The following is a 72,089-nucleotide window of genomic DNA, read 5'->3' as shown; positions in this document are numbered from 1 at the left end:
ATATTGATAAGGCAGCCCTAATTCTCAGCCCAAAGATCCAATCTTTTGATGGGGTTAATGTCACACATGCGGAAGCAATTTGGATGTTAGGCACTCTAAGTACATCAATTTTAGTAAATTTGCTAGCATGTTCAAAAGCATTAAAACTCAATAAGTTTGAGTAGTATCCTTTTGTAGTTTAAATTTCTTTCTTGTTTTAATTTCGTCTTCCTCACGAACGATTTCGAACCACCACTAGTGTCTTCTGTACCATTCTCCGAACTTAGAACGGAATTGTGGAATCCAGTGAGTGACTAAATTTGGAAAGAATTTAGTATATGTGAAGAGACCGTCATTAAGGGATTTTCTCAAAAAAATTTCAAAAAGAAATTCATGTAACTTGATTACTCCAATTATAGAGTTATATTTGGATGCTCATGCAAATTTGAGATTATCAAATTTTGACACTCAAAATTCCACCCAAATTTGTGGGGTTATTTGACAAAAGTGTGGTTAAACCATATCTTGAAACTCAATATTCCAACTCAAACATGGATATTTTCATTAAGTGAAGTCAACCTTTTTACTTTCTGTATTTTAATTCAACTATTAATTTAAATAATTAATTTTAAATTAAATTAACTTATATAATTAATTAAATAATTTAATTAATATTTAACATTAAATCAAACACCAATCCCAAATAATTACGGCACATATTGATTATGAATCCCTATCCATAATTACAATATTTAAATCATTTAAATATCTCCGATTCTCTTTCTTTGTATTAATTCGTAATTTAAAAAAATGTAGTTAAATATATCGTATATATTTAGCGCATATTCCCTAATTCGAATTCTAACACTTCGAACTCTTTGGTCACACTATTCTAATGTTTAATTCGATATGAGCAAGCACGGGTACCTAATGGACCTACAGATCATGGGCTCCAACGATCAAAGATTAACCGGCTAAACTCATTAACCTAGTTAACCAACATTCGTTAACTACCAGGATACTCCACTATAGCCTAGTAGTTGCACGCCGCTCGCTATAGATATATTTTTGTCAATTTGATATAACCATAATTAGTAAGTCCATCTTTCAAAGGTTGTTCATAACTAGAGGTGGGTCAATTTACCGTTTTACCTTTAAAGTTACTACTTGTTCTTTAAGTCTCACCCATCCTCTAATGAGCAATTTGTTTGTGGTCCAACTACTAAACCGAATCCCTCTCTAGCCAATGAGAGGGTGGGACCCCTTGTTCAAGACCTCGAGTCAGTACTTAAATGAACAACCTCTCTACTGTCCCTAAAAGCGGGTAGGAGTGAATTCCATCTTGCACCCCATGTCCCTAGCTATTCACCAAATCTTACCCCTGAAATGGGAGGCTTATTGAATCGGTGAACTTGGGCCACTCTCACCCCTAGAGATGGTGAGTGCGGACGCGCACAGTATAATGATGAGGGTGTTCATGAGGTGCAAGACACTAGGGGCTCTGCTGACCTCTAGATGTTGCTACAAATTAGTGACTAGAGAGGGTTCAGGGGGTGTGCGAGACCACCTAGGAACTCACACTTGCACGTGTGAGTCGTGTGTAGGGAAGTACTACACATCCATAGTTGTTTGAGACTGGAGGCCACCCCTAGATGAGATAGGGATATGTCCCAAGAGCATGATTGTATGTGTTTGCAATTGCATGGCCCCCTATAGTGGGGTCACTTACTGAGTGTTTTTCAAAATACTCAGGTCACTTGTACGGATGACGACGACGGACGGCGGACTTTCGAGCTTCTCCAGATCCGGGAGTGTGAGGTCCTTACAAACGAAATCTATACCAAAAACGGGATTAGGGTGAAGAATAATCTCGAGAACGGAGGAAAAAAGAGGGAAAAACGACGTCGAGACGACGTTGTTGAGGAGAGAGAGAGGTCACCGGAAAATCGTGCAGGTAGTCAGGCGAAGAGGACAAAGTCTAACCCGAGAGCCAGATCCGGCAACCCGAACTGAACCCAATTCCCTTCAGTCGGCCTAGAACCGACGATTCCCGTGGCCCAAAAACTTCGGCCCTTCACCCACGAACCGGCCCAACACCGTGTACGGCCCGTCACCTGCGTTCGGCCCGAGACCCATGAGCGATCTGTTAACCCGCGCCACGACCTGAGACACTTGCACACGTGTCACTCTCTGATTGTGCCACGTGGCACGTCTGCAATGCGGCTCCTCTCGACTCAAGCGACTTAATCGGCTCGACAGCGGCTCCTTAGCTCCGGCGGCTTATTTGGCTCCAGCGGCCTATTTCCAGCCTGTTTGACACCGTTTCGACCCTCCCGGACCTGGTTTTGGCCCTGTTTAAGGTAAAATGGAACATTTTAAGGTCATATTTCACAAATTCCTGTTGAGAATTTATTATTATTTGTGAAATCCTAACGAAAGTGACGAATGAACCAATAGGAACCAACCACCAATGGAAGCGTAGAACGTTCACGAGGAGCTAGGAGCTTACGTTATATTCTAGGGAGTACTTCGGCTAAAGCCTACCAAGTAAATGGCTCACCCATTGTAGGTTACGCATTATTTGCTGTATGATGGCACGTGCCCGTGGATTTGCACGTGTCATTAAATTGTATGCTAGTTTAATGTGCATAAGTATGAAATCATGTGAACGTGGATGTATGTTATGTATGCTGCTTAGTTGATGTGATATGTTATGTATGCTGCTTAGTTGATGTGATATGTTATGCATGTGACGATGTGCGGCCCTTGAACGATTATGGCTTGTTTGTATAAATATTTGAATGTAACTGCATGAATTGTATGACATGAAATACGGTAAATTGCATGAAACATAACCCCGCTAGGAATATGTATGATATGTAAAGAAATGAGAATGAGAATGACATGTCAGCATGAAAACGTGACAGGGGGTTATGTTCATTAATGATAACTAGAGGACTAGTGAGACCTCATGCATATTGTGTGTTCATGCATTTGGGGGGATACCCCTATCCCATCACTAGGGTACAGACGCGTACATCCAATGGCAGGACAACGATCGTTATGCTTTGAATAACGCTGCCGTGACGGTTCTAGTTTTAACGGGTCATGGCATAAGGGGCTCCCAGAGTATGCCCACCGGCAAGGACAGTGGCCCAGCGATGTGCGAACTAGCTGGTGAGCCCATACTCGCACGTATGGGCTGTGTGTAGAGTATATGGTACACGTCCACGATTACCCGTTAGGATTAGTAGGGGAAACAAAACGAAACGAAACGAAACGATAGGTCCCATCATTTCATTGCATGTGATTGTTGCATAACCTCGATAGGGGGTCGCTTACTGAGTATTCTAGAAATACTCAAGCTTCGTACTACTTTACTTTTGCAGATAAGGGCAAGGCACCCATGTGACGACAACGGCGACATCGTACACCTCGGGACCGTGGCACATGCATAGGATAGTTGTTTGGTTTTTTTCCATTTCGTAGTCTAGGCTGAATTCAATTTGCATCATTAGCATAGGTTAGTATAGGTTGAAATATTTTTGCATAATAAGCCGTAGGGTAGAATAAAACATTCATTTGGTTTTTGTTTTTCCTTTATTTTCAATAATGTTCTGTTCTTTTTCCTTGTAATCATTTTTTTTTCATGAGGTAATAAAAGGCAAGAGTAAGTCGCATTTAAGAATAGAGCCCATTTATTGTATATTCCGCATTTCAAGATGTAGTAATGACCTTAGATTAAATAGGTAAAATATTAGGGTCATTACACCGAGACTTTAGAACTATTTATGCATCTTGTCTTGCAAAAAAAGATGTGGATGATTATGATGTATTTTATAAATTTTTATTTAAGAAAAGTAAGGTTTGTATTCCTAATGCAATATAAGAGAGTTGCATTTCAGAGAAACACATGGGGTGCCTTAATGAGATATTTTATGATAAATAAAACTTATAATATGTTGCATAAACATTTCTTCTGGCCGAAGATGAAACACAATCTTCATAAGTTTTGTAGTCAATGTTTTAAATGCAAAGAAGCTAAATCTAGATCAGAACAAAATGAATTGTATACTCTTTTTCAATGTACCTAACAAACTTTGGACAAATATATCTATAAATTTTGTTCTTGGTTTAGGGCACACTAAACAGGGTAAAGATAGTATTTTTGTTGTTGAGAAATTTAGTAAAATTGCTCATTTTCTTGATTGCAACCAAACGGATGATGCAAATTATGTTAGTGATAGGAATGTTAAATTTTTAAGCAACTTTTGAAAAGTATTGTGGGGTAAATTGGGTATCAAATTATTGTTTTCAATTGCATATCATACTCAAATCGATGGACAAACTGAGGTGGTTTACAGAACATTAGTATTATTGATTAGGGCTATTATTTTTAAGAATATTAAGTCTCAAGACGAATGTTTGCCATTTGTAGAGTTTGCATATAATAGAACAATTCAGATTACCACTCATTATTCTCCTCTCGAAGTTGTTTATGGATTTAATCCACTTACACCTCTTGATTTGCTTCCTATACCTTCTATTATTTTTGTGAGTGAAGCAACCACAAGAAAGGCAGATTTGATCAAAACATTGCACAAAAAGGTGAGGAGAGAATTGAGAAACAAAACTTCAAAGTTGCTTCAACAATTAACAAAGGACGAAAGAAAATCATTTTTCAACCTGGTGATTGCGTTTGGATACATTTTTACAAGGAACGATTTCCATCTCAAAGGAAGACAAAGTTACATCCAAGAGGGGATGACCCCATCAAGTCGTTGAGAAAATTAATAACAATGAATATAAAATTGATTTTTCTAAAGAATTTTCAATACATTCTACTTTCAATGTTGCTGACTAGAGTTCTTTTGATGTAGGTGATGATTTTTTTGAATCAAGGATGAATCCTTTTTATGAGAGGGGAGATATTAAGAATCTGTTCCAAATGTTTCAGTTGAACCTATTACACGATCCAAGATCAAGAAGATTCCACAAGCATTCATTCTTCATCTATAAAATCGGATCGGTTCGGTTCAACCATCATTTCAGGTGTTACAAGTTGATTCGATTTTGGAAGGATCATTTGGAGATTCAAAAGTGAATATTTATACGGTTGAATTAGCAGATGAAGTTACAAGCATCTTCATGAGGTGTTAGAAAAACTTTAATTATTATTTTTAATTTCATAAAGTTTGTAATGGACAAATTCACTTCGTCTTTTGTGAAGATTTAAGAGGATCGGGACTAAATTACCGGCACTAACTCCTTTAGTTGGGAGACTATAAATAACCACAAATTATTAAGTAAAAATTAGATTTGTGATGAATGAAATTAATCTCTCAAGTTGAGACATTCTGCCTTAGAAATCCGAGCATCATCTTTGTCATTTCTAAGTTTCAAGCAATTCTTGTTGTACATTGCACCCGAGCCATTCAATCCAATATTGATCAAGTTCGATTGTGGAGTGACTCAATTTAGAACAAGGTTCCAAATCTTGCTTTTAGATCTTTGATCGTAAGAGGTAATCTAATTCTAGCATTATCTCTTGGTTGATCCGAATTTTGTATAAGGAGGTGTTAGTTTCTTTGATTCAAGGGTTCTTGCTTCAACAAAAGCTTGGTTCGTTGAGCTAAGGATTAGGGTTGCCTTATCAAAGACCAAGTGGAGACAAGCATGTGGTACTTAGGCAACAGAGCGAGCAATCACATGACCGGAGATCGAGCAAAGTTCAAGGAACTTGATGAGAAGTTCATTGGAAACATGAAGCTCTGCAATGAATCAATTGTACCGAGCCAAGGAAAAGGATCTATCTTGTTAAGTGTAAGAATAGTGATCAACATCTATTGACCAAGGTGTATTAGTCTCGGTCAAATTTTAGAAAAAGGTAGCAGAGTGGAGATAGTCGGCTCGACCCTCAAGATATACGACCGAAACGAAGCCCTATTGATGTAGGTAAAACGGTCACTAAACCGCCCATATAAGATACTATTAAAAGACTATCAACATCTTCTAAAACCATCTATTGGCCTTGGCAGCACGAAAGTAAAGAAGAAACCAACAGGTCAGGAGAAAAAAGAATCGAGAAATAAATCCAAGAAGCAACGAGAGGCTGCTTCAATCAGCGAAGTGCAACCTACAGGTCGATGTGTTTCTTCAGACTTATCACCTCAACCAAGGAGGCCTAGAGATTTCAATTTGTCGTCTCAATCAAAGAAACCTATTGAAGAGAGGAGTGGAAGAAAATGCATGTTGCAAAATTAAAATTTCTCCTAAAGAAGACAGAGTTAACCAGGGACAAAGCAAAGTTGAAACTATAGAGAAACATGCGACATTCTCATCAATACCCTAGCAAGGGTTAAAGTTGTAGTCATGCACGAGTTTCTCAATGAAAAATCTTGAGCAAAGAAGTTATTAACCTAGATAAATTTTAGGATAATTGATATGAACCAAGAGACATCAATCATACAATATATTTTAATGAACATGTGAAAAAAATGTTGTTGAAATTATCAAAAGAGAATTCCATTTATGCCATATTGAAAAAGAATGAAACTTAATTGTTATAAATTTTAGGTGGATTACCATTTAGAGTTATTGTATTTAATTAATGTATTTTAAGACCTTTTATTTAATTTGCAATTACATTTATAATTATAGTCATAAAGTATACATAATGGCTAATTATGGTCATAAAGTATGAATGTTACAAACTATTGAAATCCCAAATGGAAGGTCAACGATTCATTTTGAGGCTTGAAAAATGTAGTAAAAGAAGCGTATGTGCTTTCCTTTATGGCTAAGTTTCTTTGCAATTCTATGTAGTTTCAGTTGCATCTAGAATCATTTAAGCTCGACATGATCAATCTTGCTTGTGGAGTGATTCGAATCTCAAACAGGTGTTCTTGCTTTGAAATATTTGATCAACAAGAATTATTTAAGCTAGACATGATCGATCTTACTTGTGGAGTGATTTGAATCTCAAACAAGTGTCTGGGACGAATGTTTATCATTTGTAGGTTAATAGAACATTAGTAGCAATTCTTAGGGTTATTATTCCTAAGAATATTAAGTCTTGGGACGAATGTTTATCATTTGCAGAGTTTGCATACAATAGAGCAATTCATAGTACCACTCATTATTCTCCTCTGGAAGAATCCACTTATGCCTCTTGATTTGCTTCCTATTCCTAATATTATTTTTATGAGGGGAGCAGCCACAAATAAGGCAGATTGGATCAAAACATTGCACAGAGAGGCGAAGGAGAGTATTGAGAAACAAAACTTCAAAGTTGCTTCAACAATTAACAAAGGACGAAAGAAAATCATTTTTCAACCCGGTGACTGCGTTTGGATACATTTTTACAAAGAGCGATTCCCATCTCAAAGGAAGAAAAAGTTACATCCAAGAGGGGATGACCCTTATCAAGTCGTTGAGAAAATTAATAACAATGAATATAAAATTGATTTTCCTAGAGAATTTTCAGTACATTCTACTTTCAATTTTGCTGACTTGGATCGTTGAACTAAGGATTAGGGTTGCCTTATCAAAGACCAAGTGGAGACCAGCATGTGGTACATAGGCAACAAAGCGAGCAATCACATGACCGGAGATCGAGCAAAGTTCAAGGAACTTGATGAGAAGTTCATTGGAAACATGAAGCTTTGCGATGAATCAATTGTACCGAGCCAAGGAAAAGGATCTATCTTGTTCAGTGTAAGAATAGTGATCAACATCTATTGACCAAGGTTTATTACATCTCGAGTTTGAAGAGCAATATTATTAGTCTTGGTCAAATGATAGAAGAAGGTAGCAGAGTGGAGATAATCGGCTCGTTTCTCAAGATATACGACTGAAACAAAGCCCTGTTGATATAGGTAAGACGGTCGCAAAACCGACTATATAAGATACTATTAAAAGACTATCAACATCTTCCGCAAGCATCTATTGGCGTTGGCAGCACGAAAGTAAAGAAGAAACCAACGGGTTAGGAGAAAAAAGAATCGAAAAATAAATCCAAGATGCAACGATAGGCTGCTTCAATCAGCCAAGTGCAACCTATAAGTTGAAGTGTTTCTTTAGACTTATCACCTCAACAAAAGAGACCTAGAGGAAGACCACCAGAGCGTAAGAAAAATGAGATTTCAAATTTGTCATCTCAATCAAAGAAACCTACAGAAGAGAGGAGTGGAAGAAAATGCATGTGGCAAAATTAAAATTTCTCCCGAAGAAGACAAAGTTGACCAGAGACAAAGCAAAGTTCACCAGAGATAAAGCAAAGTTGAAACTATAGAGCAACATGCAAACATTCTCACCAGTACCCTAGCAAGGGTTAAAGTTTTAGACATGCAGGAGTTTCTCAAAGTGAAGAATCTTGAGCAAAGTCAATCTGACAGAGGAAAATGTGAGTCAATAAGCTTGACTTAGCAAAAGAAGTTATTAACCTAGAGAAATTTTACGATAATTTATATGAACCAAGAAACATCAATCATACAATATACTTAATGAAGATGTGAAAAAAATGTTGTTGAAATTATCAAAAGATAATTCAATTTATGCCACATGGAAGAAGAATGAAACTTCATTGTTATAAATTTTGGGTGGATTACCATTTAGAGTTATTGTATTTAATTAATGTATTTTAAGACGTTTTATTAAATTTGAAGTTACATTTATAATTATAGTCATAAAGTATACATAATGGCTAATTATGGTCATAAAGTATGAATGTTACAAACTATTGAAATGCCAAATGGAAGGTCAACGGTTTCATTTTGAAGCTTGAAAAATGTAGTAAAAGAAGCGTATGTGCTTTCCTTTATGACTAAGTTTCTTTGCAATTCTATGTAGTGTAGGTTGCATGTAGAATCATTTAAGCTCGACATGATCAATCTTGCTTGTGGAGTGGTTCGAATCTCAAACAAGTGTTCTTGCTTTGAGATAATTTGATCAACAAGAATCTCAAATTATTTAATTTTAATTAATTAAATGATGTTTTGATGATAACAAACCTACACTTAATTATTAACAATGATCAGTATTTTGAACAGTTCACAATGTAAGGAATTTTGAGTCACCCCATGTGTTTCAAAATCACTCAAATCAGAGCGAAAACGAGGAAGTTTGAGTCGAGACAAGAAATACGATTTGATGATGTGACAACAAAATTGATATAATGGACCAATCAAAGTATGACACTTAGATCTTTGGAAAGTAACAAATGGAGGAGTTTTCAATTACTTTTAAATAGAAATAAAATTATTTATAAATCCAATTATAAAAATAAATTATTACCCACGTTATTTTTATTATTATATTATTGTATTTAAAAAGATATAAATAATAAAAAAGAATTTGAATTTTTGTTAATATTTACTTTAAAAAATAAAATATAAAACACCTCCTCTCCCTTTTATTTTCTTTTTGAGAGAGTTGCTGTGTGTTCATACCAAAATCAGCCACTTTATCGATTTTATCATGAGCCGTAATAATAATTGAGTTTGAAGTTTATTCAAATTCTCAAGAGCACTTGTGGAGTAGAGTAGTCTAGTTTGACCAAACTACTGTAAAATAACGGTGTTATATTTTCTAACTCTTTCCTATTTAATTTAGAAATTGTTATTAAGACTTATTTCATGTTCTAAGTTTTTTTTATAAAATTATTTATTTTTATTTCTTAAATTATTTTATTATATTAATTATGGTGTTCTACTTATTTTTAAAAAATCATAATTAAAAAAGAATTAATCACGTTTAAATAATTTATTATCAAAACTCTGTTCACTTTAAATAATTTTATTGTTAAAACTCTATTCACCCCTTATTGTTGCAATCCAACATATCATATTTGGCCCTTGTTCATAGGCTAATATTGTTGTCGTCGTTTGTCTCTCTACTACTAGTGACCTTTGGCTCGGTTAGAGACTACATTCAACCATCATTTGAAAGCTAATAAACTGAGACTAAAGGGTGACTTGCTGCTAATGAAACACAACACTAAGCATGTTGCTGAGAATGCTCGTACCTTGAAAGCAATCTGTGACTAGTTCATGTAGGGGTGTACATTCAACCCGGCAACCCGACAACCCGGACCAACCCAACCCCAACTATAAGGGTTGGGTTGGGTTGGATTAGCATTTCGGGTAGGGTTGGGTTCATTTTTCTGAATCCAAACTAAATCGGTTCGGTTTTGGGTTCATGGACAAAACCTTCGGGTTGACCCGAGCCAAATTAAAATATATAAAATATATTAAGAATCTTATTGTATTAGTGGGTTTGTCAGAGTGGTCTGAGTCGAATTGAAGAACAATCATGCCCGAGTTCTCGACGCCAGCCAAATATATATATCTGTTTTTATTTTTAATTTCTTTGTTTCGTTTATATTATTTTATTATTTTTAATTAAACACTTTAGAAAAACTAACATAGTTTTATTAATATATTTTATACATATAATACAAATATTTATTAATTATTATTTAAACACAATATTTATTATATCTATGTTTAAGTATTAAACATTTTAGAATAAACTAACCTATAACTATTAATATATTTTATACATATAATATAAATATTTATTAATTATGATTTATATTTATATTTAAGATATTAAATATTTAGATCAATGTTCATAAATTATATATATAATTTAAAAATATATTCTAAATTATAATATATTTATTATCTAATTATTGTAACATTATTATATCACAATTTATATATTTTTTTATTTTTTTAATAGTTTAAGGTAGGGTAGCATATTTCAATTAAAATATTTTTATATATTTTTTATTTTTGTTATATACAATACTCTTAAACTAATAATTTTTATGGTTTATTTAATTTCATGATCTATTCTAGTATTTTTGTTATTTTAACCAATTCTAAACAAATGTCAGTATTTAATTGTCTCTAATTTTATGACAATGTTGAATTATGTTAATATGTTACAATTTTCGCTCGTTATTTTTTATTGAATTTATTATTATTATTATTATTATTTGTCAATAATTATAGATTAATTTGTGTTTGTGAACTTTTAATATATTTTATCTTCTCAATAATTATAAATTGTGTGTAAATAAACTTTTTTTGAAAAAATTGACAACCCAACCCGAAAATAGAGGGTTGGGTTGTGAAAAGTTTCGGGTTGGGTTGGGTTACCAATCCAACCAACCCGAACTTTTGGGTTGGGTCAAAAAAATCCTCCAACCCGGACCATGTACACCCCTAAGTTCATGTCATTGGCAAACCGGTCAAGAACATTGATAAAGTGCACTAGTTAATTTGTGGACTTGGCACTGGTTTTTCAATTTTTTTGTAACGACCCTAGATTTCTAATAACCTAAAGTTGTTACCATCATAATAACCTATGCTCTTATTTGAAATTAAACATTTAAAACTTCATGATAAAACATTGTCATAGATTTACGTGTTCAAAAACATCTTTAAACAACATTACGAAATACTAAATGAAATAAATAAACAATAAAAGTAAAAACTAAAGGGAATGAGCTCTTAGTCTACGTCGCATTGGGAACGGTTTTGAATGTTATTACGAATTAAAACAAAGCAATAAAGAGGGGAGCAATAACTCTACCTTTGTAGAAACCTAGCTTACAAGACTTCTTGAAGTATTCCAACCATGCAAAAGTTCTCTATATTCCATAAGTGGTTTTTGCTATGACTCGAACACAAGGCCAATACTTGTGGGAGTCTCTTGAAAGAAAATCCAAAAAGGATCGGAGAAGGATAGTTTGAAGAGAATTCTCTAGAGAGGTAGTTTCGTTCTCCAAAGAAAGTTGGAGAAATTCATGTGTATTTAGCTCAACCCAAAGGTCCTATTTACCGGGACTCTTAGAGAATATTTGTCAAATAATATATTTGCATATCTAATATATTAGAATATAATATCTTATACAAATCATATTTAAATATTATAAGATATCCTTGTTGGGTTTTATGTCATAAAATACATGGTTTGTAAACAAAAACATATTCTATTTTCAATAAAGCTATTATTGATGTTTATTCAGTAACGATTGTTAATGAATAAAGTGAATTTGATGATCATTAATCTAAATCCAATAAACTAAGAACATTCTAGCTATAGTATGATTACTTGAACTCTATGTAGAGACATATGAGCGGATCAAGTTCAAGTATATAGTCAAAATGATCTATAGTATAGAGATAAGGCTAAATACCTTATCTTGGGGACACTATGGATGCGGCCCACTCTGTATATGATATAAACAATGTGATCACTAAATTGTACATGTGAAGACATGTGAGTGGAGGTGTCCTATGCAATGAGTATTGCATAAGATCGGGCCATGAAGAAAATCACTTTTACTTTATAATGCTGTTTACTGTTGAGATTGATTTTTTCATTCAATGGCCTAGGTAATTCGACCTTAATCCTAAGCTAACTATGAACTCCTGTTTATTCGGAATTATTCTTAGATTTGCATGGGTGAGAGTTGTCCGAGTTCGCCGACTCAATAAGCCTCCCATTTCAGGGGTAAGACTAGGTGAATAGTTGGGAACATAGGGTGCAAGATGGAATCCACTCCTACCGATTTTTGGAGATAGTAAAGAGGTTGTTCCCTTAAGTACTGACTCCAGGTCTTGACAAGGGGCCCACCCTCTCATTGGCCTCAGATGGATTCAGTTTGGTGGTTGTACCACAAACCAATTGTTCATTAGAGGATCAGTGGGACTTAAGGAAAAAGAAGTAACTTTAGGGGTAAAACGGTATATTGACCCAGCTCTAGTTACGAACAACCTGTTAGGATGGGCTTACTAATCATGGTTATATCAAATGGACAAAAATATATCTATAGTGAGGGGAGTGCAACTACTAGGCTATAGTGGAGTGTCCTAGTAGTTAACGAATGTTGGTTAACAAGGTTAATGTGTTTAGCCGGTTAATCTCGGATCGTTGGAGCCCATGATTTATAGGTCCATTAGGTTCCCTTGCTAGCTCATATCAGACTAAACCTTAGAATAGTGTGGCGAGTGAGTTTGAAGTGTTCGAACACAAATTAGGGAATATGCGCTAAATATATACGATATATTTAATCGCATTTTGATTTAATTACGAATTAAACAAAATGAAAAATGAGGGAATTTGAGATATTTAAATAAGATTTAAATATTTTAATTATGAATAGGGATTGATTATGTGCTGAAATTGTTTCGGATTGGCATTTCATTTAATGTTAAATATTAATTAAATTGTTTAATTAATCATTTAATATTATTTTGATTTGAAATTAATTATTTAAATTAATTGTTGAGTGGAATTTGAGTCTCAAAATTTGGTAATCTCAAATTTGCATGAACATGCAAATATGACTCTATAAGTAAGTGATCAAGGTAAATGAAAATTCTACTTGCAAAACTCGGAGAAAATCTCTCAAAACTCTCTCTTTACATATACTAAATTCATATAAGTTTAGTCACTCACCCGATTCCACAAATATACTAAATTCATATAAGTTTAGTCACTTACCCGATTCTACAATCCCATTCTAAGGCCGAAAACGAGTAGGGAAGACACTAGTGGTAGTTTGAAATCGGTTTGTGAGAAAAAAGGAATTTGAACTACAAAAGGTTAGTATTCAAATTCATTGAGTTTGAATGCTTTTGAACATGCTAACTAATTTCCTATAATTGATGTACTTAGAGTGCCTAAGATCCAAATTGCTTGGGCACGTGTTATAGTAAAGCCATCAATCCTAATATATATTTAACTAATTTGAGTCTCATTCAAATTTCAAATATATTTTTATTTAATGTATTAGATACATTAATTGATTTAATATTTAATTGTATCAAATACAATTAATATATTTTTCCTTTTTTATATATTTAATATATTAAATATTAATTTGAACCCTCCAAAATTTTTCATTCATTAACTATAGGTCACTTCACTATAGAACTAGAGTTCTCGTAACTGCTAATTTCGATACTTGAACAATGGGATCCTATCCTTAAATTAGACCGAGAGAGATTTGGTTTCTGATTGGATCATAAATAAATAGATGATTAGAGGATCAATGGTACTAAAAGGTGAAAGATGTAATTACAGAGGTAAACAAACTTTTAACCTAGTTGTAATTACAAACAACTCGCGAATGATTGACTCTCTTGAAATGATTATATAATTAGACACAACTTGTCTTACAGTACATAAGAGTGCAACTCTATAAGGATAGTGGAGTGACATATAGTTAATGCATGAAAATTGAATAATTAAAGAGTTCAATTAATTAATTTTGTATCACTAGAGATTATAATTTGTGGGCAGGTAGGTCGACTATGATGGGTCCACGGGGGTGCAAACCGTTTGGGGATCCATACTTGAACATGTGGGTTGTGTGTACGAAAGTATTACACAACAAATTTTGTCCCTGGAGGCCCCCCCTATAATGGTTTTAACAATAGGTCCCTAATCATGAATTGCATATGTTTGAATTCCCTGACCCCAATAGTGGGGTCACTTACGAAGTATGTCTTTAAATACTCAAGCTGTGTGTTACTTCCGAACAAATGTCCATGCTTCAACAAACTTCGGAACAAATGTCGAGACAAACTCTGGAAAGGCTGAACTTTTGGTTTCATAATCCGTCAAAGTTGTACAAGGCCCCTAGTTTTGGCGAACTCTGAAGGCAGCGAATCTCAGGTCTACAGCCTTCCACACCGACGGGTCAGAGTTTGGACGAACTTCTTCACGAACTACATGAAGGGTGAACTTTTGTTTTGTGGCTTTCAAACCTCTAATGGTTCAAAGTTTGGTCCAAACGCTGAGACAGACTCTAGAAAGGACGAACTTTGGGTTTCTAACTTTCTAAAGCTTGAAAAGGGTAAAAAAAAGGACAAACTTTCAGTTCCTAACTCTCCAAAACTCAAAAAGGTACATAAAGGATGGACTTTGAGCAACCCTTTGTGTTGATAATATTTTAGGAAACTTTATTTATTATTTTAATTTCATAATTTCTTGTAGTGGGCAAAAGGTGGAAAAAAATTTCATCTAAACTCCTTTTTTAGAGCATTGGAGAGTTAGAATCAAAAAGTTCGTCTTTTCTCAAGCCCGTCTTAGCGTCTGGATAAAACTTCGACCCAGTAAAGGTTTTGAGGTTCACAAACCCGAAGTTCATCATTTCTAGAGTTCGTCTTGAAGTTTGTGCCAAAGTTCATCTAAACTAAGATTCGTCGGAGCTTTGGAGGGCTAGAGACCAATAATTCGCTGCCTTTAGACTTCGCCAAAACCTTGACCTTGTAAGTCTTTTGAGGGTTTTCAAATTAAAAGTTTGTCTTTTCCAGAGTTCGCCTCGACATTTTGGTCGAAGATCGTTGACACATGGGCTTGTTAGTGAAATGAATCCAACCACTGATTATTTTCATGTACCCGAATGAGCAATTACAAAAAACAAGATAAAGAGGATTCAATAGGCCTTTATATTACTTCTTCAAAGGCTTGGTAATGTACAAGAAGATACAAAGATGTTTTAGTACAAATATATTTCTAATATTAGTATACAAAGTAAAGAAGAGAATAGAGTGATAATAAATACCATTTGACTTTGGAAAGTGCTTCCGAGAAATCTTGTCTTTTGTAGTTGAACTACTATTTATGTTATAGGTCTTATTTTCTTTCTTTTTCATTTAATAGCTTTTAATTAAAAGTCTTTGGTAACCAACTACCATTATGGTTTGGTTAATCATTTTTTAGTATTTAAAGGCATGTAATATTTAAGTTTAATAATAATTTTTTAATAGAAAAGCTTTGTGTTTCTTGAAACCTTTTCCCGTTATCTTTCTAATTTTGGTGTGAGTTAGGATCTGAGAGTGACCATCATAGATTCGAAGTTAGATCTAACTTGTTATTCATCTATCTAAACAACTCTTAGTTGGAATCATTCATTAAGTTAGTTTTATTTGCGAAAGTTTGTAAGGATCCTAGTAGAACCTATATCTTTGCAAATTCAGCATTGTTGGCTGATAAGCGCCTACAATGCTGGAATTTGCAAAGCTAGAGGTCCTTCTAGAATCCTTGCAAAACGCTCACAGAGAAAACTAACTTAACGGATTGATTCCAACCAAGAGCTGGTAAGAAGATGAATGACTCTTAGATCGAACTTGGAATCTATGATGGTCACTCGTAGATACCAAGACAATTCACTCCAAAATTAGCTTGATCAAAACTAATTCAATGAATCGGTTTAAACATCAAACGTAAAGAAAGGTTTGAAAAAGAATAACACCAAAAGGGTATCAAGAAAACACAAAGGTTTTTTTTTCTGTATTCAACAAAACCCCCCAAACATGAATATTACATGCCTTTAAATAGACCGAGAAGATAACCTAACAAAATAAAGTTCAGCCACCAACCACTAATAAATGCTAATAAATGCTATTAAATACAAATTGAAAAAATATAAGGCAATTCATACAAACTATTAATAAATGCTATTAAATATTAAATGAAGCAAATAAGACATTAATAATTTCCTTAATTGGTAATTCAACTACCAAAGGCAAGTCTTCTAATTACTTTCCAATATCAGCCACTCCATTATCTTCTTGATTTGATATGCTAATGCTATAAAGATTTTTGGGCTCAAAAGTCTTTATTTCAACCGATACACTAGCTAGCTTTTGAAGATGCAATGTATAGGCCTCTTGAATCTTCTTAACCTTGTTTCTTGTAATCGGTCCTTCGGGTAAATGCACGTGATAATTAATAGCTTTTAATTAAAAGTCTTTGGTAACCAACTACCATTATGGTTTGGTTAATCATTTTTTACTATTTAAAGACATGTAATATTTAAGTTTAATAATAATTTTTTAATAGAAAAGCCTTGTGTTTCTTGGAACCTTTTCGCGTTATCTTTCTAATTTTGGTGTGAGTTAGGATCTTATCTTTCTAATTTTGGTGTGAGTTAGGATCTAAGAGTGACTATCATAGATTCTATGTTAGATCTAACTTCTTATTCATCTACCTAAACAACTCTTAGTTGGAATCATTCATTAAGTTGTTTTATTTGCGAAAGTTTGTAAGGATCCTAGTAGGACCTATATCTTTGCAAATTCAGCATTGTTGGCGCTTACCAGTTATAGCCTGGAGCCAAAAATTCATTTTTTCCAGAGTCTGTCTTGATGTTTGGACCAAAGGTCTTCCAAACTCTTACAAACTAGAGCTTCAGAGAGTTAGAAACCTAAAAGTTCGTCCATCCCTCACACTGTCTCGACGTTTCGTCCAAAGTTCAAACAATATACAATCCGTTAGGCTTAGAATCTTGAATTTCATGGTTTGAAGATCCCGTTTCATCTGGACTTTGACTTGCTAAAGCTTTGATGAGTTTGAAACTCAAAGTTTCTTCTTTCCAATGTGAGTTAATATGCTTGACTTAGCAAAACAACTTATTAACCTATACCAATTTTAGGATAATTATTGTGTAGTTTTTTATTTGAATAAGTTTATATTTGTTATTAAGCAGTTATTAACAACTTGAGGAGGAAGTTTAGGAGATCGATTGTACAATCTCCACTGTAAATACTCATGAGATTTATGTTATTTGTACATAAGGTTCCGTACAAAAAAAAAAAAAAAAAAAAAAAAAATTAATAAAGCATAAGTACTTAAGGCTCCTCTGTTGAAAAGCTCTCTTCCCTCAAGTTGTTCTTCCGCTTCAGTTATTTGTTTCAACATATTTAAATCGTGGGCAATTGAGAATTTTATTGACATGGCTAAGTTAGGGCATGACTCTGATACCATGTTAGATGAACACGACTCTTCACAATGGTATCATATTGTCTACTTCGAGAATAAGCTTTTATGGCTTTGCTTTGGGCTCCCCTAAATTAGTTGAGACTTTCATTCAACACTACCAACTCCAACAAATTAATGTATCCTTGAAACCATGGAATCCATTTTTCATTTAAACCTCTAAAAAAAATACCATCCATAAATTTAATACTTTATAAATTTTTTTAATACATAAAAAATGAATAGTCCAACTTTAAACTTCACATAAAAGGAGCTAATAAAATACAAAATTAGTTGTTACAAAAGCTAAGGATAAGAGGGATGAGAAAATTAAGAAAGTTTAGGTCACCTCACCTTTTCCACCTTGTTATGGAAGATATTCTCACATAACCAAAATTTACAGTACACTTTCAACTAATTTTTGTTGAAATATAATACCTAAGTTTGACTATATGCATGTATGTATATATATATATATAAAAGAGAGAGAATCCAAATAAGTTTGTAGAAAAGGGCGAGAGATCTTTCAGAAGAACATGAAGTCTCTAAGCATATTCTGTTTAATGGTGTTGGTTGCTTGGACATCAAACCATATGATGACATTTTCTTGTGCAGAATCTAGCCAACAATTACCGTTCACCAAATGGAAAGTGACTATTTTAAATGAGATGACTACTTCAACTCTAATTGTTCATTGCAAGTCAAAAGATGACGAACTGGGCGAGCACGTACTCCGCACCAGAGATAATTACAACTAGAGTTTTAAAGAAAATTTTTGGATTTCTACATTGTTTTGGTGCCATTTTAGCAGCAAACATGGACAAGTTAGTGGAGATATTTTTTGGCCAGAAGGAGGGAGTTGGTTTAAAGATCAATGTATTCATCATAACTGCACTTGGTCAGGTTGAGACCAAGGTATTTATTTGTATTTTGGATCTCTCAAGGCCTTCCAGTTAATGTATTATTGGAAATGATGCACTCCGACTCTCAATCTTTTCGGAGATTAAAGTTTCAAACTAACTAGTTCCGATAGGATAGCCCTGACGGCGAGGTATCATCACGGATGCGTCGATTGAAACTTTTTGGTAATGCTATGTATATGACGGCGATAAAAAAACACACATGCCAATGGCTCCAACATGGCGCCAATAGACATGAACAAATCTATGCAAATGAGTCCAAGTTCAGACGAACTTTGGCATGAACTTCGAGACAAATTCTAGGAACAACAAACTTTGGTTTGTGATCTTTTAAACCTCTAATGAGTCAAAGTTTTGTCCAAATGCTGAGATGGACTCTCGAAAGGACAAACTTTGGGTTCCAAACTCACCAACGCACTAACAGGTCAAAATCCGAATGAAACGAGCTCTTGAAACCATGAAGTTTAGGTCTCTAAGCCTAACAGATCTAAGTTTTGACGAACTTTGGACCAAACGTCAAGACAATGTGATGGAAGGACGAACTTTGGGTTTTCAACTCTTAGAAGCTCTAGTTTGGAAGAACTTTGGTTCAAACATCAAGACAAACTCTAGAGAAAATGAACTTTTGATTCCCAGCACCATAGAGCACTAACAAGTTCATGTTTCGACCAATCTCGACTCAAATGTCGAGACAAACTCGGGAAAGGACGAACATCTAGTTTTAAAACCCTCCGAAGACTTACCAGGCCCAAGGTTTTGGCGAACTTTGAAGGCAACATACTTCGGATTTCTAGCTCTCCAAAATACCGACAGGTCCAAGTTTGGACGAACTTTGGCACAAGCTTCGAAATGAACTCTTAGGAAGGGAAAACTTTGAGTTTGCAATCCGTCAAACATCTAATGGGTCAGAGTTTGGTCCAAACGCTAAGACAGACTCCAAAAAGAATAAACTTTGGGTTTCTAACTCACCAAAGCTCAAAAAGGGTTAGAAAGGACGAAATTTGAGCAAATCTCTGTCCGAAACTAGAAATTAACATGTACACAAGCAACGAGACAAGCTCGGGAAAGGATTTACTTTGGGTTCCTACCTCTCTAAAATTCTAACAGGTCAAATTCTAGACGAAACGGACTCTTCAAACCACGAAGTTCAGGTTTCTAAGCCAAATAAATCGACGTTTGGACAAACTTTAGACCAAACACTTAGACAGTATGACGGACAGACGAACTTCTAATTTCTAACAATCTGATGCTCTGGTTTGGAAAAACTTTGGTTCAAAAATCAAGACAAACTGCTGAAAAAAAATGAACTTTTGATTCTCAGCACGATAGATCTCAAACAAGTCCATGTTTCGACGAACTTCGGCACAACTGTCAAAACAAACTCTAGAAAGGACAATCTTTTGGTTTCAAGACCTTCCAAAGACTTACAAGTCCTAGTTTTTGGCAAAATTTGAAGGCAGTGATCTTTGGGTCTCTAGCCCTCCAAAGCTCCGACAGATTTTGAGAAAATAAACTTTTGCACAATAGAGCCCTTACAAGTCTATGTTTCGACGAACTTCAGCACAAATATCGAGACGAACACTGAAAAGGATGAACTTTTTTTATATGAACCAAGCGACATCAATCAGACAATATACTTCAATGAAGATGTGAAGAAAGTATCGTTGAAACTATCAAAAGATATTTCAATTCATGCCACATTGAAGAAGAATGAAGTTTCATGTTATAAATTTTGGGTGGATTGTAATTGAGAGTAATTTAGAGTTATTGTATTTCATTAATGTATTTTAAGATTTTTTATTTACATTAGGTTACAATTACATAATGGTTAATTATGGCCATTAAGTATGAATGTTACAACTCTTGGAATGCCTTTAATAGTTTCATTTTGAGGCTATATAAAACCATGTATGTTGTATTTGCAAGTAGCCTTGAAAAATATAGTAGAAGGAGCATTTGTGCTTTCCTTTAGCCAATGGCTAAGTTTTTTGCAATTCTATGTAGTTTAGGTTGCACGTAGAATCATTCAAGCCCGACATGATCAATCTTGCTTGTGGAGTGATTCGAATCTCAAACAAGTGTTCTTGCGTGAGATATTGATCAACAAGAATCATTCAAGCTAGACATGATCGATCTTGCTTGTGGAGTGATTCGAATCTCAAACAATGTTCTTGCCTTGAGATATTCGATCAACCAGGTAATCCGAATCTTACTCACCTTGTAGTGATTTCCACATATCAGAACATATGAAGCCTTGAGCGTAGGTATTAAGACTGTGTTGCTTGGAACGCATGAAGCCTCGGACACAGGATGACAAGTTTATGTCTAGTACCGCAAGTCCTAAGGGGAGTGTCTTGGAGAACGAATTAAGAAACATAACAAGAATTTACAACAAGAACAAGAACATGAAAAGAAAAAATGTGGTACCCTAGCATATCAAGGACACGATTAAGAGCCTACAAGTAGGCTGCTTATTGAGTCTTGTACTCATTCCTTATTCTCCATTTTTTTCAGGAAATAAGGAGCTGGTCGTGGTTGGGAGAGGACTCTGGAGCAGGTGCCATAGACAAACCTCACCCATCGTCCTTCAACCCTTTTGTGTCGTCCCTTAACTTGTGTTTTAACTGTTGTGTTGTGTTTTAAAATACTTTGTCTCATCTTTATTTTGATATAATGTTTGATATGTTTTAATTTTTTGTTGTTTTATTTTATTAAAAAATTTACACGTCTTTTAGAGTTATCGAGTCAGCCCGATCCTTACAGAGTGGTATCGGAGCCCAAGGTTTCTCTGTGGCTTAGCTTAAGAGGACGCCCTACCGAGACCAGGTAAGTATGCCTTAAGACTCTTAAAATTAAGTATGCCAAGAACTTTAAGTTATTAGGCACATGATCATTGGTTTATTATTTAAGATGAGACTTAAGATAATGTAAAGACCCAAGGAAAAGTAAGCAACACTTGTTCTTCCTGTACTAAGAACATGCCACCAAGAAGAGAACACTATCTATGCAAGGAAGCCGAAGGATGACTTCAAAGAATTCCACAAAAGGAGCCCCTGAAAAAGGAACGGCTCAAGCCCAGACCGTAAAAATAGTAACTCAACAAGAGCCTAACCCAAGTCAAGCTACGCTTTAAGGACAGTCCCCCTTCATGTTCACTAGAATCTCTACAATCTTTCATGAAATCAACCTTGAAAACTCAGGCTAGCCATATAGTAAAGGCTCCTAAGGCAACTCAAGGAGTGCAAGCCCCAGAAGTTTCCACTGCGAAAGAATTCTACTATATTAGTTACTTTAGGAAGTTGACCCACCTATAATTGATGGGGGCATGGTTGATTAAGTAAAAGTGAAGGCATGGCTCGAAGCTATAGAGACCGCCTTCCTATATATGAACTGCCTTGAAGAGTACAAAGTTCATTGCGCCACATGCATGCTTAAAGAGAGGCGCATTTTAGGTGGAAGTCAGCTTTCAAGATTGTAAGCACAGAAGATGGAATCATCCCTTTGAATCACTTTAAGGAGGCATTCTCTAAGTGGCCATGTTCACAAACTAAGAAGCCTTCTTAAGCCCTAAACAATGGGAAAGGACCGTAGAAGAATATGATTTAGAGTTAACTAAGTTATCTAAGTTTTTCTCGAAGTTAGTATACACGGAGAAGAAAAGGACTCTCCATTTCATGATGGGCTTAAGAGAGGATATAAAAGGATTAGTAGCGGCCCATGCCTCAAGTGACTATGCAATTGAACTAAAAGCCGCCACTCCAATAGACATACACAACTAGAAGAACAAGAAAGTGCAGCAAGTAGGACGCAAAAGAAAACTTGACAAGAATGTTCCAAAGACCCACCAAAGGCCCCATAAGTGAAGCAACAAGCGCCAAGCACAAGAGGAAGATAGACCCTTATGCCCTAAGTATAGATAAGTACACGAGGGAGAATGCTTGGCCAGGACTAATGTATGCTTCAGCTATGGAATAGAGGGCCATAAGAGTCCTAAATGTCTCAAGAGGGAAAAACGAGGTAACAAACCGCACATGACCAAGGGCAAGTTAAGAACCAAAAGTAGAACTAGCAAGGCCAAGAGGCACCCGAAGAAGGTAAGGATGTACCATAGCTAAGGGAGCCAAGAGTCTTGATCAAGTAGAAAAAGGTATGCCTCTAACCTTGACTTTTTAACTCATGTATTTTACATAGAAACCCATGTAGATGCCAAGTTAAGTGGTTTCCTTCAAAGGAACCTAAGACTTTAAAGGACCATAAGGTTATTAAGGAAGATAACCTAAGATAAGAACAAGGAAAACTCAAAGGATAAGAAACCTATGAAGGACTTAAGCCCTTAATGACCCATTGATAAGCCTTATATAAGAAGGAAGAAGGGAAGTCTTCAAGATACAACCTTGAGGAACAAGATTTATTATGATAAGGCTTGATGAGAAAAGAAGATAAGTCCTAAGATATAAGCCAATGCAAGAAAGCTTAGTCATCTCAACATAGGACGTTGAGAAGATAATTGAGAGGAACTAATGCTGAAATAGGCCAAGTTAAGGACTAAGGCAACAAGGACAAGGATAAGCCGGAGCAGGGTAAGCCGAAAAAGAACCCCTAAGCAATTAAAAGAGCAGGGTTAAGTATAGACAACCCAACAATAAGGACGCAAGAAATTAAGGACAATGAACTTTCGAGGACGAAAGTTCTTAAGCGGGGAGAATTTGTAACACCCAAAAAATGAAAGAAATTAGATCCAACAAGAATAAGCCGCCCATGTAAGACCCAAATGATCAATAGGGAAGAAATTAAAGGATTAAGCAAGGATGATGATCTCAAACAAGTCATTCTTATACCCTAACCAGAGTTAAGACCTCTGGAAAAAGGATTGGAAAGTAAAAGTAAGTGAAAAGGCCAAAAAGGTAATTTTTCCAATTATTAAGGATCTTCCCAAATTGTTTGTTCCTTATCTAGAAGGAATTTCATGATGCTCAAGAAGGAAAAAATGACCAACATGGATGAAGGATTTTTAGAAAAATTATGGATTTTTCAGGAAAAATAATATTAAAATATTCGGAAAGTGACAAATTACCATAATACCCCTAGAAGAATGGATAATTACGAAAATGCCCCTCTGTTCAGAATCCATCTATAGTGGCCATCTGAGAAATATCTCTCGACAGCCGTTGGATCTTCCTCAAATTTGGAGAAGATCTAGAAAATGGATAGATAATCACATCCAACGGCTGGTATTCAAAACTAAAGTCGGTAAACTCCGGATCGAAGCAGATTTTCCGATGAATTATCCAGAAGTTCAATCTCCGAATCACTATGATTCTAGAGCTTTCAATGTCAGTTTAAGCTCCTCATATAAAGTCTGAAGTAGGGGCAAAAATATGGAACAAGACTCGAGCACCCATTCGAGAGTTATGAGCGTTTAGTTTGTGGGTATCGTACTCTCGGGTTTCTTCCAAATTCGAGAGTAATTCTCCACCATTCCTCCTCAAACTTATTCCTATAGTTTCTAAACAAAATTTTCCACAATTTCTATGAAGGAATCGAGAGCTGAAACGTCGTAGAATAAGATACCCAAGAGATCGAAAATCTGACGTTTCAGGTGAGTTACATACCGAGAATAATTTCTCAAAATTAAGGACCCACACTCAAAGACGTTCCTCCAAACCAATTCCTATAGCATGAGGAAAGGATATGAAAGAGGTTCCATGAAGAAATCGGGCCTTGAAAACCCCTTGAATCGGCTACCCAAGAAGAAATCCTCTGTTTTAGGTCCGGCGAGGAAAATGATTTTGGACGAACTTTGGAGGCGAATATCTTAGGCTATGATCCACGAAAAGGTATGAAATCAATCTCAAGCTCTTCCTTGTAACACCATCATTAAGTTTCATGAAGAAATCGAGGGGAGAAACGAAGATATCGGGGCTGTAGAAGGCCACTTTCAGACAGCGGCGCAAAGGACGCGCGCGTCTACTTCCTGTCCAGAGGAAGAAGACGATGACATGGCCGGTTTAGTTGAACCGGCCAGTAAGCCAAAAATCTGACCTTCCCTCGATGTTTCTCAATTTTAACCCCCTTCCAGACTGGTTCTCATGACAAACCTTATGGTTCCAGAAACTAGACACAATAAGGAGTCTATGGAAGGATATGTGAAGTAATTCGGATACTAGAAGCTGAAGAACGGAGGTCCCGAACGTCGACGATGAGGTAAGTAGCCACCTTGGACTTTTCTTAAGAAATACTTGTAGGAATCATTTGGATTTTCATATGAACCCTAAACCAAGTATGACACAAGGATATATGAAAGAATACTCCAAAGAACCGTGAGTTAAGGCTCTAAACCGACAAAATTACTCGGAATTTAAGGGACGTTAAGATAAACAACTAAATGAGCTCTAATACCTATTAAATTTTAATGCTGAGCATAATATATCCTGTTAAGGTTATGTATGGAATTTGGTAGTCATTGGATAAGGATAAGTAGGTAAACCAAGAAACGGGGAAAAATGACCATAATGCCCTAAAGGATATCTACCTACGGTTCATGACCAAGATGACCTCCAAATGCTATGAAACTCTACTATAGATCTTATTTTATGATTCTTGATGAGGCGGTGAAGTTTGAAAGCTATTGGAACTCGTTAAGTAGCAAAACCAAGAATTAGGGAAAATTTACCATAATGCCCCTAAGGAAGACTACCTATGGGTTAAGCCCTAAATGACCTCCCAAAATTATGAAATGTTGTATGAATCCTTATCTCAGGATGTTGTATAAGGTAATAAAGTTTGGGAGTTGTTGGGAAACGTAAGATAGCGAAACCAAGATATGGGGAAAAATGTACATCACGATCCACATGACTTTACCTCCTAGGATGACTAACGAGGTACCCATGAAATAAGAGATTCCCCATAGATACCCTTGGTTGCTAATAAGATTCTAAGTGCACAAGGTTACGTTGGGCTTTTCCTAAGAAGAACCTTTAAGTTCCAAGCTTGACCCAAGACGTTATGCATAAACCTAGGATCCCCAAGAATACAAGGAAACACCTAGGTTAATGCAGATGGCATGCTTAACAAGTTGCTAGGATCCATGCCCGGAGTAACCATTATCTCCCATCATGAAGTGTACTACGAGATCCCTATTCCTCTTTAGGTGAGACGCCCTGTTATATGTACCACGAGCAGGTTGTCGTGATGGACTTATTATTTTCCTCACCTAAATGAGATGCCCTGCAACCCGATATGCCAGCAGGATGCCACGTTTATGATAATGTCACCTATGCCCTCATGGGGAGAAAACTAAGGGTTACTTTGAAAGTGTTTTTAGGACCAAAACACGATATATGACATGACAACCTCTAAGGGTTAGTTCCTGAAAATGAAACAAGAAGTCATATCCTAGCTCAAGGTCTAAATATGCTCCAAATCACCAACCATGTCCTATAAGGTCTATTTTATATGACACGAGGATAAGCTCAAGATTTCAAGTTGGTTGAAGCAAGTTGGGAACATAAGCCATGATGGAACTTAAGGAAACGCCTAAAGAAAACATGTCAAGATTCAAGACTCTTCTTGAAACATCTAAAGAACTCCCTAGGAATCTATGACCATCTAGAACAACTCACGCTAAGATGGGTTCATATGATTACGAATGCATGTTACAAGCTATGCTTCAAGAAAATAAGAATCTTAGGAACTTACAAGATTAAGAATCAAGAACAAGCTATACAACTACCAAGACAAGAAGAATGCTAGGTACCACTCAAAGACGAGGACCAAAGTCCTTAGACATGAAAATTCAAGAATGCTAGGTATTACACTAAGCATGTCTAAGTGTGGCCCATAACTCCAACCATGTGGTGCCTTCTAAGGAGGCCTTTTTCCTCTTCTAGGTGGGATGCCCTGCAACGTGTTTCCTTTGCAGGATATCACGCTTGGCCTCGTTCCCCTCACCTAGATGAGATGCCATGCGCCATGTTATGATTTGCAGGATGCCATGTTCATGTATGCACCAATCATGCGACGTATATGGTCTATGTTAGATTAAGCGACCTTTATGGTCTATGCCATGTTCATGCATGCACCGATCACATGACCTTTGTGGTCTATCATGGGGAGTAACCTATGGCCACGATGGAGTAAGAAGAGAGTAAGTTACCCTAGCCGTGAATCAAGAACCTTTCAAGACCTCCCACGGTACATCATGCTTATGACTTAGACTACGCTGCTTGGAACGTATGAAACCTTGAGCGTAGGTATTATTAAGGCTGTGTCGCTTGGAACGCATGAAGCCTCGGACACAGGATGACAAGTTTATATCTAGTGCCGCAAGTCCTAAGGAGAGTGTCTTGGAGAACGAATTAAGAAACATAACAAGAATTTACAACCAGAACATGAAAAGAAAAAAGTCTGGTACCTAGCATATCAAGGACATGATTAAGAGCCTACAAGTAGGCTGCTTACTGAGTCTTATACTCATTCCTTATTCTCTATTTTTTTTTCTTCAGGAAATAAGGAGCCGGTCGTTGTTAGGAGCGGACTCTGGAGCAGGTGCCATAGACAAACGTCACCCGTCGTCCTTCAACCCTTTTGTGTCGTCCCTTAACTAGTGTTTTACCTGTTGTGTTGTGTTTTAAAATACTTTATATCATTTTTATTTTGATATAATGTTTGATATGTTTTAAGTTTTGGTTGTTTTATTTTGTTAAAATTTTACACATCTTTTAGAGTCATCGAGTCAGCCCGGTCCTTACACATAACAACAAGAAAATTATTTGAATACATCCTTTACAACTTTAATGACTTACTTAGAAGCATGTATCCATATTTTGTTGTTATTTTTATTTTGTTGTCTGCATACAATTTTGAATGATGTCCATGCATGCACCCTAGAGGTATGAGTTTTATTAGGTAGAGTAATATATCATGCATTTGATGGTGTTAATATAACACATGCGGAAGCAATTTGGATCTTAGGCACTTTAAAAACATTAATTATAGTATATAACTAGCATGTTCATAAGTATTAAAACTTAATTAGTTTAGATACTAACCTTTTGTAGTTCAAACTCTTTTTTCCTTACGAACCGGTTTTGAACCACCACTAGTGTCTTCTCCACTATCCTCCGGCCTTAGAACGGGATTGTGGAATCCGGTGAGTGACTAAACTTGGAAGGGATTTTGTATATGTGAAGAGATGTTTGTGAGAGGTTTTTCTCAAGGTTTTCCACCAAGAAGAAGAAGACCTTCCATGTCTAAAGATCACTCCTATTTAAAGAGTGATGTTTGCATGTCCATGCAAATTTGAGATCACCAAATTTTGACACTTAGAATTCCACTCAAATGTTTGGGATTATGTGGCAAGCATGCATGTTTGAGTTAACCAAATTTTGACACTCAAATTCCACTAACATGGATTTTTCCATTAAATGAAGTCAACATTTTGACTTTCTTCATTTTAATTCAACAATTAATTTGAATAGTGAATTTCAAATTAGAGTAACATTAAATGATTAATTAAACTATTTAATTAATATTTAGTATTAATTCAAATGCCAATCCCAATCAATTCCGACACATAATTGATTAAGATATTTAAATCTTATTTAAATATCTTCGATTCTCTTCTTTTGTTTAATTCGTAAATAAAACAAAAATGCGGTTAAATATATCGTATATATGTAGCGCATATTCCCTAATTTGAATTCAAACTCACTTGTCACACTGTTCTATGGTTTAGTCCGATATGAGCTAGCAGAGGGACCTAATAAACCTATAGATCATGGGCTCCAACGATCCAAGATTAACCGGTTAAACTCATTAACCTTGTTAACCAACATTCGTTAACTACTAGGACACTCCACTATAGCCTAGTAGTTGCACTCCCCTCACTATAGATACATTTATGTCCATTTGATATAACCATCATTAGTAAGTCGATTCTTCACAGGTTGTTCGTAACTAGAGCTGAGTCAATTCACCGTTTTACCCCTAAAGTTACTTCTTGTTCCTTATGTCTCACTGATTCTCTAATGAACAATTGGTTTGTGGTCCAACCAGTAAACCGAATCCCTCTCAGGCCAATGAGAGGGTGGGGCCCCTTGTTCAAGACCTGGAGTCAGTGCTTAAGGAAACTACCTTTCTTCTATCCCTAAAAGTGGGTAGGAGTGAATTTCATCTTGCACCCCACGTCCCCGACCATTCACCCAGTCTTACCCCTAAAATGGGAGGCCTATTGAGTCGGTGAACTAGAGCTACTCTCACCCATGCAAATCTAAGGATAATTTCGAATAAACAGGAGTTCATGGTTAGCTCAGGATTAAAATCGAGTTACCTAGGTTATCGAATGAAAAGAAAATCAGTCTCAACAGTAAAGGACATTATAAAGTGAGAGTGGTTTTCTTCATGGTCCGATCTTATGCAATACTCATTGCATAGGACGCCCCCACTCACATGTCTCCACATGTACAATTTAGTGATCACATTGTTTATATATTATATACAAAACTGGGCCGCATCCATAGTGTCCCCAGAATAAGGTACTCAGCCTTATCCTTATACTATAGATCATTTTGACTATATACTTGAACTTGATCCACTCTTATGTCTCTACATATAGTTCAAGTAATCATACTATAGCCAGAGTGTTCTTAGTTTATTGGATTTAGATTAATGATCGTAAAGTTCACTTTATTCAATAACAATCTTTACTGAATAAATAACAATATTAACTTTATTGAAAATAGAATATGTTTTTGTTTACAAACCATGAGTTTTAGGACATAAAACCCAACAGCATTGTCGAATATGCAGTAGGGATCTTGTGGACAAGAATTTTGAATCCAATGTAAAATGCTTTACTATGATAAATAAAACAGCAAGGCAAGAGGTGTATTTCTTAAGAAAGTTTATTACAACTGTGAGTTAATAAACTTGACCTAGCAAAAGAAGTTTACCAACAGCAATTTTAGGATAATTGTTTAGAAGTTATTCGCTTGAATAGAAATATGGAAATTGTTAGTCTTTAATTAGTAAGATTTGTTAGTACTGGCCTGATGAGAAAGTTTAGAAACTTGATGATAAAATTTAGGAGATGATTTGTGCTTTCTCCACTATAAATACTCATGATATGTATGTTATTTTCACAACAACAAAGAGAATTGAAAAGCATAAGAGCTTAAGGTTCCTCTCTTCAAAGCTCTCTCCTCTCAAGTTGTTCTTCTTGCTTAAGTTATTTGTTTCGACATATTCCAATCGTGGGTTATTTCCAACATTTGGTATCAGAGCTCCCAGGATGCTGAAACAAATGTCCTCACCATGTAAAGGCACGGGAGGAGAAGTGACAACGATAAAGAGTGGAAAGGAGGGGAGTGCAACGCTCCAATACCCGTTACTCACGAAGAGTAACTACGCAGCACGGTCGATAAAGATTCGTGTTGACTTATATGCACAAGGCGTGTGGGATGTCGTCGAGCATTATGACATTGAGGAGCGTAAGGACAGGATGACTCTTGACGCAATCTACCAAGCGAAGAGGACATTCTTCTCATGTTTGTAGAGAAGGACTCAACAAAGGTAGCGTGGGAGACACTGCAAACAATCATGTGGGCGTAGAACATGTCAAGGAAGAAAAGGTGCAGACCTAGAAGAGTGAGTTCGAGACTATCCATGAATGATGGTGAGTCAATAGATGACTTTGCCATGAAGTTGACGACGATCGTTAGCGACATCTGTTCATTAGGCGACATGGTGGAGGAGATCTCCATTGTTAAGAAGTTCCTTCAAGCAGTTCCTCCAAGATTCATGCAGATTGTTACCTCCATTGAGTAGTTCGGTGACCTCAAGAACATGTCGGTTGAGGAGGTCGTTGCTCATCTTATGGTCAATGAGGAGAGACTTCATGGCTACAAGGAGAAAGAGGAGGATAAATACCTCTTACTCACACATGAGAAGTGGCTCACATGAACGAAAAAAAAAGATGCAATGACTCTTCTTTTTCAAGAATGAGGGGACGTGACAGCCATAACAAAGATAACAGAGGTCGTGGACGTGGACGTGGTCGTGGATGTTGTGGCAAAGGAGGTCGTGACAATACTTCACAATTCCATGAAAATGCCAACCCTCGGAAGGACAAGAGTATGATCATGTGTTACTCTTGTGGAAAATATGGGCATTATGTGACAGAGTGCCATAGCGAAAAGTGAGATGAGGAGGCAAATCTCACACTCACGCAAGATCAAGAGACCGCATTGATGTTGGCCGAGAAAATGCCCAACCTATTGATGCTCAATGAATAGAAGTTCTGGTGAACCCCTTCATAGATGAAGAAGTTCAAGTGGAGACAAGCATGTCGTACCTAGACAACGGAGCGAGCAGCCACATGATCGGAGATCTAGCAAAGTTCAAGAAACTTGATGAGAAGTTCACTGGGAATATGAAGCTTTGCAATGGATCAATTGTACCGATCCAAGGCAAAGGATCTATTTTGTTCCAGTGTAAAAACAACGATAAACGTATATTGACCAATGTGTATTACACCACGAGTTTTAAGAGCAATGTTATTAGCCTTGGTCAAATGATAGAAGAAGGTAGTAGAGGGGAGATAGTCGGCCCGTTCCTGAAGATATAAGACCGAAATGGAGCCCTGTTGATGAAGGTAAAATCGTCGTGAAACTGCTTATATAAGATACTATTGAAAGACTATGAACATCTTCCATGACGCAATATCTACCACTCAAAAGTGTGCATAGATATGAAAATATTATTACTCAACGAAAGAATACAGATTTAAGAATAAGAAAAAGAATTGGGATCGAATGTTCAATCTTCATTGATATTCACGACCTTTTAAATAGGATACAAGATACTAAATAATATGTACCAAGAAAATAGAAAATAACTAAATCCTGATAATAAAATAAAATATACTACTATTCAAATTCAACTGATTACGATATCTAAGATATATTTCCTAACTAATATATTCTGGAAGATTACGAATATCATATATTACATAACTAATTCAAACTAAAATAAGTTGCACTAAATTGTGATATTCCAAAAGTATCTATTTGCATTGGCGGAAAGAAAATGATGAAGAAACCAACTGCTCACGAGAAAAAGGAATAGAAAAATAAATCCAAAAAGCAACCAGAGGCTGCTTCAATCAACGAAGTGCAACCTACAAGTCGATGTGTTTCATCAGACTTATCATCTCAACCAAGGAGGCCTAGAGGAAGAAAATCAGGGCATAAGAGAAATGAGACTTCAAACTTATCAATGAAATAAACCTAGAGACAGGCCTAAAAAAAAGGTTCAAACACAGAGGACTACATTACAAGAATTTTCTACATGTAAGCATGATGATAAATTTTCTGCAAATAAGAGAGGAGTAGAAGAAATTTATGATCTTCCCTTGAAGACTCAGGTGATATGCACCACAAATGGAGGTACCTAGAGAATAAGAGGATGACTTGAAGGATTCTCGGGATAAAAAAAATATTATGACAAGAGAAAATTATGAAAATAAATTAGAAATCCAAGTCACAAAAGCAAAGGTAAAAGAAGTGACAACAATTCTCGAAGTATTTTGGGGAATACAATGGAAATGAGAAATGTGTTATTTTTCTGGTAAGATTTGGTTATAGTTGTAGGGTGATATGTGGGGGAAAACCTGAGTTAAGAAAGAAATATGAGGAACGTGATATGAATCATGTTTTAATGAACACTCTGCAAACAAAAATACATAGAAAAAAATTGTTAATGAGAAAAGAGCTCAAGGGAGAGGGGAAAGAATGATTACTATAGATAAGCAATCTCTTAAGTTAGTGATCTTCCTGAAAGGAGAAGATCGAGTGGAGAGCAACATGTGATACCTTGACAATGGTGATCGGAGATTGAGCAAAATTCAAGAAGTTTGATGAAAAGCTCATTGAGAACGTGAAGTTTGCCTATGGATCAATTGTATCGATCCAAGGCAAAGGATAAATCTTGTTCCAGTGCAAGAACGACGACCAACGTCTACTGACAAAGGTATATTATATCCGAAGCTTGATAAGTAATATTAGTAGTCTTGGACATACAGAAGAAGGAAGCAGAGTGGAGTTAGCTGGCTCATTTCTCAAGATGTTCGACAGAAATGGAACCTTGTTGATAAGGTAAGACGGTCGCATAATTTCCCGTGTATGATAAATGTTATTGTATAACACGTTTGGCGATATAGTACATGAAATGCTGATGATATGATGTATGTATGATCTGACTTGATATGACACGATGCATGATATGAATGATATACGATAAAAATGTGTTGACATAATGAACAACCGCAATTTATGTAAGGAAACTATGATAAAGATTATGATATGAAGGAAAAATGGAAGGGGTTGTCTTACATGATAATGAATAAAAATGTTGGGATCTCATGCATCATTGTGCATTCATGCATCCCGGAATACCCCTCTTTTACGATGATACAGACACGTACACTACGAGGCAGAAAAATGATCATCATGTTTATCATAATGCTACGACGGTCGCTATGCCTAGCTGGTGTCCGACATCAACAGCTCTAGAGAATGCTCGCCTTACCATGAAAGGGACCCAGAGGTGTGCGAACCGACTGGTGGATTCATATTCACACGTGTGGACCATTTGTACAACAGTAAATACACATCCCATTAACTCATTTAGTATGAGCACCTAAGGATATAGAATTATACGATAGGTTCTACACATGATTGTATGTGTTTGCATCTAACTGCAATAGTGGGGGTCACATACCGAGTATTTCTTTTAATGCTCAAGTAATATGCTACTACTATTTCAGGTAAAGGCAAGGCACCTCTATACGACTAACGACTACATAGTCATTTGAGACCATGAAACATGAAAAGGGTAGTTGTATTTATTTTCTTAGAGTTAGATTAGAATAGAGTGTTTTTAATTATAATGTTAATTTATTTCATTTAATATTTTGTTGTGTCGTTTTAAACGTGTTTTCGAACACGTAGCTCTATTGTAGTGTTTTAAGATGAAGTCTATATTTTATGATGAAGTTTAAACGCTTATTTCTTCACAAAATGATTAAGTTATGATTACGATAGTGACTCTAGGTAAGAAGAAATCTAGGATCGTTACAATATTCTTGTTTGAACGGAAGGATATGCTCCTTGTATTAGAAATTTATGTCAGATGAGTACCAATTAAGTTACAAAGTTATGGAATTTGAGGTAAAAAGATTTAAACTTTCCACTCATTTTTTTAACTAAAAAAAATTAAAAAATAATAATCGAAACTCTACGAGATTGTATAAACCATTAAGCATTAAATAATTCTGGGCTTTTGAACTTAAAGTATTAAACTTCTAATTTAACATTCAAACTTAATTATTTTTTTATAAATCGCCATAGAAGTTGAATATCGATAATGACTTTTTTCTGTTGTATATTATACTTTAAAAACTATCAATTATATAAATATATATATATATATATATATATATATATATATATATATATTATATAAAAAGGTGGTTCGGTTCAAAATCTTGCATCATGCAACAACCTTATTACCTAAATCATTGGCCTTCCACTTGCAATAGATTGTTAGAAGTTCTCCTTCCCTTTAATTAAGAATGTCACTTTCTAAAGTGACTCTAGAAATTGGAGAGATAAACAAATGATGACATTAAAAGTTGATGCAAAAGTAAACAACAAATCAAACAAAGACAATTCATAGCATTCATTTTTTGATGTGTTTATAATCGACCCTAGATTCCTATTTAACTCCCATTTTCAATGGATTCTGATTTCAGATAAGATATCTAAAATCTAATTAATTGCAAAAGATAAAAGAACAAAAGATATAACTGAGAGATAACTTATCCTATTTCGTGTTAAATCTAGTGACGCCATCTTTTCTTGTTGTTCTGTTTCTTCTTCCCATCGGCTATTTTTCTGTTTTTTTTTTTTTTTTTTTCTTTTGTTTTGTTGCTTGGGATCATTCTACTTCACAACATGGGTTTGGGTTGGGGAGAGATATGGAGAAGGTGGAGAGGGAGGGATCATTTACTTTTTTTTTTTATTTTTATTATTTTTATTTACTCATTATTAGTATTATTATCATTTTTATTTATTTATTTATTATTATTATTTTTACTCTGGTTAGAAGAGGTCCCAACATTTATCCTTTCATTATGTTGTATAACAATGGTCTAGTATTTTTCTTTATATCATATCATTTTATCATAACTCTTTATGTGTATATCGGGGTTGTGCATTATGTCAATTCATCACAGTGCTTGTCAATCATATCATATCATATATCTAATCATGTCAAACATATGTCATATCATGAACTTATCATGTCTTCTAACGTATCATATAACATTGCATAGCATCATCGCATCAAAGAATAACATCATCATACATCGTACATCATCATCATAAAATATAGTCACAACATCATAAATATAAAGAATAAATGACACGTGTAAGGGCCACTAGGCACATGTCGTCATAAATTAAACAAGTCGTTCTACCTATCCGATAGTAAGACTACTTACTTGGTTGCCCTTAACCGGCGTTCTCCCTAAATTCGAGTATGTTTGCTTTTCCCCCCTCGAAATTTCTCCTAGTATTATCATTCGTCGTTTTCTATTAGAATGTCCATCTCGCTTCGTTAGTAACTATTATTTCTTAACTCAATTTAACATAAACTGAGAAATTTAACTATATCCTTACTTTAATTTCTTTAAAGAAGGTCAATTTAAGATTTAGGATAGTCAAAACGGCAAAAATTAGGAAAAATACTCTTTTGTGAGCCGATGAGCTGGATTATGAGTCGTGAAGCTGAGCCTAGCTGACTGAGCCGCATAAGCGGAAGAAGTTTTTGGCTGTAACCATGACACGTGGTGCAATAAGAAATTGTCGCGAAGCTTCAAGTATGCAAGTCACTCCTCCTCGGTGAGAAGTAGACGACCCTACTTTTCAATAGCTGAAGTGGTATTCTTTTTCCTCTGCTCGACGTTGTGCAATCTTCTGGTCACCTCTTCCATCATTGGATCGTTCATGTTAAGCAATGTCTCGATCAAAATTGCGAGTTGTTCACGGTGATCTGGGGCGACTTGTAGCATCTTCTTTACGATTTCTGTCTCGTTGATGCAACCATCAAGAGTGGTGATGTTGTTGGCAAGTCCTGTTATCTGCATGAAAAAATTATCGACGGATTCGCTGTCCTTGAAAAGGATTTCTGGGAACTCTTTCGTAGCTGCTCGACATTGGACTTCCACAGTCGCTGCACACCAACCCAGTGGGATTTGATCCCCTCCTAGGCCGATTGCATGGTGTGTTTGGTGGAGAGAGACACCAACGTCTCCGTAGGCACAACCCACAGTATGGTTGCGAACGCCAGTTGATCCTCCCAGTACTCGATCGCTTCTTCTTCCTCTGTCTCGATGGTGTGCCAAAACCCTTGTGCTTGTAGGTTGACGCATCAACAAAGCCCACTCGTTGTAGTTGGACCTCGTCAGCATCGGTACTGCACAGAGGTAGTTGTCTCCTTGATCACGCGCTCGACGACAACTCGACGTTCGTCTTACCGGCGCCGGCCTCTTGGTGGCGGTGACAAAGATGCTGGCGCTCTGCCGCGACGTGGAGGTGTGCATGAGCCTGTGTTCGATGGACCCCACGACATGTGCATCTTCGTGTTTTGGTGCATCTTCTTATACAATGAACTTGACTCTAATACCACTTGCTGTCTTTTAACTGAGCAGCTCACCACTGGTGAGAGCCGGAAGAAAATAACAGGAAGTGCAATATAACTAAAAGCTTGGAAGATTCCACTACATCCGGGAATGTGCAGATCAGGGGCTCATCAAGATTCATTTCATCAGAAGAGAGGAACAGCTTGGAGACATTTTCACCAAGTCTCTTGCTCGAGTAAAACTTAAGGAACTATGCTCAAAGATCATAGTTCAAATAAGAAGGTAGATATACAATAGCTTTTAGGAGGAGATTGTTAGATAAAAGACTGTGATTTTTCTCCATATTTAGCACGTTTTTTCGGTTTGAATCTTGTTACTGAATTTACGCATACACGTATAATGGTAGACCATATTTTGTACACCCAAAGTGTACCATTTGACTGACTCGAACCGTTCATTTAGGATGATTAAATGAAGTGGGGGACCTCCGTTTTTTATAGTGGAGGCCAACCCGCCACTTCTCAGCTTTCGCAACGTGGCACAAAGTTTTGCTTCTTTAATTTATTTTTTTATTTTTATTTTTTTCGTTTATACATCATAAACGTCAAGATGAACCTTTCGTCCTCAAAGGTGTCTTAATATTGGAATTACTCGGGTACTTCTCCTTGATCTCTTCCCAATGTTTCCACATAGTTTCTTTGGTTTCATAGTTTTCTAAAGATCATTTTCCTTGTACATGTTTTTTTTCTTTAAACGTGAAGAAAAATAGATGTGATTAATAAGAATGAGAGAATCACAACAAAATCAAAATTTAAAAGGTGGGGTCGAATGTTCAAACATCCAAATTCATGGTTAGTCAATATTAACCGTTTTGTCCACTTTGGCACGTTATGTAATATCGTTTGCTCCACGGTTTTAAAACGCATCTTTAAGGAGAGATTTCCACCCTAAATTTTTCTATTTAACCGAAGACTGTTACTTCAGATTTAACCCGATATTTAATGCAGAATTACTTTAATGAACCCTTATTATAAATTAAACATTAACTTCGTGCCTCATTTATTACATCGAGAATAAACAAATACAAAGAAAAAATGAAAAACATTGTTGAATTAAACGCCCTATACTAACCAATGACCTAATAATTATAAATACAACTGAACCTATACTAACCTATGCTTTATTAAATGCAAATACAACTCAACCTAAACTTTATTAAATACAAATACAAATCAACCTATAGTTTATTAAATGCAAATACAACTCAGACCAGACTGATCTATACTATGGTCAAATGCAAATACAATTGAACCTATACTAATATATACTATTGTCAAATGAAAATACTACTCAACATATACTAACCTATACTATTAAATTGTTATGCGAAACTATCCTATGCACGTGTCACGAACTCGTGGTTGCGAAGCCTCCGTCAGTCTTACAGCGGCGCCTTGCCTTTATGTGAAAAATATAGTAGCACGAGGCTTGAGTGTTTTAAGAATACTTAGTAGACGACCCCCTATCGAGGTTATGATGCAAGAACATGCGAATGCAATGACGAGACCTAGCATTACAGTCTATTTTCCTATGGTACTATCCTAACGGGTAGCTTGGATGTGTACCACATACCATACACATGGCCAATACGAGCGAGTATGGACCCACGAGTCGATTCGCACACCCCTGGCCCCTTTCCTTGTCGGGCGAGCATGCTTTGGTAGCTCTCTATGCCGGATACCCGTTAGAAACGGTAGCCGTCACGGCAACATTACATAAAACATAATGAAAGTTATCCTACTTTGTGGTGTACGCGCCCATACCATCGTGAAGGAATACGGGTATCCCCGAATGCATGAGCGCACATTAATGAATGAGGTCCCAATATTTTTCCATTTTCAACATTATTAAATATAACTCCCGCTATCATTTCATTGATATCATACCATTTCTCATATCAGTTATCACTTCGTTCATGCTTATATCGAGATTATATTTCATGTTATTTATCGTTCTTCCTGTAATTCAAATCATTCTATACATGCAGTTCACAAGACATAACGTAACATTTTCATGCTTTCAACATAACGTTTCATAACGCACAAACTAGCTAAATCTAATTATGCATAAAAATTTACTTCTAATGATTTAAACTATCTATACCTAATTATGCATAAATAATTTAAATTGGATTCCAAAAATTTAACTTAAGTCTAATTATGCATAAAAACTTACTCCCAATCATTTAAACTAAGCCCAATACTGCATAGAAACTTAGTCCCACTAATTTAAACTAAGCCTAATGCGGCATAGAAACTAACTCCTAATAATTTAAACTAGGTCTCATCATGCATAAATAATTTAAACTCGATTAAAAAAATTTAACTAGCTAGAAGGTAGTCATACATACTAACTTTGAACGATTTCTAAAAATTGAAACTAGGAGGAAAGAGTCTGAGCAAATCAACCAAAATTTTGGTCTTGAGACGTCAGAAAGTGTACTCTTTGATTGGCTCGAACCATTCATTTAGGATGATAAAATGAAGTGTGGGACCTCCCTTTTTTTTTATAGTGGAGGCCAACCCGCCACTTCTCAGCTTTAGCAATGTGGCACAAAGTTTCGCTTCTTTTATTTATTTTTTATTTTTTTATTTTTTTTTATTTTTAGTTCATACATCATACACGTCAAGATGAAACTTTCGTCCTCGAAAGTGTCTTAATATTGAAATTACTCGGGTACTTCTCCTTGATCTCTTCCCTCTGTTTCCACGTAGTTTCTTTCATTTCATAGTCTTGTAAATATCGTTTTCCTTGTACATGTTTTTTTTTTTCTTTCTTTATGAGCATCACAAATAATCTTTAATCATATTTTTTTACTAAAAAATGTTGGGTCAGTTGGTTGGTTTCACATGAGAAAGAAGTAATAGACCATCATTTTTTTTTTTTTTTTTAGGAAAATTGATGAGTTCTTTGCCTATATCTGTTTTATGATATTAACCTTCGCATTTCTAATGATTATACATATTTTCTTTTCGTCCTAATTTGTTACCCTTAAAATGTTAAAACCTAAAATATTACTTAATTTTGAAAGGGTTTTGAGTAGAGTGTGTTTTGAAATTAGATGGGTTTGAGTGAATTTGTTTATTGATCGAGTTGAACAAAATCTAAATCCAGACAAATAAATGTCAAACGAACCGAAAAAGAAATATCATTCATTGGTCACGGACCAACATATGCGCAAAGCGGTCGCATGCACAGATATCATGTGCGGCTACATACGCGCAGAGGCGGTCGTATGCGCAAAGTTGGTATGAATCTCGATTTGGGTCAGACGCATAGGGTGCGGGTTACGATTTGAGTCGGACACAGGCAGTCAAGTCTGAAATTCATAACTTGTGTCTCCACTAGATGGCTGACGCTCTACCTTTCTCTTTTTGCAAACCGTCATCCAAAAGTATTACGCATGTTTGTGGTCAATGCCTTCAAATCATTTTTTTTAACATTACAATTAGTTTTTTTATTTTTTCTAATTTCTTTGAAGTGTCATATTCTTTCCTAGAAAATTTTAAGAAACTAAAATGGTACCGTTATAATTATTAAAGAAAGATGCAATTATGCTCAAAGTTTGAAAAATAAGAAAGATGCAATTATGCTCAAAGTTTGAAAAAAAAAACATTTTTTTTAAGGTTAATTAGGAATATGCAAAAACTAAAACTTCCAGCTCCATTGACATGAATTAAGAGACATCAATCATACAATATGCTTCAATGTAGAGGTGAAGAAAATATTGTTGAAATTATCAAAAGATATTTCAATTCATGCCACATTGAAGAAGAATGAAGTTTCATGTTATAAATTTTGGGTGGATTACAATTTAGAGTAATTTAGAGTTATTGTATTTCATTAATGTATTTTAAGACTTTTATTTTCTTTAGGTTACAATTACATCCTTGTTAATTATGACTATTAAGTATGAATGTTACAAACTCTTGGAATGTGTTTAATAGTTTTAGTTTCATTTTGAGGCTATATAGAGCCATGTATGTTGTATTTGTAAGTAGATTTGGAAAATATATAAAAGAAGTATTTGTGCTTTCTTTAGCCAATGGTTAAGTTTATTTGCAATTCTATGTAGTTTAGGTTGCATGTAGAATCATTCAAGCTCAACAGGATCAATCTTGCTTGTGGAATGATTCGAATCTCAAACAAGTGTTCTTGCATTGAGATATTTGATCAACAAGAATCATTCAAGCTAGACATGATCGATCTTGCTTGTGGAGTGATTCGAATTTAGAACAATGTTCTTGCCTTGAGATATTCGATCAACAAGGTAATCTGAATCTTACCCCCCTTGTAGTGACTTCCACATATCATAACATCTCTAGACCTAGCATTTTTCGATTACCTACTTCCTCTCAAAATGTTGGGGTCTCACACCTAGCGCCCATATAATGCCACAAATTGTGTCATCTGAATGGTCACCAAATAATTAATAAGTGAACTCTATGGGCACAGGTGAGTATCCTAACTGCTAGTAAAATCAATTCTCATGCACATCGTTGGGTTTTATGTCCTAAAAAAAAAAAAAAAAAAAACATATTCTATTTTCAATAAAGTTATTATTGTTGTTTATTCAGTAAAGATTGTTATTGAATAAAGTGAACTTTACGATCATTAATCTAAATCCAATAAACTAAGAACAGCTATAGTATGATTACTTGAACTATATGTAGAGACATAAGAGTGGATCAAGTTCAAGTATATAGTCAAAATGATCTAGAGTATAAGGATAAGGCTGAGTACCTTATTCTAGGGATACTATGGATGCGGCCCACTTTTGTATATGATATAAACAATGTGATCACTAAATTGTACATGTGAAGACATGTGAGTGGGGGCGTCCTATGCAATGAGTATTGCATAAGATCGTTCCATGAAGAAAACCACTCTCACTTTATAATGTCGTTTACTGTTGAGACTGATTTTCTTTTCATTCGATAACCTAGGTAACTCGGTTTTAATCCTGAGCTAACCATGAACTCCTGTTTATTTGAAATTATCCTTAGATTTGCACGGGTGAGAGTGGCTCTAGTTCGCCGACTCAATAGGCCTCCCATTTCAGGCGTAAGACTGGGTGAATGGCTGGGGACGTGGGGTGCAAGACAGAATTCACTCCTACCCACTTTTAGCAAATTCATCACCTTCTTTCCTTCCCCTCCTTTTGAAATGTTTGGATCAAATCTACATGCTTCTCTCACAAAAATATTATAAGGAAATTAGAAGGAATAGGGAGCAAATGAAGTGTATTACATCCATAAACTATTTCTTAAAGAATAAGTCAGCAGGCTTTGCATCAACCATTTTGACTCATTTTAATAAATATATCTACCACAACAAAAATACATTCTTTACGATTTTTAGTGTGTAGTAAACCAAGAACAAATTTTATAGATATATTAGTCCAAGGTTTGTTAGGTACATTCAAAGGAGTATAAAATCCGTTTGGTTATGATCTAAATTTAGTTTTTTTGCGTTTAAAACATTTGCTACAAAACTTATGGACATCGTGCTTCATCTTCGGCCAAAAGAAGTGTTTATGCAACATCTTATAAACTTTATTAATCTTGAGATGTCCCATTAATTAATGCACCACCGTATGCTTCTCTCAAAAACAAATCTTTTATAGAACAATTAGGAATACAAAACATACTTTTCTTAATTAAAAATTTATGAAACACAAATCTTTTATAGACCCTTCACATACTTAAGTTTTTTTTTATCAAAGTGGATCACAAATTCTATAGGCCATAAGTAATGTTGCGGGCACATGCAATATATGAACTACAAAAAGTTATCATAGGTAGGGTATTTCAATGTTGCCCCATTTAGTTTTTCACTAAAATACACTAACGACTTTCCATCTTGAATTAAAACAGCACTTATGACCAAACCACATGCATCACATCTAATTTCAAATGTTTTATAAAAGCTAGACAAAAGAAATAATGATGCATTGCTTAATTTCTTCCTAAGCAAATTGAATGTATTAAGAGGATATTTTGCGGTGATAATTAGTTAGAATATATCTCACATATTTAGGGAGTTGTTAGTATAGATTTGATTAACCGTATATTTTATTTATTTACCAGATTTAGTTAGATATATATTTTTTCTATTTTTAGGTATTAGTTGATAGTTTGTATCCTATTTAAACGTGTTAAACATGAATGAAGATCATACTTTCGATCCCAATTCTATTTCTATTTCTCATTCTTAACATGGTATCAGAGCACCGATCTTGGTGTTCTTAAATATCAAAATTTCCTTTATGGCGGAATCAGCCAAATCCAGCTTCAAAATTTCGGATGTTGATTTAACACATCCGTACTATATTCATCACTCTGATCAGCCAGGATATTCACTTGTTCCAATCAAATTAAATGGAGCAAATTACCAATCCTGGAGTAAATCAGTTATGCATGCTCTTATTGCCAAGAAGAAAATTGGCTTCATTGATGGCACAATTGAGGAACCGTCCCAAGATGCAAATTCAACCGAATTCGAACTCTGGAATCAGTGCAACAGTATGATAATATCTTGGTTAACTCATTCCGTTGAAGCAGATATCGCTAAAGGCATTATTCACGCCAAGACAGCTCATCAAGTGTGGGTTGATCTTCACGATCAATTTTCACAAAAGAATGCTCCAGCAATTTTTCAAATACAAAACTCGATAGCAACGATGTCACAAGGAACCATGGCGCTGTCAACATATTTCACCAAGCTCAAAGCACTTTGGGATGAACTGGAAGCGTACCGCACACCATTTACCTGTAATCAACGTCAAATACATATTGATCAACGCGAAGAAGACAAATTGATGCAATTGCTCATGGGGCTTAATCAGTCTTATAAAACGGTGAGATCTAACATATTGATGATGTCTCCATTACCTAATGTGAGGCAAGCCTATTCATTACTTGTACAAGAAGAGATGCAGCGTCAGGTAACTTCCGAACCTACTGAGAATTTCTCGATTGCATCAGCAGTGCAAAAGAAAACAATATATTCAAAATTCGCCAAGGACAAAAAGTGTGAACACTGCAATAAAAGTGGTCATACAATCAATGAGTGTCGAATTCTTAAGTTTCACTGTAACTTTTGTGATAGAAGGGGCCATACAGAAGATCGGTGTCGACAGAAAAATAATTCTGGAAGGACAAGACAAGACAATCAACACAATAACCGTGGATATCGATCATCTGCAAATATGGCCGATGTTTCACAGTTGAATACAGAAGAACAGTCACCTAATTCCATTCCAAATTTTTCTTCTGAGCAATTACGACAGATAGCACAAGCCTTATCTGCAATCAATCATCACCCTTCTGGTAATTCCGACAATCACGTCAATGTTGCAGGTTTGCTTCCCATATCTACATTATCTATTAACTCTGCGAGTTCTAATTCATGGATTCTCGATAGTGGAGCTACGGATCATATAGTATCAAAATCTTCTGTTATGACTGAACCAAAGGCTGCCATCATGTCTGCAATAAATTTGCCTAATGGAGAGACAGCACGTGTGTCACATACTGGCAATATTTCTCTTAGCCCTAACCTTCAATTAAACAACGTTTTATGTGTGCCTTCATTCAATTTAAACCTAATGTCGATCAGCAAACTTACCAATAACTTGAAATGTTATGTCACCTTCTATCCTGATTCTTGTGTTATGCAGGACTTGGCTACGGGGAAGATGATTGGCTCGGGTAAACAATTTGGAGGTCTCTATCATATTTCTTCATCTCCAATCAAATCTTCAGCTCATCAAGTATCTCAGTCATCTGATTTGTGGCATTTACGCCTAGGTCATCCTTCCTTTTCTCGTTTTAAATTTCTAGCTGATCAATTGCATCTTAATAATGCGAGTTATTCTCATAATTGTAGTATCTGCCCGTTAGCAAAACAAACTAGGTTGTCTTTCCCAAGAAGTTCAATAACAACCCATTCTGCTTTTGATCTGATACATTGTGATGTTTGGGGACCACATAAAATTCCTACCCATTCTGGTTTGCGTTTTTTTCTCACTATTGTTGATGATTTTACTCGATGTACTTGGGTTTTTTTAATGCAACATAAGTCAGAAGTACATCATTTGTTAATGAACTTTGTTAAATTCGTTCAAACTCAATTTCATACTACTATCAAGATAGTTCGATCAGACAATGGGACTGAGTTCCTATCTTTGCAACCATTCTTTACTTCTTGTGGTATTGAATTTCAGCGCACTTGTGTCTATACTCCACAACAAAATGGAGTCGTAGAACGCAAGCATCGCCATATCCTAAATGTAGCTAGGTCTCTTCTTTTTCAGTCACAGGTTCCACTTAATTTTTGGGGAGAGTGCATTTTAACGGCTGTTTATCTTATAAATAGAACGCCATCACCATTATTATCTAACAAGACACCCTTTGAAGCACTCTACAAACGACCACCTACATTTCATCATCTTAAAGTTTTTGGTTGTAAATGTTATGCAACTATAGTACATCCTAAGCAAAAATTTGAACCTAGGGCAACTCCTTGTGTTTTCGTAGGATATCCTTGTGGTCATAAAGGTTACAAGTTGTATGACATGCAATCTCACAAATTCTTTATCAGCCGTGATGTCAAATTTTGTGAAGATGATTTTCCTTTTTCATCAGCTTCACAAACTTCGACATTAGCTCCTTCGACTCCTGTTGTACCACTTCATGATCCATCCTACTCAAACATCCATCCTCCACCTTCTATTCCTTCACCTCCTACTCCGTCGTCTCCTCCACCTTCTCCAGATTCGCCCACTAATTCCAATCCTATCCCACCTGATACATCAGCTCCACTTCGACGTTCTACTCGTACTAAACAGCCTCCAGCTTGGCATAAGGATTATGAGATGTCTTCTGGAGCCAATCATTTAACCTCTAGCTCAAGTCCCGGCACTGGCACCAGGTATCCCCTTCATCATTACCTTTCATTCTCTCGTTTTTCTCCTACTCAACGTGCTTTTCTAGCTCTTATTACATCCCAGACAGAACCTAAAACCTATGACGAGGCAGTTGGCGACCCGTTATGGCAGCAGGCTATGAATGATAAAATTGCAGCTTTGGAACGTAATCATACATGGTCTCTCGTTCCTCTACCACTTGGTCATAAAGCTATTGGTTGTCGTTGGGTGTACAAAATTAAATACAACTCTGATGGTTCTGTTGAACGTTATAAAGCTCGACTAGTAGCAAAGGGATACACTCAGGTTGAAGGTATTGATTACACAGAAACATTTTCCCCTACAGCGAAACTTACTACACTTCGTTGCTTACTCACTGTTGCTGCTGCTCGAAAATGGTTCACCCATCAGTTGGATGTTCAAAATGCCTTTCTCCATGGTAATCTAGACGAGGAAGTTTATATGTCTTTACCACCAGGTCTTCGCCGACAGGGGGAGAATACAGTATGTCGGCTCCATAAATCTCTTTATGGATTAAAACAGGCTTCTCGCAATTGGTTCTCCATATTTTCTACAACTATACAAAATGCAGGCTACACTCAGTCCAAAGCAGATTACTCTTTGTTTACTAAGAGTAAAGGTACTTCTTTCACTGCAGTTCTAATCTATGTTGATGATATCCTGTTGACAGGCAATGATCTCGAAGAAATTCAATATCTCAAGACTAGTTTACTCCAGAAATTTCTTATCAAAGATTTAGGAAATTTGAAATATTTTCTAGGCATTGAATTTTCTCGATCTAGAAAAGGAATTTTTATGTCTCAAAGGAAGTATGCTCTAGACATCCTTCAAGACACAGGTCTTACAGGAGCACGTCCAGACAAATTTCCTATGGAGCAAAATCTGAAACTTTCTTTAACTGAAGGAGAGAAGTTGAATGATCCAAGTAAATACAGACGGTTGATTGGCAGATTAATATATTTGACCGTCACTAGGCCTGACATAGCTTATTCAGTTCGTATGCTTAGCCAATTTATGCATGAACCAAGAAAACCACATTGGGAGGCAGCTCTTCGAGTTCTGAGGTACATCAAAGGCACTCCTGGTCAAGGACTTCTACTGCCATCTGAAAACAATTTAAGATTACAGGCATATTGCGATTCTGACTGGGGTGGTTGTCGAACTTCCAGACGATCTATTTCTGGGTTCTGCATTTTCCTCGGAAATTCAATTATTTCTTGGAAGTCTAAAAAGCAGACTAATGTGTCCAGATCATCAGCAGAAGCCGAGTATCGAGCTATGGCAAATACTTGTTTAGAGTTAACTTGGTTAAGATACATTCTTCAAGACTTGAATGTTTCACTGTCCGAACCAGCATTATTATATTGTGATAATCAAGCAGCATTACATATAGCAGCCAATCCAGTTTTTCATGAACGTACGAAACACATTGAAATAGATTGTCATATAGTTCGAGAAAAGTTACAAGCTGGAATCATCAAACCGTATTATGTATCGACCAAAATGCAATTGGCAGATGTTTTTACTAAAGCTTTGGGAAGACAACAATTTGACTTTTTGAAGGACAAGTTGGGTGTGATCGACATACACTCTCCAACTTGAGGGGGAGTATTAAGAGGATATTTTGCGGTGATAATTAGTTAGAATATATCTCACATATTTAGGGAGTTGTTAGTATAGATTTGATTAACCGTATATTTTATTTATTTACCAGATTTAGTTAGATATATATTTTTTCTATTTTTAGGTATTAGTTGATAGTTTGTATCCTATTTAAACGTGTTAAACATGAATGAAGATCATACTTTCGATCCCAATTCTATTTCTATTTCTCATTCTTAACAGAATGCATTCTCTTGCATTTCTCCCCATTTAAAAATAACATTCTTTTTTACGAAGTCATTCAATGGTTCAGCTATGGTTCTAAAATCATTTATAAATATATTATAGAGATTAGCTAATTCATGAAAACTCTGAACTTTAAGTGCACTTTTTGGTGTTTGGCAAATTCATGATGAATTTAACTTTGTCTCTATCTAACGCTACTCTACTTTTACCAACTATGAAGCCAATAGAGTGAACTTTTTCCATGCAAAAACTACCCTAATTGAAATTAAATTTCTCTTTTCGATGTGTAATCAAAACTAATTTAACATGCTCCACATGCTCAAGCAAAATCTTCAAATAAATTATAATATCATCAATATAAACAACAACATGTTTTCTCAACCTTGTTCTAAATTGAGTCACTCCACAATCGAACTTGATCAAGGCTTGATTGAATGACTCGGGTGCAATTCGACCACAAGAATTGCTTGAAACATAGAAATGGCAAATATGATGCTCGGATTTGTAAGGGAAACGTCTCAATTTGAGATCTGGACTACATTCATTCACCAATCCGAATTTTATATAACATATTGTGGGTATTTATAGTCTCCCGACAAACGACGTTTGTGGACGGGATTTATATCCGATCCCCTTCAATCTCTACAAAAGAATAAGTCAAATTAACCATTTAACTTTTAAATAATTTATGAAATTAAAAATAGTTCTTTCTAAAAATGTTGATGTGCTTGAGTGGCAAATGCGATAAGTTTGAAATCAATTGATCTCTCTACACAGTAGGTTAAAATTCTGTTGTTGACATATTTTTTTGAATCTTCTTGTCAATAGGTCCATTTGGAACTCGGCAAGATTTAAGTTTTTTAGTAAACTTTCGAGGGTCGTAACTTAATCTACAACTCACTAAATAGTATGAAATCAATCCCTAAATCTTCATTGTAACACCATCGTCAAGTTCCATAAAGAAATCAAGAGGTAAAGGGCACCATACAAGGTTGGGAAGATCAATTTTCATAGGTGTCGACGCTGGCCAATCTTGTCTTCTTCCCCTACCTCGGGGGAAATGGCATGTTATTCTTATCATAACGAGTTTCTAGGTTTTAACTCGGCAAGATTTAAGTTTTTCAGTAAACTTTCGAGGGCCGTAACGTAATCTACAACTCACTAAACAGTATGAAATCAATCCCTAAATCTTCATTGCAATACCATCGTCAAGTTCTATAAAGAAATCAAGAGGTGAAGGGCACTATACAAGGTTGGGAAGATCGATTTTCATAGGTGTCGACGCTGGCCAATCTTGTCTTCTTCCACTACCTTGGGGAAAATGGCAATGGTATGGGTAGTTCAACACCGATCCAAACCTGATCCTGCCTCATTTTTCTTTAGTTAAACTCAGTGCAGATAAGTTCTCAAGAAACTCAGTAAGGTTCTAAAGCAATACTTAAAGATAGAAATACCAAAGAAAATTTGGAGTAATTCAGATACTGAAAGCTCGAGAACCGAGGACCTGAACATCAAGGATGAAGTAAGTAGCTAAGCTAGATTTTTCTTAAGAAATAATCATATGAATCCATTGGTTTTCAGTACAAACCATTAGTAAGCATTAATGGGAGATGAAAAAAATAACCAAAAGCCATGAGTTGACCTAAACGAAGTGTTTTTCTTGAGATTTAAGTAACATAAAAAACTCTGTTGTCTATAAAATTTTACAACTGAGCATAATATGACATTTTAATGGTATATATGAAGTTTGGGGGTTTTGGATAGAGATAAGTAGCTAAACTACGTAATGATGCAAAATGACGAAAATGCCCCTATGACGGTTACCTTTGACTCAAGACCCAAGTAACCTCTAAATACCATTAAATTTTATATTCGGTCTATTTCATGATAATCAAGGATTATATAAAGTTTCAAAGTAATTGAAACACGTTTAGAGGCTAAACCAAGAATTAAAGGTAAAATTACAAAAATACCCCTAGGTTTCTTTAAAATATTTCAAACTTCAAATACCGTCCAAATGACTGAAGGATCTAACGAAGATCTATTGATAAGGACATAAAGGTTGATTTGAGGTTTCAACAAGTTTGAATGAGGTTAAGAAGCTAAACAAAGAAAATAGGTTAAATGATCAAAATACTTCTGCAATGAGCTTAAGAAGTTTTCTAAGACCTAAAAAACTTAAGTATGACCTTAAGAATGATTATAATCTCAAAGGTTCTAAAACATTTTAGGGTTATAAGGATTAAAGTAAAAGCTTAATAGGGAAGGATAAGATTATCCGTAATTACCCCTAACCAAATATAAGATCCATCTAGAACTTTCATGGGACATGTTATGACTTCACGATACTCTGAATGGCTCATGCATGTTACTATGATGAGTTCATAATTTATGTAATTTGGGTAGGGCTTAAGAAAAGGAAAGGCCAACACAAGCCTTATATCAATTTTGACAAGAAGAATGCTAGGTACCACACAAGAGTAAAGGACAAAGGTCCTCGAACTTAGAAACTCAAGAAACCCTTAAACCTCCCATGGTGAAGCATATTTATGACTCAGACTACATTGCTTGAAACATAAGAAGCCTTGGATGTAGGTTTTTATATTGCATCGTTTGAAATGTAAAAAGTATGATTAAGACTATGCCACATGGAATATATGAACGGTAGGGCATAGGTATTCAGACTATGTCGCTTAGTATGTAAGAAACTTTGAACATAGACTTTCAAATTGCGTCGCTTGGAACATAAGAAACCTTAGAAGTAGGTTTCAGATTACATAGCTTGGAGCGTAAGAAACTTTAAATATAGGGTTCGAACTGTATCACAAGAAATGTATGAAGCCCTAGATACATGTTCAGACTATGCCCCTTAGAATGCACGAAAACTTGGACGTATTGTAACGACCCTAAATTTCCACATACTCAGAGTTGCTACTAATGTCTCATGCTCATCTTTAATATGAAAATATAACTCTTAAATTGAACATCATTTATTACATTTGAAAACGCTTAAAGCAACTTCTTCTCTGGAAAACACAGTCCTGGTCTTACGTGTTTAAATACAAAGTACTGAAATTTGGAGAAAATAAAAACACATACAAATGATTTAAAACAATGAAATGCAAAACATCCTATTCTAAACGAGGTCTAAGTATTGTCTTTATTTTTTTCTTAATTATCTAAGTAATGTCTCTATTTTTTTTTGACGCAGTTATCTAAAAATCAAATAAACAACTAATTATATGGTTCATTTGCTTGTCGAGTTAGTAAAATTAATATCTCAAATTTTGCAAGGATAGTGAGACTTTTTAGTTGTATCCAAATGGAGACTTTCTACCATTGATGGAATGTTGCTAATAAACAATTAGCAGATGCTTTAGCCAATATAATTAATTTATCAAAGACGTACAATGAATCTTATGAGATTCTTGAAAGAATAACATCTAACAATTGTCAAGAGGCTGATGTGAGGAGCAATCCGGGAAAGAAAACCTAAGAAGTACTTGAAGTTGATGCTTTGACCTCTATCAACGATCAATTAGCTTTTGTTACTGATATTCTATAAAATCGAGCATAGGTACAAGGCTCAATGACTAATGTACCATTCTAGACTGTTACTATATAATGAGTCAAACAACAACTAAATCTTGTGTATATTTGGGAGAATAACACACTTTTGATCAATGTCCAAGTAATTCGACTTCAATTTTTTATATGGGTATCAAGTTAGTCAAGGAATCTAGAAAAATAATCTCTTCCCAAACACTTATAACACAGGTTAGAGAAACCATCCAAACTTCTCATGGAAGAGACAAACCTCATACAATCAACAACTATCACCTACAGCAAATTATCCTCACGGTTTTGGATTACAAAATCAATGGCATATGGTCCGCAACAAGCCAACACCTAAGGGAAAGGAACTAACCAAGCTTAACACATACCAGGAACATCGCTTTAGGGTTTAATAAAGGAATATATGGCAAAAAAAGATGTTATGATATAGAGTCAGCAAGCATCCTTGCTAAATTTAGAAGTTGATGTGGGTCAATTAGCAACTGAGTTACGAAATAGACCTCTTGGGAAGCTGTTAGTCGATACCAAAAAGCCAAAAAGAGAAGAAAATGAGCAATGTCAAGCAATAGAATTGAACAATAAGAAATACCCAACAAGGTAGGTGAAATTAAGAAAATATGTAACAGTCATCCACAGAGACATCTAACATACAGTAGAGAAAGTTGAAAAGTGTTGGACAGAAGACGCATAGCAAAAATTATGCAGAAATAGTGGTCTTCTAAAACGCAAACAACAATCAATAGTGAAAAAGAGGGCATAACATACATACCAAAACCTCATTTTCTACAAAGAATAAAAAGAAAGAAGTTGGAAGGCCACTTCGAGAAGTTCATTGATATATTTTTTTAAATTCATTAGTGAAAGCCTTGAAACAAATGACAAACTATGTCAAATTCTTGAAGGGTATTCTCATTAATCGAAGAAAATTTTAAGAATTCATGTTAATAGTGTTGAATGAAGAGTTTAGTGCAATACGGAAAAATAAGATCCACTACACTATACATTTAGTGCACTACACTCTTTCTCTTTTAGTGGTATCTTATTTTTCAATATTGCACTACACTCTTCATTTAGTGGTATCTTGTTTTTCAATATTGCACATCCTTCAAGATTTTTACATAATTTGGCATTTGCTTCAAAGCTTACACCAAAGGTATGTTTATATGAATTTCCTTCAAAATATCTATAAACTTATCAAAGTGGGCTTCCTCTTTCTTTCTTTTCATTATTTGTGAAAAATTTGGTGTTGGTGTGTATGTTCTATTTTCTTGTCCATTACTAAATGTTGTTTGCATTTTAGGAGACTACACAGGTTCTGCATAATTTTTTATTTGCTCTTTCTGTACAGTAGTTTCTGCATAATTTTTGTTGTACTCTTTCTATACAGTAACTTCTTGAGAGTGACTATCATCGTGTCCTTTAATTTTTTATCCCCTGCTTGGTATTTCTTTCCCACTTCTCAACTCTATTGCTTGACATTGCTCTTTGCCTTCTCTTTTTGGTGTTTCGGCGTCTGTTGGCAGCTTGCCAATAGGTCTATTTCGTAACCCAGTTGTGAATTAACCTACTTGAATTTCAAAATTTTGCAATGATGCTTGCTGACTTTGTATCACAACATCATTTTCACCATATATTCCTTTATTAGGCTCTCAAGAGATGTTCCAAGTGTGTGTTGAACTTGTCTAGTTCCTTTCCCTTGGGTGGTGGCTTGTTGAGGATCATATGCCAATTGATCTTGTAATCCAAAACCTAGAGCTTGACTAGTTCCTTTACCTTGGGTGGTGGTTTTATGAGCTTTGTCCCTTCCATTAGAAATTTGGATGGTTTCTCCACCCCGGATTATAAGTATTTGAGAAGTGATTATTTTTCGGGCTGTCTTGACTAGCTTGATTCCCCACATAAAAATTTGAGGCCAGATTTCTTGAACATTGATCAAAAGTGTGTTTGCCTTCACAATATATACAAGATTCAGTTGTTGTCTGGGTCATTACTACAGCAGCTTGGACTGGTGCTTTGGTCACCGAGCCTTGTCCAATGCTAGATTTTGTAGGATATTAGTCATCAAAGTTAATTGAGCGTTAATAAAAGATAAAGCTTCAACTTCAAGTACTCCTCGGGTCTTCTTTCCTAGATTACTCCTCACATCAGCCCATTGACAATTATTAGATGTTATTCTTTCTAGGATCTCATATGCTTCATTGCTTGTCTTTGACAAAATAGCTCTATTGGCAGAACCATCCACCACTTGTTTAATAGCAATATTCAATCCATTGTAGAAAGTCTCCATTTGTATAAAATGAGGTGATCGATAGTGAGGACACTTTCTAAGCATTTCCTTGAATCTCTCCCAAGCTTCACTTGAAGTCTCATCTTCAAACGTTTGAAAAGCAACAATTTCATTTCTGAACCGTGTGTTTCTAGTGGTTGAAAAATACTTGATCAAAACTTTTCTGCTAGACTATTCCAAGAGTCAATTGTTCCCGATGCTAAAGTATTCAACCATGACTTATAACCATCCCTCAAAGAATAAGCTAATCATATTTTGGTCGACTCCTTGGAATCTAAATGAGTCACTAACTCCCAAAAATCACTTTAGATGTAGGTGTGGATCTTCTGACGGTAGTCCATGAAATTTCCCAATGGTTTGCAACATTTGAAATATCACCTCCTCCCACTAGGTCGTCCATCCTCCAGTACCTGGCTACCAGATCATCGTCGTGATCGGCATCCAGCGTTGAATCCGCAGTCCGTGGTGTTACGAACTTTACTGGTTCAGGGGGTGCAGCTGCTGGCGGCGGTGACGGTTCCTAATGCAGGGCTCCTTCTTCTTCCAGCTCAGATGTGGGTGTATATAATAATATGATGTCAAATTCAGAAGAATATATGCAAGTATACACTATAACAAGTAGAAAGTAATAAGTAAATTGTTACGTCTCATGTTACTTTTCATAACTATTTATCATCATCAAGGTCATGAGATAAAAAGAGGTTGTGGGAACACAATGTTATGTAAAACGAAGGTAATTTGTTTGAAGATCCATCACTGCTAAATAATTTCAATGTTATGTAAAATGAAGGTAATTTGTTTGAAGATCCATCGCTGCTAAATAATTTCAATGTTATGTAAAACGAAGGTAATTTGTTTGAAGATCCATCACTGCTAAATAATTTTACACCAAATGCTCAAATATTTATTTGAGATTTGGGGCAAATAAGAGGCCTAAAATTCTCAAATATGTGAAGGTCCCAAAAGCTTGAAATTCTCTTTTCCTCTTCCGACGGTGTACGACGTGTATGAGATGCCGAAACCCGTCCTTGATGTTTGTACAGACCTCCACGATTCTTTTTGTGGAAAAACACGATGGTTTTGACGTCGATCTTTGTGGGTTTGGCTTGGCCGGAGTTTCAAATCCTACCTCTATCTATCTTACCGAGTATTCTCATATTCACCTCTTTCTACGTTTTCTTTTTTTTTTTTTTTTTTTTTTTGGTGAATGATGCCACTTATCAAGGTGTGGGAGTGCTTGACACGCTCATGACAAGCACTAAGGGGAACTCAAGCCTCATTCACATTTTTCCTCTACTTTTGGGTCTTCTTTAAACATGAGGTGAGGGTCCCTTTCACATGACATACTAGAGTAAAGTTGTTACTACATACATGACGCGATTAATGTGTACCCCAAATATTCATATAAAATATTTCATAAAAGGTGTCATGGGCTCTCATGTTCCTAATAAAATCTTTAAAACAATAATGCAAAAAATAAATCATGTGAAGTTTAGATAAAATAATGAAAAATAAAAACATTGACCTGAACTAACCTAAGGACTACTAAATAGACATAAATTGTGTCTACCCTACCTCTAGTAACATGGCTTTTGTCGTGGCGTCGCCATCCGTACGTTGATGCCTAACCTATACCCGAAAAATAAGAGTATTACGTAGTTTAAGTAGTTTAAGAAATACGTAGTAAGTAATTGCACATTTGGTGTCTAGAAATACAAACACATGTGACATGATAGGTTCTATTATTTAAAAAATAACATGGCATTGCCTTAGGTAGCTTTCTAGTTCCCGCAGGGGTGGATGTATAGTACTTTGCTACGCACGACCGAACCAAGAGCACAAGGATCGAACTGAGGCCTCATGTACCGCCTAAGCCTGTCTCAATGAATAGCACTCGCTAATGTGCTTTCATACACCATGGAGGGAAAGGGCCTGCGTAACATCATGACGAACATAATTGTCCTAAGTCGTAAAGTACATATTTGTACTAATCATAATAGAAAAGTATCATGATGCATATGACACACAAAAATTCATGAGGTTCTCATGCCTTAAAATAATGACATAAATTTATGATGCAAGTCAAACCTCCATTCCATTTATAACGTAATTATGCATACATAATTCTTATAAAATCTTTCATATATACGTCATAACACATCATAGATTATCATCAATAATAACATATTATTACAACATAGTATAGTCACATTATAGTCTAGCTTATAAACATGGCATAACACAACATTGGATAGCATAACAATCATAATTATGGCATGCTCAAGGGTCACACGTATGCGTTATAATACGCAATACAATTCATCCAACCAAGTAAATAATAGAGTCACTTACTTGAATAGGTTAAACAAGGGTTGTTAGTTTATCTTTGGAGCTACTCTAATTTGGTGGTGGCTTAATGGGACATTTTGGAATTAATAAAACTTATAATATGTTGCATGAACGCTTCTTTTGACCGAAGATGAAGCACGATGTTCACAAGTTTTGTAGCCAAGAATAATTATTTAGGGATGATGCAAAGCATGTTGCTGGCTTATTATATAGGGAAGTAGTAAGATTACATGAAAACCCAAGAATAATTGTTAGATAGGGACGTTAAACTTTTAAGTCACTTTTTGAATGTATTGTAGGGTAAGTTGGGTACCAAGTTGTTGTTTTCAACTACATGTCATCCTCTGACGTGTAGAGTGATGGGCTATTATTTACAAGAATATTATGTCTTGGGACGAAAGTTTGCCATTTGAAGAGTTTGCATATAACAGAGCAATTCATAGTACAACTCATTGTTCTCCTGTTGAAGTTCTTTATCAATTTATTCCACTTTACTCTTCTTGATTTGCTTTCCCTATTCCTTCTAATATTTTTTGTGAGTGAAGCAGCCACAAGTAAGGCAGATTTGATCAAAGTATTGCACAAAGAGGTGAAGGGTTGCTTCAAGAATTAACAAAGAACGGAAGGAAATTATTTTTTAACCCGGTGATTGGGTTTGGATACATTTTCGCAAAGAGCGATTCCCATCTCAAAGAAAGACCAAGTTACATCAAAGAGGGGATGACCCTTATCAAGTCCTTAAAAGAATTAATAACAATGCCTATAAAATTGATCTTCTCGGAGAATTTTCAGTACGTTCTACTTTCAATATTGTTGACTTGAGTCCTTTTGATGTAGGTGATAATTTTCCTGATTCGAGAATGAATCCTTTTGAAAAGTGGGAAGATGAACACTGAAACATTATATACTTTCAAATATAGGTATATTCTATGAACATTAAATATTATATATTTTTTTTTTAAATAACCTAAATGTACGTACAAATCATATTCAATAAAACCATATTCTTAAAATTAAAAAGAAACCTATTCATATTATAAAATATGTATTTAAAAATAGTATAAAGTGAATGAATATTTTAAAAATAATGAATATTTCAAAATAATGAATGGTCAAACTTTAACCTTTACCTAAAAGGAACTAATATAATAAAAAATCAGTTACAAAAGCTAACAGCCAACTACTACAGAGAAAATGAAGAAAGTTTAGGTGAGAGTCTCGCCCTGTCATAGAAGATAAAGTTGTAATAACCAAAATTTACACAATACTTTTAACTAAATGTGTTTCAAAATAACTAAGTACCACTCACTTTGGCTATATTATGTATATATAAGAGATAGAATCCAATTAGGTTTGGTAAAAAAATGGTGAACTATCTTCTAGTAGAAAATGAAGTCTCGAAGCATATTCTGTTCAATCGTGTTGGTTGCCTTGGCATCGAACAATATTATGAACTTTTGTTTTGCAGAATCTAAGTTACAATTACCGTTCTCCCGATGGAAAGTGACTATTTTAAATGGGATGACTGCTTCAACTCTAATTGTTCATTGCAAGTCAGCAAATGACGATATGGGCGAGCACGTACTCCGCACTGGAGATAATTACAATTGGAGTTTTAAAGAAAATTTTTGGACTTCTACGTTGTTTTGGTACCATTTTAGCAGTAAATATGGACAAGTTGATGGAAATGTTTTTTGGCCAGTAAAAGGGAATTGGTTTAATGGTCAATGTGATGATAATAATTGCACTTGGGCAGGTCGAGAGGAAGGTATTTACTTGTATTTTGGATCTCTCAATATATTCCAGTTAATGTATCATTGGAAATGATGCAGTTTGACTTTCATTCAATTTCAATAAATAATTTTATGAATAAAAATTCTCGTTATCTTTTTTGAGGTTAAAGGTTCCATTCTAATCAAATTTGATTTTCAAAATTTTAAAACTTAAATTATATCTTCAAACTAATTAGTTGGAATAGGATATATAATTTATATATAAAGTAGTAAGTTTGATTTAGGAACTTTTAGTGATTGAATAAGGAGAGAGAAGACGACTACTTTAGGTTTGTGTTGTAAGAGAAAAGTTCCCAAATTCTTAAACTCTAGCTTATTTGACAATGTTTACAATGAAAGTTCCCACATTCTCAAACTCTAGCTTGGCCACAAATCAAATACAATAAGTCGTTCGTAGATCCATATGATTTACTAGTGCATTCAATTTGCATTGGGTTAGGGTTAAATTTTTAACCGAGTTCATGTCATGATTTTTACTCCAAAAATCTATTAGAATTGGTGTAGGTAGCCCAAAGAGAAGAAGTATTACTAATTTCTTGATTTTTTATCGTCAAACATGTTATACCATAAAATTTATTATATGTTTAGTACATCATCAGAACACATGTCATAACATTCACGTATCATCTCATAGCCACGTTGTATCACACACATATCATGGACTTATCATCTTGTAAACATATCATAGTCATATTGTTTTGTAAACACGTCAGTCATATCGTTTCATAAACATAACCTAGTCATATTATTTCACAGACATATCATGGTCATCTCATTTCATAAACGTATCATAGTCGTATCATTTCATAAAAATACTCTTGTCATATCATTTCGTAAGTATATCATAGTCATCTCATTTTGTAAACATGTCTTAGTGTAATAGCCAAAAAAGAAAGGAGTAAGTAAACAAATAAAAATTATTATAAACAAAAATTATTATTCCCTTTTAAAAATAATAATAATAATATTAAATTAATAAATAAAAAAATAAAAACGATTCTTCCCCCTTCTCTCCTAACTCTCCTCCATTTTTCCAATAATCTCTGCGCAACCTATCACACAATTCCTACAAAAGGAAACATAAACAAACAAATGTGGTTTTAGGAAACATAAATGTCTATTGGATTTACAAGCTCAGATCTATCTTGATAATAGATTTCGTCGGTAAGTTAGATCTACCATAGAAAGAGATTTCATGTTTATATTTCAGACCTTATTTTTCGTTTATCAATCTATTAGAAATCAATTTATATCTTTTTTCCTTATCCAATCATTTAGATTTTTTTTATTGAGTTCAAATCACTCAGAATCAATAAGATTTTAAATCGATTTAGATTTTTTTTTTCTTATCCAATTATTTAGATTAGAATCAATAACATTTTAGTTAAGAGTTTGAATAAATCACAATGTAACCTCAGTAGTCCAACAATATTAAAAAATTGGCCTTAAATATATTAAACCAGAATTAAAATAAAATGAGGAAATACAGTCCAACTTAACTAAACTTAGATAGTAAATAAGAAAATATAGAAAGAAAATAAAATTTTGGAAAGAAAATCAATTAGCAAAATTGGCCAATAATATTTGTTGGATTAAGAAGTAAATATTTAATGAAAATATTATTATATATATATATATATCCAAGACTCTAATCATAAAGTCTACAATGTTCACGCCACAAGTCTAACACATGGACCATTCTAAAATTTAGAGAATTGAAATTGATGTCACGGTTTATATAGGTTGACTTGGATACAAAGGACAAAATTGAACTTTCTTAAAGATAAATCAGTGACACCAGCCTGAGCTAATCAGGTAAGTGGCCTTGCTATCGGCATGCTTCTATTTGATGTTGACACGTGCTCTGTTGTTCTACACGTGTCATATATATTGATATGTGTGAATTGTTTGTGGATCGATATGCTTTTTATATGTTATGTATATGTTATAATATGTGAATTGTATGATAATAATTATGGTACGACGTGTTCAATAATATGTTTGAGATAAGGATGCGAGAAGGGTGCACAAAATAGATACGTTCATGAAAAGTTAAGGTTAGGTTACATACTGGAGTGCCTATTGATAGGAGAGATTGATGAAAGAATACGGTTAGGTTATGGGTAGAAAGGGATAGGTTTGTGATAGATTGATAGAACGATAACGTTACGATACGTTCCTGTGATGATATGACTAAGGTATGTTCGTGTAACGATATGACTGTGATAGGTATAAGAACGTTAAAGCTTTGATAAGTTAGGGAACAATATGACCACGAAGTGTTTATGATATGACATGTTTATGATACGATATATTGTGATGTGATAGGTTATGTTTAGATTGTTTTGTGTGACCGTTGGGGTAATTATTGTATGAATTGCACGTTATGATATGACATGTTAAAAGCATAGAGCATTATGTTATGTTTTCTAAATTGTACGTATATAGCATGTTATAAATGACATGATATCACGATAAATGAAAAAATATAACCCCGTTAGAATTATGCATGATATGAGAATTGAAAAATGAGAAAAGATATGATATGAATGTAAAACGGGGTTATATTTAATAATGTTTAAAATGGAAAAATATTGGGCATTATGTGTGCTCGTGCATTGGGGGATACCCTTATTTCATCACGATGGGTATGGGTACGATTAGTATATTTTACAAAATCCTGCCGGAAGGGGTACGATCCTTATGTTTTACATAATGCTTCCGGCAAGGTACGATCATTATGTTTTAGGCTAACACTTGATTTTAAGTAATCCGTTAAGACTAGAGTCTCCAAGTTTTTGTTGATCGTGGTTTGTTTCATTGGCCATGTTATTTGTGGGATTTGCTGTTGCTCTCTTGTCTAATACAACTTTTTCAATTATGCTATCTGAGGTGGAACCTATGGTCCATGTGCTAAGACATTTGAGGGTTTGCTGAGTTTCTAGTTATTGACATGGAAGTACTGCTCTAAATACGACCCTTGCATTCTTGCATGGACTCCAAAGCGAGTTCGTATACATATCATTTGACCTAGCCTTCAACTAGTGTACCCTCACGCCACAAAAAAAACTTGACATAAATCATGGCATATACGTATGATGAAGGTCATAACTCTGTTATTTCATGAATAACATACTTTATTCAACCGTATTTCATAATCCTGACATAAACATGTTAACATGGTGTGTGTACCATAACATAGAGAAGTATTATGTATCACAAAATGAGTGCAACAACCCAAAGTAAGGATAAAACTAACCCAAGGAAATCAAGAGAATGAATTAATGCATTTAAGCAAGAACAACGTCTTAAGGAAGTAATTTCTATAACATAGAGAAGTATTATGTATCACAAAATGGGCAAATGGAATTCTTTTTTTCAATTTTAAAACTTTCCGCATTTTTTAATTCTTTATCTAGAATGAGTTTTAATATGCTTCAGAAAGGAAAATGATCCTCTCATGAACAAGTTTTAGAAAAAATTTATTTATTTATTTATTTATTTTGAAAAATAATAATAAAATATTAAAAAAATGACACATTACTAAAATAACCCTTAAAATATGGATAATTATGAAATTCCATTCTTTCCAAAAAATTCTTTTAGCTTGAGGAAACAATAAAGAAGAGGTTCCATGAAACGATTGGACCTTGAAAACCCCTAGAATCGGCGATCCAATCAAGAATCCTTTGTTTTGAGATCCGATGAGAAAATAAATTTTGGACAAACTTTGCAGGCGGATATCTTAGAATACGATCCACGAGAAGATATGAAATCAATCCCTAGCTCCTCCTTGTATTTAGTTTCATGAAGAAATCGAGGGAAGAAACGTTGTAAATGGAGTTATAGAGGGAGAGTTTTAGACGGAGGCGCAATACAAAGCGCGCATCTTCTTCCTGTCCAAAAGAAGAAGAAGATGACGTGGCCTTTCCGTATCGACCATGTCAAACCATAATCCAACCTTCCCTTAGTTTTTCTCAATTTTAATATCCTTCCGGACCGATTCTTATGAAAAAAACTTTATGGTTTCTGAAACTCTACAGAATAAGGAAAATGTAGAAGAAAATTTGAGGTAATTTGAAAATCGAAAGCTCGAAAACAGAGGTCCCGAACATCAACGTTAAGGTAAGGAGCAATCTTAGACTTTTCTTAAGAAATACTTGTAGCAATAACTTGGATTTTTGTATGAATGTTAAATCAAGTATGAATTAAGGGTATATGAAATGAAAACACAAAGAACCGTGAGTTAAGGCCCTTAATCGATCAAATTGTTCCAGGTTTAAGTAACACTAAAATAACCCCTCTATTTACCTTTCCTAATATAATTTCTATTAAAAAAATGTAAAATTATAATAAATTTAATAATATTTTTTATTGGGCATTTAAATGTTATATAAGGAAGATGTAACATTTTGTAAGATTAAAAGCTTATTGGACATTTAAAGTTATCTAAATTACACGTTTAGTCCCCGAAAAACATTCAACTTTATATCTATTTGGTCCGTAAACTTAAGACAATGTTTAATAGATCTCTAAATTTTCATTTTATTAAGTTCAACATTTTACGAGTAAGAAATTGAACCGTCAAATTTTTTTATCTTAATTCATACCGTATCTACGAAATTATGCTTAGGGTAGTAGTTCATACCTTATCTACAAATGGTCAAAATGTATCTAAATAATATTTTGACTCATAACATAATATGACCAATTGTTTGTTTAGTGGGAGAATTTATGGGTCAAACTAAACTGAGTTTACTAAGCAAGGGTTGAAAATGAATTAATTTTGTAAATATGAGAATATTTGAGTTTAGTTTGTTCCACTTTTATACGAGTAAAATTAGGTTTAATTGTCTATTACTCCCACTTAAATGAAAGAAACATATATTGGGATACGTAACCAGCCTATTAACTATATTGGGATGCGTAACCAGCATATTAACAAATGTCTTTATTTATTATTAATAGTATTTTAGTTATTTTCATTTTAGTTAACAATCTGTCGTTGGAAGTAACAATGTGTTCTAAAGTGTAATACAATAGTCCTTTATATTTAAAGTTGATGAACAAGGATGACCTTTCAATATTTTATATTCTTGTTGTAAATAAGAGCATTATAGACATGTTTTTTTTTTAATTAAAAAATATACTTCTGAAACTCATATGGTATTATGGAAATGCCACTTGATTGTTAGGAAATGCGGATACTATCTCATGTAGACCATTAGGATAGTCCTTGGGTTTTAAGCAACATGGTGACTTCCCTAACCCAAGAGGAGCTCAAAGTTAGCACTTTATTACGCAATTAGGTTACTATCCATTGATAAATTTGAGGATGAGCCCTTAAGAAACCTCGTTACTATCTTATGATTAATAAGTAATTTGGATTCTTCCCTAAATTAGAATGAGCTCGTGTGAGACCTTTTCTTTTAAGTAATTAGGATACCACTTTAATAACATGTATTAAGTAAGCTTATCACACACCAAAACAATGGCAAGGCACAAAGATTACTCTAAATTACTCTAAATTGTAATCCACCCAAAATTTATAACATGAAACTTCATTCTTCTATAATATGATTCCCTCAACTACTACAACTATGTTAGCTCACTCGAAATGTCTTCTAGACTCATAGTTTGTAAACAAAAACATATTCTGTTTTAAATAAAGTTATTATTGATGTTTATTCAGTAAAGATTGTTATTGAATAAAGTGAATGTTACGATCATTAATCTAAATCCAATAAAATAAGAACACTCTGGCTATAGTATGATTACTTGAACTATATGTAGAGACATAAGAGTGGATCAAATTCAAGTATATAGTCAAAATGATCTATAGTATAAGGCTAAGGTTGAGTATAGGGATAAGGTTGAGTGCCTTATTCTTGGAACACTATGGATGCGGCTCACTTTTGTATATGATCACTAAATTGTACATGTGGAAACATGTGAGTGGGGGCGTCCTATGCAATGAGTATTGCATAAGATCGGACCATGAAGAAAACCACTCTCACTTGATAATGTCGTTTACTATTGAGACTAAATTTTTCATTTGATGACCTAGGTAACTCGATCTTAATCTTGAGCTAACTATGAACTCCTGTTTATTCGGAATTATCCATAGATTTGCATGGGTGAGAGTGGCCCGAGTTTGCCGACTCAATAAGCCTCTCATTTCAGGGGTAAGATTGGGTGAATAGCTGGGGACATAGAGTGTAAGATGGAATTCACTCCTACCCATTTTTAGGGATAGTAGAGAGCCTGTTCCCTTAAGTACTGACTCCAAGTCTTGAACAAGGGGCCCCACCCTCTCATTGGCCCGAGAGGGATTCGGTTTGGTGGTTGGACCACAAACCAATTGTTCATTAGAGGATAACTGGGACTCAAGGAAAGAGAAGTAACTTTAGGGGTAAAATGGTAAATTGACCCATCTCTAGTTACGAACAACCTGTGAAGGATCGACTTACTAATCATGGTTATATCAAATAGACAGAAATATATCTATCGTGAGGGGAGTGAAACTACTAGGCTATAGTGGAGTGTCCTAGTAGTTAACGAATGTTGGTTAACAAGGTTAATGAGTTTAGTCGGGTAATCTCAGATCGTTGGAGCCCATGATCTGTAGGTCCATTAGGTCCCCCTGCTAGCTCATATCGGACTAAACCATAGAACAGTGTGACGAGTGAGTTCGAAGTGTTCGAAATCAAATTAGGGAATATACGATATATTTAACCGCATTTTGTTTTAATTATGAATTAAACAAAAAGAGAGAATTGGAGATATTTAAATAATATTTAAATAAGATTCTAATATTTTAATTATAAATAGGTATTCATAATCCATGTGCGGGAATTGATTGGGATTGACATTTCATTTAATGTTAAATATTAATTAAGTTGTTTAATTGATCGTTTAATATTATTTTGATTTGAAATTAATTATTTAAATTACTTCTTGAATTAAAATAAAGAAAGTCAAAATGTTGTTGTTGATAATAAGGATGGACTTTGAGCAACCGTCCTTAATAATATTTTAGAAAACTTTATTTATTATTTTAATTTTATAATTTCTTGTAGTGGGTAAAAGGTGGAACAAAAGTTCTTCTAAACTCCTTCTCGAGAGCATTGGAGAGTTAGAATCCAAAAGTTCGTCTTTTCTCGAGTCTGTCTTAGCGTCTAGATAAAACTTCGACCCAGTAAAGGTTTTGAGGTTCACAAACTCGAAGTTCATCCTTTCTAGAGTTCGTCTTAAAGTTTTTGCCAAAGTTCATCTAAACTTAGATTCATCGGAGCTTTGGAGCGCTAGAGACCCATAATTCGCTGCCTTTAGAGTTCGCCAAAACCTTGACCTTGTAAGTCTTATGAGGGTTTTCAAATAAAAAGTTCGTCTTTTCAAGAGTTCGCCTCGACATTTTGGTCAAAGTTCGTTGACACATGGGCTTGTTAGTGAAATGAATCCAACCACTGATTATTTTCATATATCCGAATGAGCAATTAAAAGAAACAAGACAAAAGAGGATTCAATAGGCCTTTAATTACTTCTTCAAAGGCTTGACAATGTACAGGAAGATACAATGTTTTAGTACAAATATATTTATAATATTAGTATACAAAGTCAAGAAGAGAATAGAGTGATAATAAATACCACTTAACTTTAGAAAGTGCTTCGAAGAATTCTTGTCTTTCCTAGTTGAACTACCATTTAAAACTGTTTATAGGTCTTATTTTCTTTCCTTTTCATTTAATAGCTTTTAATTCAAAGTCCTCAGTAACCAACTACCATTATGTTTGGTTAATCATTTTTTATATTTAAAGGCATGTAATGTATAAGTTTAATAATAATTTTTTAATAGAAAAGCCTTATGTTTCTTGGAACCTATACGTGTTATCTTTCTAATTGTTGCGTGAGTTAGGATCTGAGAGTGACCATCATAGATTCAAAGTTAGATGTAACAGTTATTCATCTATCTAAATAACTCTTGGTTGGAATCATTCGTTAAGTTAGCTTTATTTGTGAAAGTTTGTATGGATCGTAGTACGACCTCTAACTTTGCAAATTCAGCATTGTTGGCGCTTGCCAGTTATAGCCTGGAGCCAAAAATTCTTTTTTTCAAGAGTCTATGTTTGGACCAAAGTTCTTCCTAACTCTTACAAACTAAAGCTTCAGAGAGTTAGAAACCCAAAGTTCGTCCATCCCTCACACTATCTCGACGTTCGGTCCAAAGTTCAAACAAAATACAATTCGTTAGGCTTAGAATCCTGAATTTTGTAGTTTAAAGATCCCGTTTCGTCTGGATTTTGACTTGTTAGAGCTTTGGAGAGTTTGAAACTCAAACTTTGTCCTTTGGAAAGTGAGTTAATAAGCTTGACTTAGCAAAACAAGTTATTAACCTATAACAATTTTAGGATAATTATTGAGTAGTTTTTTATTATAATAAGTTTAGATTTGTTATTAAGCGGTTATTAACAACTTGAGGAGGAAGTTTATGAGATCGATTGTACAATCTCCACTGTAGGTTCACACACCCCTGGCCCCTTTCCTTGTCGGGCGAGCATGCTCTGGTAGCTCTCTATGCTGGATACCCGTTAGAAACGATAGCCGTCACGGCAACATTACGTAAAACATAATGAAAGTTATCCTGCCTTGTCCATACCATCGTGAAGGAATACGGGTATCCCCGAATGCATGAGCGCACATTAATGCATGAGGTCCCAATATTTTTCCATTTTCAACATTATTAAATATAACTCCCGCTATCATTTCATTGATATCATACCATTTCTCATATCAGTTATCACATCGTTCATGGTTATATCGGGATTATATTTCATGTTATTTATCGTTCTTTGTGTAATTCAAATTATTCTATACATGCAGTTCACAAGACATAATGTAACATTTTCAAGCTTTCAACATAACGTTTCATAACGCACAAACTAGCTAAATCTAATTATGCATAAAAATTTACTCCTAATGATTTCAATTATCTGTGCCTAATTACGCATAAATAGTTTAAATTGGATTCCAAAAATTTAACTCAAGTCTAATTATGCATAAAAACTTACTCCTGACAATTTAAACTACGTCTAATAATGCATAAAAACGTACTCCCAATAATTTAAACTAAGTCCAATACTGCATAGAAACTTAGTCCCAATAATTTAAACTAAGCCCAATGCGGCATACAAACTGACTCCTAATAATTTAAACTAGGCCTCATCATGCATAAATAATTTAAACTCAATTCAAAAAATTTAACTAGCCAGAAGGTAGTCATACATACAAACTTTGAACGCTTTCTAAAAATTGAAACTAGGAGGAAAGAGTCCGAGCAAATCAACAAAAAATTTGGCCTTGAGACGTCAGAAAGTATACTCTCTGACTGGCTCGAACCGTTCATTTAGGATGATCAAATGAAATGGGGGACCTCCCTTTTTCATAGTGGAGGTCAACCCGCCACTTCTCAGCTTTAGCAACGTGACACAAAGTTTCACTTCTTTTATTTATTTTTTATTGATTTTTTTTCGTTCATACATCATACACGTCAAGATGAAACTTTCATCCTCAAAAGTGTCTTAATATTGAAATTACTCGGGTACTTCTCCTTGATCTCTTCCCTCTGTTTCTACATAGTTTCTTTGGTTTCTTAGTCTTGTAAAGATCGTTTTCCTTGTACATGTTTTTTTTTTCTTTCTTTATGAGCATCACAAATAATTTTTAATGATATTTTTTTACTAAAAAATTTTGTGCCACCTCCGTGGTTTCACATGAGAAAGTTGCAATAGACCATCATTTTTTTTTATTATTTTTTTTTTAGGAAATCTGACATGAGTTTTTTTTGTATATATCCGTTTCATGATATTAACCTTCGCATTTCCAATTATTATACATATTTTATTTTCGTCTTAATTTGTTACCCTTAAAATGTTAAAACCTAAAATATTATTTAATTTTGAAAGTGTTTTGAGTAGAGTGTGTTTTGAAATTAATTGGGTTTGAGTGAAGTTGTTTATTGATCGAGTTGAACAAAATCTAAATCCAGACAAATAAATGTCAAATGAACGGAAAAGAAGTAACATTCATTGGTCACGGACCAACATATGCACAATGCGGTCGCATGCACAGATATCATGTGCGGCTACATAGGCGCAGAGGCGATTGCATGCACAAAGTTGGTATGAATCTCGATTTGGGTCAAACGCATAGGGTGCGGGTTACGATTTGAGTCGAACACAAGTAGTCGAGTCTGAAATTCATAGCCATGGACAAACTAATTGTAGCCTTCAAATCACTACAATTAGTTTATTTATATTTTCTAATTTCTTTGAAGTGTCCTATTCTTTCCTAGAAAATTGTAAGAAACTAAAATGGTACCATTATAATTATTAAAGAAAGATGCAATTATGCTCAAAGTTTGAAAAAAAAAACATTTTTTTTAAGGTAATTAGGAATATGCAAAAACTAAAACTTCTAGCTCCTTTCATATGAACCAAGAGACATCAATCATAAAATATGCTTTAATGAAGATGTGAAGAAAATATTGTTGAAATTATGAAAAGATATTTCAATTCATGTCACAGAAGAATAATCAAATTTCATAAATTTTGGGTTGATTACCATTTAGAGAGTTATTGTATTTCATTAATGTATTTTAAGACTTTTATTTACTTTAGGTTACAATTACATCATTGTTAATTATGACTATTATGTATGAATGTTACAACTCTTGTAATGTCTTTAATAGTTTTAGTTTCATTTTAAGGCTATATAGAGCCATGTATGTATTTGTAAGTAGATTTGGAAAATATATAAAAGAAGTATTTTTGCTTTCTTTAGCCAATGGCTAAGTTTATTTGCAATTCTATGTAGTTTAGGTTGCATGTAGAATCGTTCAAGCTCGATATAATCAATCTTGCTTATGGAGTGATTCGAATCTCAAACAAGTGTTCTTGCATTGAGATATTTGATCAACAAGAATCATTCAAGCTAGACATGATCGATCTTGCTTGTGGAAGGATTCGAATTTCAAACAATGTTCTTGCCTTGAGATATTCGATCAACAAGGTAATCCAAATCTTACTCCCCTTGTAGTGACTTCCACATATCATAACATCTCTAGACCCAACATTTCTCGATTACCTACTTCCTCTCAAAATGTTGGGGTCTCACACCTAGCGCCATATAATGCAACAAATTGTGTCATCTTAATAGTCACCTGATAATTAATAAGTGAACTCTATGGGCACAAGTGAGTATCCTAACGGCTAGTAAAATCAATTCTCATGCACATAACGTAAAACGTATTATTCAATTTGAACTATATTCTCAATGCCTCCGGGAGGCTCTTCCAAAATTAAGAAGTAAATTGAACATCCTATTTGACACAACGGAGACTAGTACGCCATGTAATCATACGACTTCCTTTAGATATATCTATGCCAACCTACCAACTGAATAGGTTGGCTTTCCAGATATGAAATGTGTCGATTTTGTCAACCGTATACCATGCCCCATAATACCGTAAATCCTTTTCTTGTTTCAGGTAATTTGGTAACGAAGTTCATGGGTAAATTTTCCCATTTTCATTGAGGCACGTTTAGAAGTAGTAGCAATCCAGGAGGCTTCTGCCTTAATGCCTAGACTTATTAAAACGTTAGGCACTTACTGATGTATTTTGCAATATTTTATTCATCCCAGGCAACCATTAGCATGTCTTCGAATCCTGATACATCTTTGTAGCTCCGGGATAATTCTTATATGTTTTCTCCTGGGCTTCATATTGAATTTTCCTTTTGATCTCATCTGATGGTGGCACATACGGTTTTGCCACCCCAAGCCTCTGCTCATTCAGACTCTTGTTGGCCCATAACCTTAGCAAATAAAGGATCTTTTCTCTAAGCTATAGTGACTTGCTGCTTTAAAGTTGCTTTAAAGTTGAATGGATTATCATCTAAAATTAGTTGTTTTACAAACTAACTTCTGAGAGTGTTGAGAAAATTAAGAAAGTTTAGGTGGCCTAAGCATATTCTTTTTAATAGTGTTGGTTGCTTTGACATCAAACAATATGATGAGGTTTTCTTTTACCGAATCTAAGCAACAATTATGGTTCACCAAATGGAAAGTGACTATTTTAAATGAGATGCTACTTCAACTCTAATGGTTCATTGCAAGTCAGAAGATGACAATCTGGGCGAACACATACTCTGCACCGGGGATAATTATAATTGGAGTTTTAAAGAAAATTAATTTTTGGATTTCTACATTTGTCTTGGTGCCATTTTAGCAGCAAACATCGATGAGTTAGTGAAGATGTTTTTTGACCCGAAAGAGGGAGTTCGTTTAAAGATCAATGTATTCATCATAACTGCACTTGGGCAGGTCGAGACCAAGGTATTTGCTTGTATTTTGTATATCTCAAAGCCTTCCAGTTAATGTATCATTGGAAATGATGCACTCCGACTTTCATTCAATTTCAATAAATAATTTGATGAATAAAAATGCTCCTTATCTTTTTTGAGGTTAAAGTTTAAATTCTAATCAAATTTTCTTTTTCAAATTTTAAAAAATCAATAGTGTCTTCAAACTAATTAGTTCGAATAGGATAGCCCTGACGTCGAAGTACTATCACGGATGAGTTGATAGAAACTTTTTGATAATGCTATGTATATGACGGCGGTAAAAGACACACATGCCAATGGCTCCAACATGACCCCAATAGACATGAAGAAATCTAAGCAAATGGGTCAAATTTTGGACGACATGAACTTGGAGACAAATTCTAGGAAGAGCTAACTTTTGGTTTGTGATCTTTTAAACCTCTAATTTGTCAAAGAGATGGACTCTAGAAAGGATGAACTTTGGGTATCTAACTCTTCAAAGCTCAAAAAGTATCTGAAAAAACTAACTTGTACACAAGCATCGAGACAAGCTCTGGAAAGGACAAACTTTAGGTTCCAAACTCACCAAAGTACTAACTGGTCAAAATCAGAATGAAACGGGCTCTTCAAACCATGAAGTTTAGGTTTCTAAGCCTACTAGATCTAAGTTTTGACGAACTTTGGACCAAACGTCGAGATAGTGTGATGGAAGGACGAACTTTGGGTTTTCAATTCTCTGAAGCTCTAGTTTCGAAGAACTTTGGTCCAAACATCAAGACAAACTCGGGAGAAAATGAACTTTTGGCTCCCGACACGATAGAGTACTAACAAGTTCATATTTCGACGAATTTCGACACAAATGTCAAGACAAACTCTCCGAAGACTTACTAGGCCCAAGGTTTTGGCGAACCCTGAAGGCAACATACTTCGGGTCTCTAGCTCTCCAAAGCATCGACAGGTCCAAGTTTGGACGAACTTTGGCACAACTTGAAGATGAACTCTAGGAAGGGCAAACTTTGAGTTTATGGTCCTCTAAACCTCTAATGGGTCAAAGTTTTGTCCAAACGCTGAGACAAACTCTAAAAGGAATGAACTTTTGGTTAACTCACCAAAGCTCAAAAAGGGTTAGAAAGGACGAAATTTAGGTGAATCAGTGTTCGAACTCTAGAAAGGATTAACATGTACACAAGCATCGAGACACGCTCTGGAAAGGATGAACTATGGGTTCCTAACTCTAAAAAATTCTAACAGGTCAAATTCTAGACGAAACGGACTCTTCAAACCACAAAGTTCAGGTTTCTAAGCCGAACGATGTTACATAAAAGCTATGATTTTTCCTTATTTAGGTTATTCACACGTTTCCTTAAACTTAGTCCGTTGTTTTTTTAGTTTTTGGATATCGAAATTAAGGCTCCCTATATAACGGAAGAGCGTATTTTATGCTCGCCATTTGGGCCGACTCAAGATTTGTGCTACTACTGCTAATTTTAGGATAGGATGATTATTTAAATATGTCAACCCAATGAAAATAACAATTCATCTTGTCTTCAGCACATACTTTCTCTCTCTCTATTAATCATCCGTTATTTTCTTTTTCTTCCAACAAATTTCCTTCAGCCATTTTTATTCAGTGACAATTTCCTCGCAATTGTCAGAAGTCAACAAGTGGTATTAGAGTTTGGTTAATCCACCAGTGGTATATCTGGTAGAGGAGCCGACTTTATCAAAAGTCAAGTTGAATAACTCAAGTGGATAGAGCGTCGACCTAATAACACACAGGTCTCAGGTTCACGTAGAAGAAAATGCAAAGCATGTAAATACACACTTTATGGGGACCATCTCGAGCAGGCTCGCTCACTCCTCTACGCCACCGTCGAGTGCCCCAGCTTCTCCATCACTGCGACTAAAAGGCCCGACGTCGCGGAGACGAACGAGTATCTGGGGTTTCAAGACCCACCAAAAAGACTTACAAAGGACAATCTTTTGGTTTCAAGACCCACCACAGACTTATAGGTCCAAGTTTTTGGCGAAATTTGAAGGCAGTGATCTGATCAGTGATCTGATCTTTGGGTCTCTAGCCCTCTAAAGCTCCGACACGTTTTGAAAAATAAACTTTTGAACAATAGAGCTCTTACAAGTCCATGTTTCAACGAACTTCAGCACAAATATCGAGACAAACTCTACAAAGGATGAACTTCTTATTTCAAAACCATCCAAAGACATACCAAGCCTCAGGTTTTGGGGAACTCTAAAGGCAGCAAACTTTAGGTCTCTAGCCCTCCAAAGCTCTGACGGGTCCAAGATTGGACGAACTTTAGCATGAAATTCGAGAGGAACTCTGGGAAGAGCAAAGCTGTCTCCCTTCAAGTACCCTCAAATTGTTCTTCCGCTTCAAGTTCCCTCAAGTTGTTCTTCCACTTCAGTTATTTGTTTTGACATATTTCAATTGTGGGCAATTGAGGATT

General features: G+C 35.0%; 1 protein-coding gene and 1 non-coding gene across 2 annotated transcripts; both read left to right on the top strand.

Annotated features, from left to right (window-relative positions):
* The first annotated feature begins 42,430 nt into the window (after positions 1 to 42,430).
* Positions 42,431 to 44,458, top strand: LOC111784113 (uncharacterized). Its single transcript, XM_087124438.1, has 2 exons — positions 42,431 to 43,802; positions 44,123 to 44,458. The coding sequence occupies exons 1-2, from the start codon at positions 42,710 to 42,712 to the stop codon at positions 44,155 to 44,157; spliced, it is 1,128 nt and encodes a 375-aa protein (XP_086980564.1). The 5' UTR covers positions 42,431 to 42,709; the 3' UTR covers positions 44,158 to 44,458.
* An 8,660-nt stretch (positions 44,459 to 53,118) lies between these two features.
* On the top strand, positions 53,119 to 53,223 carry LOC147792328 (small nucleolar RNA R71). The gene has a single exon (XR_015421573.1). It is a non-coding gene; the product is annotated as a small nucleolar RNA R71 (small nucleolar RNA).
* The last annotated feature ends 18,866 nt before the right edge of the window (positions 53,224 to 72,089 follow it).

The sequence above is a fragment of the Cucurbita pepo genome, chromosome 6 (assembly GCF_057944985.1).
Source record: "Cucurbita pepo subsp. pepo isolate OVF chromosome 6, ASM5794498v1, whole genome shotgun sequence".
In the NCBI taxonomy this organism is placed as follows: domain Eukaryota; kingdom Viridiplantae; phylum Streptophyta; class Magnoliopsida; order Cucurbitales; family Cucurbitaceae; genus Cucurbita; species Cucurbita pepo.
The sequence above is the reverse complement of the archived record's forward strand: the minus strand, read 5'-3'. Positions and strand labels throughout refer to the sequence as shown.

Bases quoted from the DNA above. Each gene is read 5' to 3' on its own strand.
- LOC111784113 (XM_087124438.1), top strand. From the start codon at position 42,710: ATGGCGGAATCAGCCAAATCCAGCTTCAAAATTTCGGATGTTGATTTA. The intron at 43,803-44,122 runs GTTTGCTTCCCA...TGTGTTATGCAG, and splicing joins CAATCACGTCAATGTTGCAG to GACTTGGCTACGGGGAAGAT.